Raw genomic sequence first — 72089 nt, forward strand, 5'->3', positions numbered from 1 at the left:
CGTGGCGGCCTTGTCGGCTCGCGTATATGTGTATTATGGAATGACCCTATATGTTATAATAGCCTTATCGGCTTGTATGTTTCCTTACCTGTGGATACATTTTGGAGTATAAATAGGAGATGGGTTATGTATAGTTGGCAGGGGTGTTGTGCACCACATTTATAAACAAGAGGCTACAGTACATTTAGGATGTTATTTTCTTTCTTATCATAGATCGTGCTATAGAGCTATGTTTTAGGATGATCCTTTACTAACCTACCTTCATGGTTACAGTGATGCTTCCACGGAAAGCAACCACTACCTAGAAGGGCAAGTCAGCAGCTGAGGAAACTAGTCAGACCCCGAGAGTTACCAAGGCCCGTGCCCAGTCTATGCCGAGGATTGTACTTCAGTCGGCGAGCTCAACTACGCCGCCACTCCCAGAGGAGTTTAGGGCAGCAGCAGCTGCAGATCCTGAACCTCCAGCTCCACAGCATGGGGCGAAAGACAGAGCTATGAGAGATGCAGTACAATTACTGACTGGACTGATGGAAGGACAGGCTCGGAGGCATGGCCCAGATGATGCAAATAGACAAGATAGCTTAAGGGTTCGTGACTTCCTAGCCTGCAATCCCCCAGAATTTCATGGGTCGAAATCTGCAGAGGACCCACAGGAGTTCATTCGACAAATGCAGCGTACTCTGCGAATCATTAAGGCCTCAAAGATTGAGTCAGTGGAATTAGCCTCCTATCGGCTGCGTGATGTGGCTACTAACTGGCACGAGTCTTGGGAGTTATCGAGGGGCGAGGCTGCTCCTCCAGCTGAATGGGATGAATTTACGAAAGCCCTTCTTAGCCACTTTCTGCCTCCGGAAATGAAATGAGCCAGGGTTGATAAATTTTTATAGTTAAAGCAGAACGGCAGGAGTATTCGCGACTATATCCTCGAGCTTGACTTATTGGCGAGGCACGCCCCCATAGTTATGGCAGATATGACAGACAGGGTGCATCGGTACGTCATGGGCTTGGACCTTTATTTGGTTGATAGCTGTATGGTCATGGCTTCTTAGCCAGGCATGGATATTGCCCAGGTACAGGCATACGCCCAAGGGGTAGAAGAGCGACATAGAATGCGACAGCCCGATAGAGGGTTTGATAGAAATCCGCCTAAGAGGGCTAGGTCAGTTGGTTATCTGGGGGAATTTCATAGCGGGCGGTTCCAGCAGTTTGGCAGATATCCCTCCCAGCCAGCTTGGAGTATACCTCCACAATTTCCAGGTGGAAGAGTTGAGAGCACCAGATACTCGGGTCCCGATCAAAGCTCCAGAGTTACTGGTGTGCAGGTGGACCAGAGTTCTCGATAGTCAAGACCACTAGTACCCTAGTGTCCCCGTTGTAATAGACTTCATTTTGGGGAATGTCGCTGAAGTACAGGTGCCTATTTTTGTTGTGGCCGCCAAGGCCATATTGCGAGGGAATGTCCATTTAAAATTACTCCAGGTGGTATGGCTCAGCCAACTGGGTCAGTTGCGAGTTCTTCTTCTTCTGTGGCTATGCGCCCCAATGAGGTGGGGTATGTAGATACCGGTAGGCTGTGGTAGAGGTCGTGGTGGAGCTTCTAGTTCTGGCGGCCCTTCTAACCGTATATATGCTTTGGCCAGTAGACAGGATCAGGAAGCGTTGCCAAATGTAGTCACAAGTACATTATCAATCTTCTCTCGGGACGTATATGCCTTGATGGATCCCGGTTCTACTTTATCATATATATCTCCTTTTATTGCTAATAGAATTGGAATTAAGCCTGAATTAATAGAATCATTTGAGGTGGCTACACCAGTAGGAGACTCTCTTGTGGTGAAACAAGTATATAGAAATTGCCCGGTGGATGTATACAGTCATCATACCTTGGCTGATTTGATAGAATTGGATATGGTGGAGTTTGATGTTATTATGGGTATGGACCGGTTAGCCTCGTGTCATGCCAATGTAGATTGTAGGAACAAAGTGGTTCAGTTCCAGTTCCCTGGTGAACCAATTGTTGAGTGGGCAGGAAATACAGCATCGCCGAAGGGTAAATTTATTTCATACCTTAAGGCAAGGAAATTAATTAGAAAGGGGTGTATTTATCATTTAGTCCGCGTGCATGATCTAGAAGCGAAGGTGCCAAATTTTCAGTCAGTGCCTGTGGTTAATGAATATCCAAATGTGTTCCGAGATGAACTCCCAGGTCTTCCTCCCGAACGAGAGATAGAGTTCACGGTAGATGTGCCACCAGATACTCAACCTATCTCTATTCCCCCATATAGAATGGCACCTGCGGAGTTAAAGGAGCTAAAGGATCAGCTGAAGGACTTGCTGGAAAAGGGCTTTATTAGGCCCAGCACATCCCCATGGGAAGCGCCGGTATTATTTGTTAAAAAAAAGATGGATCGCTGCGAATGTGTATTGACTATAGGCAGCTGAACAAGGTAACAATTAAGAACAGATATCCCCTCCCCAGGATTGATAATTTGTTTGACCAGTTGCAGGGTGCTAAATGCTTTTCAAAGATAGACCTGCGGTCATGCTACCATCTGATACGGGTAAGAGAAGCGGATATCCCAAAGACCACATTCAGAACTCGATACGGGCATTATGAGTTCAAAGTGATGTCTTTTGGGTTGAAAAATGCTCCAGCGGTGTTTATGGACTTAATGAACCGAGTGTTCAAACAATTTTTAGATTTGTTCGTGATCGTATTTATTGATGATATTTTGGTCTATTCACGATCAGAAAAGGAACACGCGGATCATTTAAGGGTGGTACTGGGAATACTCCAACAACAGAAATTATACGCTAAGTTTTCTAAATGTGAATTTTGGTTAACTTCAGTGGCTTTTCTGGGACATATTGTTGGGATAGAGGGTATCCGCGTAGATACGCAGAAGATCGAGGCCGTGAAGGCCTTTCCAAGACCTACAACCCCTATGGAGGTACGTAGTTTTTTGGGGTTAGCAGGATACTACCGGAGGTTCATGGAAAAGTTTGCTTCCATTTCGACTCCTTTAACAAGACTGACTCAAAAGGCGGTTGTTCCAGTGGACTGTTGCTTGCGAACGAAGCTTCCAATTATTAAAGGAGAAATTGACTACGACTCCTGTTGTAACTCTTTCAGAAGGACCAAATGTCCTTGTTATTTATTGTGATGCTTCCAGTATTGGGCTTGGATGTGTATTGATGCAGCATGGTAAAGTTATAGCTTATGCCTCTCGACAACTCAGAAAACATAAAAAGAATTACCCAACTCATGACTTGGAATTGGCAGTGGTGATTCATGCCTTGAAAATATGGAGGCACTATTTATATGGCGTACATGTTGATATCTATACAGATCATAAAAGCCTCCAGTATATTTTCAAACAGAAGGAATTGAACTTACGGCAGAGAAGGTGGTTAGAATTGCTGAAAGACTATGATGTCGACATCTTATACCACCCTGGGAAAGCGAATGTGGTAGCAGATGCGCTTAGCCATAAATCAATGGGTAGCTTGGCAGAGGTACGACCAGAATGGAAGGAAATGATCCATGAGATCTGTTGGCTTGCCAGTCTTGGAGTCCGCTTAGTGGATTCGGGTGACGATGGAGTTTCTGTTCAAGGAATTGCTAAATCCTCTATCATGGAGAAAGTAAAAAAATGTCAATACCAGGACCCTGTTCTAGCACAGTATAGAGATGAAACTCTTCAAATGGAAAAGACTCCATTTGAACTTACGGCCGGTGGGGTACTACGATATCAAGGCAGAGTCTGCGTACCGGAAGTTGCAGGATTACGGCAACAAGTACTAGGAGAGGCACATCATGCTTGTTATTCTATTCATCCAGGATCAACCAAGATGTATCATGACCTCAGATGTTTGTATTGGTGGGACGGTATGAAAAGGGATATAGCATAGTTCGTAGCCCAATGCCCAAACTGCCAACAAGTTAAAGTTAAACATCAGAAACTGGGTGGGCTACTACAGGAAATGGAGATTCCAACCTGGAAATGGGAAGCGATTAATATGGACTTCATTCTAGGTTTGCCTCGTACTCTTCGAAAGCAGGATTCTATATGGGTTATCGTGGATAGGCTGATAAAATTAGCCCACTTCCTTCCGGTCAGGACCACTTATTCAACTGAGGACTATGCGAAATTGTACATCAAGGAAATAGTATGACTTCATGAAGTTCCCACATCTATTATTTCAGATAGAGGAGCTCAGTTCACAGCCCACTTTTGGAAGTCATTTCAAGAAGGCCTAGGAACACAAGTAAGCCTTAGTATGGCATTTCATCCTTAGACTGATGGGCAGGCCGAGCATACTATTTAAACGCTAGAGGATATGTTGCGAGCCTGCATAATTGATTTCAAAGGTAGCTGGGATGATCATATACCACTTATTGAGTTTGCCTATAATAACAGCTATCACTCCAGCATCTAGATAGCGCTATATGAAGCTTTATATGGCAGAAAGTGTAAGTCACCTATCGGTTGGTTTGAGGTTGGCAAAATGCAACTAATAGGCCCAGACATGGTCCAACAAGTGGTAGAGAAAGTGAAGCTTATTCGGGAAAGATTATTAGCTGCCTAGAGTCGACAAAAATCATATGCGGATAATCGATGTCGACCTTTAGAATTTTAAGTAGGCGATTGGGTATTCTTAAAAGTATCGCCCATGAAAGGGGTAATGAGGTTCGGAAAGAAAGGGAAGCTGAGTCTGAGATACATTGGCCCTTACCTGATTCTCCGCCGAGTAGGCAAAGTGGCGTACGAGCTAAGCTTACCCACGGATCTAGAAGCCGTACATCTAGTCTTCTACGTGTCAATGCTTCGTAAGTGTGTGGGTGATCCATCCCGGGTGCATCCCGTAGACGATATCTAGGTCATAGAGGAGTTAGCCTATGAAAAGCAACCTATCGCCATCCTGGATCAGTAGATCAGAAGACTGCGGACTAAGGACGTAGCTTCTGTCAAGGTGTTATGGCGAAATAGGAATCGTGAGGAGATGACCTGGGAAGTTGAAGAGGACATGAAACATAAGTATCCATACCTGTTCCCGACATCTACAGGTAACCCCGACTCCTGAATACTTGTATGGTAAAGATATGAATAGACAAGTATGTGATATCACAAAAGAAAGGAACCTCCCTATAATCTGTATATAGTCTTAAGGGAAGTTGTAGTTAACATTCGGGGACGAATGTTTTAAAGGGGGGAAGGATGTTACACCCCACATCTTTGAATTCAGAAGGTTCCTTAAGTTACTTAGAAGCTAGTATGTGAGGTACTTAAGTTACGACCCTATTGAACAACTCTAAGAAGGGAGAATATGACACCCCATGGTAGGGAAGGTTGGAAATAGGGTCAAGAGAAGTCGGAAAGAGTTGGAGGCCAAGTAACGAGTCGTAGGACTCGACTTATCTACGTAAACTACTAAGTTAGAAGTCTTACATACGGGAGTTACTTGATTACATACCAAGCTTATGTAACAAGGGTTTCATAGGCTCTTAAAGTGAGATGAGATTATGAACGAGATTATGAGCCCACGGGGAAGAGAAAAAAAATTTGCGGGGCAGCCAATGGGAGGGTGACACGTGGCCCCACTGCCATGTGGCAGCCCCACATGGAATGCATGGATACGGTGGCCCAATAGGGGCTGGACACATGTCCCCCTTAGGGGATGACACATGTCACCCCTTGGGACCACCCATATAAGTTGATATGTATCCTAAAACTTCAGTTCATTCACAAATTTCCAGCAAGCAACGTGAAAGAAAAAAAAAGCCTAAGAGCTAAGGAGAAAATCTCGACGGCTTGGGAGAAAAAATATGTAAGTCCCATTTTTGTTCCATAAATTAATTAATTAGCGTATACTACGATGATATGGAAGTATTAGTAGTATAAAATTAGTATTTGGTGCAGCAAAAAATAGACAGCAAGCTGCCACGGAGGTTCAACGCGCTAAAACAATTTCCGAGGCGCGATTTCAGCAAGTTTTAGCCAATTTTTGAAAAGGTAAGTTCTTCCCCTCTAATTTGTTGTTTATGAGGTTAAATTAGGGTGTATTACACACCTAAGGATCTGCTGTAAGTTGGGGAAAAGGTTTGAAAATTTCGGCGTTCGAAATAATCGAAATTGGAATCGCTATAGTTAATTATAATCGAATAATGTGTTGCGCTTGTGGTGTGTGACTGCTGGTCGTGTGGTGAATTATTAGGGTACTGGAATGTGTGTTGATAAGGGAATGAGGGGCTGCTGGTTGCATCCACACGACCCTCCGCTTTGCAATTAAAGAATTCACGAAAGAAAGATTAAAAACCCTAGTTTTGGTATCGTAGTTTCAAATGAAATTTTGGAGGTTTATATGGTGTAATGTTGTCATAATATGCATATGTATGGGCTGCTGGTTGTATTGTTGATTGTCTACAGGTGCTAAGGAAATGGTTGGGAATTCGGATAGGGCACATTATAGGGAAGGTGCTGTCCAATTTTCGTTAACATCCTAGCTAGTTAAGGAACTAGTCAAGAAGGCGAGCGAGGGAATAAATGCTATGAATACTAACGAGTAGCCTAGGTTGCTGAAAAGTCCAAGGTTGTTAATACTCGCTTTACTTCCGTGTTAAATAGGTTTCGAGGACGACGCCGTAGACACGACTAAGGGAAATTCATAAGAGGTATGTAAAGCCTATTCCTTCTTTCCTTTTGGCATGTCGTAGAGGTAAGTAAGAAGTGATACGATTGCTGAATAAATTCCATTCCTAAGTGTCTCTTATTCATTTCTGGATGTTGAACTTTTATAGTAGTTGAACCACCTTCCTTGAACTTTCTATGTGCTAGGGACTTAATGAACATACGGGCTCCTAACTGTAAGACTATATGAAAACAAGTGCTCCTAAGTTCATAAATGGTTGGTATTACTTTAGTACATGTCTAGGGTTCCTGAGACCCTAACTAGTATAGCCCTTAATGGCATTTAGAGGACATTTGAAATGATTACATTACAATCCTGATTTTTAGACGATCGCTTATTTTTCTTTTACGGTCGAGTCTTCGATAATGATTTAAATTGCATACAGTTGTTCATTACTCTACTCGTGTATACGGTAACACATCTTTCATCGAGTCCCGGGCCGAGGTATGTTCTCGTGCGCAGTTTACTGCAAAACTCCCCGACTCCCTTACTAGAGGGCTGGGATACGCATGTATATATATATGATGATGATGTGTTGTAATAAGGTGGTGATGGCATTGGAACTATGACGGTCCTACAGGTATGCTTCATCGGTTCCCTGAAAGGGGCCGGTTATATTGTATAATTTCATCATGCGTGTTTATACTTCACAAGATCTAAGTACAGATTTCTTATATGTTATTCTACCCCCTGCTTCTCTGTTATTGATATGCCTCCAGTTATGCTATATTATGTTTTACATACTCAGTACATATATCGTACTGACCCCCTTCCTACGGGGGGCTGCGTTCATGCCCGTAGGTACAGGTACACAATTGGGGGATCCACCAGCATAGGAGTCCCATTCAGCAGTCCAGAAGTGCTCCATTGTTTTGGAGCCTGATTTTGGTACTAAACTTTGATGTATATATTCGGTTGGGTACGGGTACGGCGGGGCCCTGTCCTGCCTTATGTTACTATACTTCTTACTCATAGAGGTTTATGGATACGAATGTGGGTTGTGTGTATATGTGGATTGTATATGAGTTGTATATGTACGTATGTACAGCTGTACTGATATGACTTATGATTTGGGGTATTTCCCGTGTCGTGGCGGCCTTGTCGGCTCGCGTATATATGTATTATGGAACGACCCTATATGTTATAATAACCTTGTCAGCTTGTATGTTTCCTTACCTGTGGATGCATTTTGGAGTATAAATAGGAGACGGGTTATGTATAGTTGGCAAGGGTATACGTGTATGTCCAGTTTGGGCACCCATCACGGCCTATGGGGTTGGGTTGTGACAGAAGTGGTATCAGAGCGGTTCTTCCTTGGAGTGTCCACAGACTATGTCTAGTAGAGGCTTGTTTATCGGTGTGTTGTGCACCATATCTATAAACAAGAGGCTACGGGGTTGGGTCGTGACATAAATACCCACATACCTTGAATAAGAAGATCAAAAATGTCATGACCCACTTCGTAGATCGTGACTAGTGCCCGAACTGGGCACCCATACGTACCCTTAGCCCCACTTAGTATATTAGCAGAAGAAACAAATGTAGAAATCAAAAGAGGTTGCTAAGGAGCACAGAAAAGCAGATGTAGCACATGAAGGTTGTTAAGGCCATCACGGAACACAAAAGCCCAAAACATATACAGAACCCATAAATACATATCTACAGAACTCTACAGAATGATAGCATAATTATATGAAGGGATAGGACCCCATCGTACCCCTGACCAACATATACATATAGGCTACAGAAAGGTCAGTACCAAAATATGGGCTCCAGACAAAGGAGCACTATCAAATAGTAGAGTGGATGTCCTAAACAAGAGGATTGGCAACTCAAACAGCTGTACCTGTGGGCATATAATGTAGCCCCTAAGGAAAGAAGGTTAGTACGGAAAAAATATACTGAATAGGTAAAGCATGGACTGTAATAAATATAGTCATAACTAGAACAGAATGTACAAAAAATAAGTGAAATATCTAGAATATCAAAATACTTATCACAAACACAGATAATGCATGCGGAAAAAATATTTCATATCCGGCCACATTATGGGATGCGGTGAACAAAATGTGGTCGCCATCCCGTCACCAGCACCACAGTACAGCATAACTCCAGAGTAGGGAATATCTCCATAACAGATCATGTCATATCAGATGGCAATATCATATCATATCATATCATCAGACATCAACATATGTGTATATGACACAATATAACTCCACAACCCATGTACAAGGCGTACCTGCCTCCTCACGTCAAAAAAGTATGCACGATCATGTATCTCCTAGCCCGGGCTCAGTGAAGGAAGCATTGAGGCATCCACGAGTAGAGTAGTGAGAAACTAAATATAATTTAAATCATATTTAAGACTCGATGGAATGATCAAAATGAGATATCATTCAAAAATCAAGACAAGCATCATATCAAGTACCTTCTGAATGTTACTATGCATTGCATCAAAATAGAACCTATGGAAATCTAAAACATTGACCATCCAAGTGGCTCTAAGAATAGGAACTTACTTGTAGGCATAAAAAAATCATATATTTATTTGATAAAGACCATGCCAAAGAAATGAAGATAGCTTCACATTTTTTACTACTCTCCATCATATAGAAGGCTTGAGAGTCATAGCTCCATTATTATGGAAGTTCTAACATTAGGAAGTAGATAAGAGTCATAAATCATGCTCAGAGATTCCCCAAAACTTACATCATGTAATACTTATCTCAAAATATGCCAAGAGAAGGAAGGGGTAACTTTACATACCTATGCCAAAAATATGCCAAGAGAAAGAAGGTAGCTTCACATATCTCTTATGGATTACTCTTAACCAGGTTCGCCTCGTCGTCTTTTGAACCTATTTAACATGAGAGTAATACTAAGATTAATAGCCTTTCACTTTCCAATTTCCAACTCTACAACCACGTATCCATAGGAATCATTTCTTTATCCATTTCCCTTAACTAGATTATTACTAGCTCCGAAGTTACTGAAAATTGGGCAGCATCTCCCCTATAACTTCAACATCTCCGAGATTTCAACTCAAAAAAAATATCAACAACCATACCAACAGCAAAAACCAGCAGCATATTTATAAGTAAATCACTTCAACTTTACACAATACAAACTCCAAACAACTCGCTTAACTACGATACCAAAATAGAGTTTTTAATCTTTATTTCATAAAACCTTTAAAAATATGAAACGGAGGGTCGTGTGGCTGAAATCAGCAGCACCCACACCTTTTTTAAAAACCTTCCATCCCTGCACCACGCAAAAAAACCAGCTGCAACTTCATCACCACAATCAAAATACACTATCCGACTTTGATTTAACTATAACGACTTCAATTTAGTTCGTTTCTAATGTCAAGCATCCTTATGTATTTTTCCACTTCCAACCTTATTTAATAAATTTAATATACCTCCTAACATCATCATAAACTCCAATTTAAAAGGGAAAACCTTACCTTGCTCGAAACTCGCCAAACTCGCCAAAACTCGCCTCGAAAGTTCTTTTAGCGTGACTAAAACTTTGTGGCTGCTTGTTGTCCTTTTTGTACTGCCCCAAATCATAAATTTATATTAATAACACCTTATATCATCATGGTATACCCTATAAAATTAATTCACGAAATGAAATCAAAGGACTTACCCCTTTTTTCACCAGCCCGTAGCTCTCTTTTCTCTAGCTCAATATTTCTCTTCTCTTCTTTTTTTCTCTAGAAGTTTGTAGATAAGAATAACTTTTGTTGTAGATAAGAATCACTCATAAAATATATATATATAGGCTATATTAGGGGGGTGACATGTGTCAACCCCTAAGTGGTGACACATGTTAAGCCCTAAGTGATGACACTTATCAAGCCCTCATTGAGCCACCACATCCCCTCCTCCAATTCGGGGATGCCACATGGAAGGTGGGGTCCACCCCTTGCTCCAAATGCTTCCACATGGCACTTCCAGCTGCTGCCATGTGGCACTCTCTCATGCTGCTACATGTCACTCTTTTTTCCTCCTCGTGGGTTTATAATCTCATCTTACTTTACTAACTTATGTAATCCTTGCTAAGTAAGCTTGGTATGTACTCAAGTAGATTAAGTATGTAACACATCCAAAGTAATAGCTTACACAAGTAAGTCGAGTCCTACGACTTACTACTTGGCCTCCAATTCCTTCTGGATTCTTATAACCCTATCTTCAGTCTTTCTTATTATGGGGTATCACATTCTCCTTTTCTTAGAGTTATTTGATAGCGTTATAGCTTATCCACCTCACATGATAACTTCTAAGAAGCTTAAGAACCTTTCAAGGTATAAAAGTATGGGGTATAACATTCTTCCCCACTTTAGAACATTCATCCTTGAATGTTAACTCGTCTTATAGGGTTTTATGAGGATTTTTGGGAGTTATCTATAACCGTTGTCTTCCAATCCTTTTAGGAGGTTAGACTACCTTTGGATATAGGGAACAAGTACAAATATCTCTTCTCTACCTCCCTGTAACGTATCTAAAATATTATAACTGTATTGTCCTTATTGAACCCTTATTCCTTTTACCACATACTTACTCACTTGGTCCTATACGTAAGACATACATATTCATAGGTTGCATAACCCTGCTGGTAGTCTTTTCATCTCTGGATTAATTCTGCTTCATCTATCTTATTCCCATTGAAACTCGTTTGTCCCATCTTATCATACTTCTTTCTTTTCTTTTATTCACTCCTTGCTCTTCTCACTTCCAATCATAGGAGGCTTGCTGTCCCTTTTCCTTGGTTATTTATCTATCGTAGCATTATTTGCGACCAATACTATAGCCAATATCTTGTCTTTTGATCCCGCATGGTATCATTATCTTTCATAAGATCTCTTGAGTTATTCGATACCCTTCCCTGGTCGTACCCTTTTTTTAATACACACCCATCTTCTAATGTTATGTCATGCAGGGTTTTGCCAAAAACTTCTTGACACCGCCTTAAATACCATTCTGACTTCTATCCCATTATTGTTGGCTTTCAGTCCTTCTAACTTGATTTAGCACGGGATCTTCTTAAAGTTTAAACATCCATGTACGCTATATTATAGTATCCCATGGAACAACTCATCCAAGACCACACTTTACTTATCTTTATCAAAAGTTAATTAGCACTTTTAGTCGTTCTAATTTGAATTAGGCAATACTTGTATTCTGACGATAATTATCCAAGGTTCTCTTGTAGGAGTAGCTTTATCCCAACCTATATCCTTTGTTTCTTGGGATGAATGTATATTTCACCATTTATTCCTTAAGTTTACCTTTTATGACTTTTAAGGATTTCAGTATTGTCGGGTTGGACGTTGTGTGCATGCACCACCCCTTTACACCTTATACCCCTTGTCCTTACTTTGTACCCAACACTGGCTTTTAATTTTCTTAACAACATACCAAGTTCGCCTCAATCAGGGCCTTACCTTATAACCATGTAGTCGTATTGCAATTTTAAGTTCATATTATACGTTCCCTTTTCGTTCTGTATCTGCATTCATTTAATCATATCTATCTTGGGTGCTTCAGTAGATTTCTCTTATAATTTATCCCATCTATGTCTATCTTTTATTCCGCACAAGAGGGATCTTATACTACCTCTGTATTATTCGGAACACATTACTTCCACATAATCCTTTTTCTCATTTCCAAAATGTATTCTGTCCATCCATCTTTATTCATATCATACCAATCATTCCCTAACACCCATTCTATCTCGTTGCTCATCCTTCTACAGCTTGGTCTTTCATAGTTCCGTCACTTTTAGCATTCGTATCTTCGGCTACACATGTCATAACCTATTGTTACACTGTCAAATTACTTTCTTCTTGCTTACTTCTTTCAGTTACTCTTTCTTTCCTTGTACTCGCTATTATTTTCATTATCCCATAATTTTTATTCGCAACTTTCCCCACGTAACTTGATAAGTCTTTCTTATTTGTTCCCTAGCCCACTTTTCTATTTCACACTTACCCTTATATTCTTATTACACAAACCACGTTCTATCACTAGCCACTTTCTCACTAGGCTTTACTTATTTTCATAACGATCGTAGTTATATTCATATCATATCCAGTTCATATTCCACCCCATAGTATAACACTTCTTAACCTTTTTTACGATTCTTACTATGGGTTACTTACCCTTCTTAGTTAGTCTTATCCTTAATATCTCCCAAACTGTCTTATTAATACTTCAAATCTATCACATTTCTGTTTCCCTTGCACTCTTGTCATAATCATACTATTACTTCTTTTAGTAATAGTTCATCACAGTTTATTCCTATGTATCAATTCCGTTGGTGCCTTAATATATCGTTCTATCCAGAACTATCAGTCTTTTCTAAATCATCTCCCTGGGGTCACAAGTCCTTTCCAACTTAGGTTTGCCATATCAATACCAACCTCCTAGTTTCTATTGCCATCAATTCAAAAATTAACTTATTTCTTGAGGTCAACCATACTCTTGGTTTAGCCAAATCTTATCATTATTGTGGGCACGACCTTTCAAGACATACTACAGCCCTGTATCTCATTCTTTTTTTATTTTTAGGAAAATTTGGGCAGAGTTTCCTCTATATTTCTTACTATCTCAAACCTGTACGCAAAAAATATCAACAATGCCTCACAGGGCCAACATATATAAAGTTACATATATATGTATCATATCACATCTTATCGCAGCCACACAGGGCGCCCACAATCAACAATATGAAAATGGACTTACCTCATACGTCCACTAGAACTTCCCCTGTTACACTTTCCTGTCTACTCTTCCTTTCAATTTATAACTTTACATTTCAGTTCTACTTCAATACCTTACCCAACAAATATCTTTCATGCCTTTTCTTACCTACGTGCCTTGTGACTTCCAATATCGTCAGTCACTTCCTTCCGTTGCTGTCATCCTTCTGTTAACATCCAAAGTTAATATAAAGAGTTTTCCTATGACTTGGATCTATCGCACGATCTTAGATATGAAAGAAAGGTAACATCTTAAATATTAAGTAGCCTCCTATTTATAGATGTAGCGTATAACACACCGATAAACAAGACTCTACTAGACACGGTCTGTAGATACTCCAAGAAAGAACTACTCTGATATCACTTTTATCACTACCCACTTTATAGGCCGTGACTAGTGCTTGAGCTGGGAACCCATACGTACCCTTAGCCCCACTTAGCATGTTAGCAGAAGAAACAAATGTAGAAATCATAAGAGGTCGCTAAGGAGAACACGAAAGTAGATGTAGCATACGAAGGCCATTAAGGCCATCACGGAACACAAAAGCCCAAAACATATACAAAACCCTCAAATACATATCTACAAACCTCTACAGAATGATAGCATAATCATATGATGGGACAGAGCCCCGTCGTACCCCTAACCAATGTATACATATAGGATATAAAAAGGTCAGTACCAAAATAAGGGCTCCAGACAAAGGAGCACTGTCAAACAGAAGAGTGGATATCCTAATTAAGTGGATCGGCAACTCAAACGGCTGTACCTGTGGGCATGTAACACAGCCTCCGAGGAAAAGGGGTTAGTATGGAAAATGTACTGAATATGTAAAGCATGGACTATAATAAATAAAATCATAACCAGAATAGAATGTACAGAAAAAGAGCGAAATATCCAGAATGTCAAAATACTTATCATAAAAATAGATAATGCATGCGGAAAAACATATGTCATATCCGACCCCATTACAGGATACGGTGAAAAAAATGCGGTCGCCATCTCATCATCGGTGCCACAACACAGCATAACTCCAGAGTAGGAAATATCTTTGTAACAGATCATATCATATCAGATGGCTATATCATATCATATTATATCATATCATCAGACATCAACATATGTGTACATGGCACAACATAACTTCATAACCCATGTACAGGGCGTACCTGCCCCCTCACGTCGGGGCATGGCAAACAAGGTAGAAAAGTATGCATGATCATGTATCTCCTAGCCTGGGATCAATGAAGGAAGGATTGAGGCATTCACGAGTAGAGTAGTGAGAAACTAAATGAAATTTAAATCATATTTGAGACTCGATGGAATGATCAAAATGAGCTATCATTCAAAAATCAAGACAAGCGCCATATCAAGTACCTTTTGAATGTTACTATGGATTGCATCAAAATAGAACCTCTGGAAATCTAAAATATTGGCCATCTTAGTGGCTCTAAGAATAGGAACTTATTTTTAGGCATATAAAAATCATATATTTATTTCACAAAGACCATGCCAAAGAAAGGAAGATATCTTCACATGTTTTTACTACTCTCCATCATATAGAAGGCTTGAGAGCCATAGCTTCATTATTATGGAAGTTCTAACATTAGGAAGTAGATAAGAGTCATAAATCATGCTCGGAGCTTTATGGATGGGATAACTCCAAAAACTTACATCATGTAATAGTTATCTCAAAACATGCCAAAAGAAGGAAGGGATAGCTTTACATACCTATGCCAAAAATATGCCAAGACAAAGAAGGTAGCTTCACATACCTCTTATGGTTTACTCTTAACCAGGTTTGCCTCGTCGTCTTTTGAACCTATTTAACATGATAGTAATACTAAGATTAATAGCCTTTCACTTTCCAATTTCCAACTCTACAACCATGTATCCATAGGAATCATTTCCTTATCCATTTCTCTTAACTAAATTATTACTAGCTTCGAAGTTACTGAAAATTGGGCAGCATCTCCCTTATAACTTCAATATCTCCGAGATTTCAACTCAGCAAAAATATCAACAACCATACCAACAGCAAGAACCAGCATCATATTTACAAGTAAATCACTTCAACTTTACACAATACAAACTCCAAACAACTCGCTTAACTACGATACCAAAATAGAGTTTTTAATCTTTATTTCGTAAAACCTTTAAAAATATGAAACGGAGGGTCGTGTGGCTGAAACAAAAAGCACCCATACCCTTTTTAAAAAACCTTCCATCCCTGCACCACGCAAAAAAACCAGCTGCAACTTCATCACCACAATCACAATACACTACCCAACTTCGATTTAACTATAACAACTTCAATTTAGTTCGTTTCTAACGTCAAGCATCCTTATGCAATTTTCCACTTCCAACCTTATTTAATAAATGTAATATACTTCCTAACATCATCATAAACTCTAATTTAAAAGGGAAAATCTTACCTTGTCCGAAACTCACCTAATTCGCCAAAACTCGCCTTAGAAGTTCCTTTAGCGTTACTAAAACTTTGTGGCTGCTTGTTGTCCTTTTGGTGCTTCCCCAAATCATAAATTTATATTAATAACACCTTCATATCATCATGGTATACGCTAGATAATTAATTCATGGAATAAAATCATAGGACTTACCCTTTTTTTACCAACCCATGGCTCTCTCTTCTCTAGCTCAAGGTTTTTCTTTTCTTCTTTTTTTCTCTAGAAGTTTGTAGATAAGAATGAATTTGGTTGTAGATAAGAATAAATCATAATCAATACCTAAGTGGTGACACATGTCAAGTTCTAAGTGGTGACACATGTCAAGCCCATTGAGCCACCACATCCCCTCCTCCAATATGGGGATGCCACGTAGTAGGTAGGGTCCATCCCATTGCTCCAGATGCTTCCACATGGCACTTTCAGCTACTACCACATGGCACTCTCTCATGCTGCCACATGTCACTCTCTTTTCCTTTTGTGGGTTCATAATCTCGTCTTACTTTATGAACCTTTGTAATTCTTGCTACATAAGCTTGGTATGTTCTCAAGTAGCTTAAGCATGTAACACATCCAAAGTAATAGCTTACACAAGTAAGTCGAGTCCTATGACTTACTACTTGGCCTCCAATACCTTCCAGATTCTTATAACCCTATCTCCAATCTTTCTTGTTATGGAGTATCATATTCTCCTTTCCTTAGAGTTATTTAATAGCGTTATAGCTTATCCGTCTCACATGGTAACTTCTAAGAAGCTTAAGAACCTTTCAAGGTACAAAAGTATGGGGTATAACAAAAGAAACTTGAAGAATTTAGGATTTTTGGTGTAGAGCTAGAGAGAATTCCTTGAGAATCTTCATTGGAGTTTTTTAGAGGCTTTGTAGAGAGATAATTATTTGAGTAGATGATTTGTGGTAGGATGAAGAAGAATAGGGGTTTAGGTTAGTTTATAGAGTTGAATTAGGACCTAAAAATGTTAAGGTTCATTAACTAATAATTAGAAAAATATCTGAAGTGTCTCCACTTTAACACTGAATTTGGACAAATAATTTAAGCCAAGTCCACGAAGAGGACTCATTTCTTGATAGGCCAATTTTGAGCGAATGAGAATTTAGCCACATTTTAACTTGGGAGAAAAATTTACAGAATGGGGGAGACGGTTTGCGATGGAGACCGTTGCACATCCTTCTTGGAAAGCAATTTCTTAGAAAATTTATCTTCCGGGATACTTGACCGAAAAATCCACCGAGGTCATTTTTGCAATGCTTAACCTTATTATATGATGTTCTAACCTTCAAATACCAAGAATGTAACATCAATTCCGCAATGAGAACTTGTTCCCTTATAGGCTAATTTTGAGTGAGTTAGAATTTTGCCAAATGTTTTATCCGGAGGAAAATTTGTACTATGGGGGAGTAGATCCACAATGCAGACCTATTGCGCACCCCACTGGAAATGCAATTTTTGGAAAATATTATCTTTTGAGATACTTGACCTAAAATTACTTCAAGGTCATCTTTGTAACACTTAACCTTATAATATTGTATTTCAACATTCAAATACCCAGGATATTACAGAAACACTGTCGATATTTTTGAAAATTTGGAGAGTTAGACAAATTTTCACGCTTTCAATAAGTAAAGTGAAGTGAATGTTGGGTTGGTGATTTTATGAATTTCATGAATAGATATGAAGCTCAGGGTAAGCTACAAGCAACATTCAAGGACAAATGAACATTCGAGGAAAAATGATTCTAAGTGAGGGACAATGTAGCATCTTAGAATATGAATTAAGTTTATTACTTAAAGAGAGTATGTAAATCTTAATCTATAAAGAGTATAGGTGGAGTACTCGTCGTATTTTTACAATAATTGTATGATTTAAATATAGTATACATATCTTAAGGGAAATTATAACATATACATACACTCACTCACACACACTCACACACACACACACATACACACACACACACACACACACACACATATATATATATATATATAAGAAAGAAAAAAAGTAAAGTTATCATTTATTACACTAGACATTATTTGGCATGTGGGTTAGTGGAGTCACCCTTTAACTTCTATTGAATTTATAGGTGAAACATTCTATTTGGAATTTCTAAAAGCATGAAATGCCCTCTGCCTTTGCAGTTCAGCAGCTAAAATGGGGTGGTGATTTCACCTGTAAACAATAATATTACCTCACAAAAAAGAAGGAACATAGTGACCTAAATCTTAGACAAGCTTTAGTCTTCATTCAAGAATTAAGAAGATTCATCAAGAACTAAAGTTGGAATTTAGTTTCAAATAGGTAATTTCTCTAACCTCATACTTGAATATAATTATGCCTTACATATTTGGGATGTAATGTAAAGTGGAAATCACCATTTAATTAAAATTTTTGCACTAGTTTTCAAAGTGGGTTTTGTGATGAATTAGGGTTTCTTGATAAGGGAAAAAGATTAGTAGTGAGTTATTGATAAAAGTGGATTTTTTTGGTGTTTATACTTATGAGAAGGATTACAACTGAACCTTGTAAGTTAAAAAAAATAATAATGAGTTCTCTCTGAATGATTTTTTTTTAAAATGGATTAGTTTGGGTATAAGTGGAAAATATTGGAATAAATTATTGATGAACTTACGGGTTATTAATGAATATATAAATATATTATTTTATAGTTAAATGTTGGATTAATTGGTTTCAATTGAGTGATGAAAGTGACTGGTTGGATTTGTGAAGCTACAACTATGAAAGTTTGATTATTGGTGACTCGCGATACTGTCACGCCCGAGTCTACACCCTAAGTGTGGACAACACTCAGAAATCATTGCTCATTCCCAAACGAACTCTTGGCCTGGCTAACTACTCAACAAAAGACTCAACTCCATAGAAATAGTTTTATAAGGTGAGCATTTAAAATACTTTGAAACTAATACTCATGCATCTAAAAAAATCTATAAAATAGATAAAAGTTGTTAAAAAATATACTCTGAAAACTGAAATAGACTCAAATATTTTGTCTATATCTATGAAGCCTTTAATGTCTCTAGATAGGTAATGCGAAAGGACCACTTCTATCTTGAAAGACAAATAAATGAAAATAGAATAAACTAAAAGAGTTCCTCTGAATGCAACGAGGTCTCACCAAAAGTTGAAAGGAAACTGATCTTCAACGATGCACCTATTGATGGTCTCTATCACATGTATCTGTATCATAAAATAATACAGTACCGAGTGGCATCAATATATGGAATGTATAATGTAAAATGATTGAAAAGAAACATACTCAAGAATACTCAAGGAACACATACTGAAATATCTCAACTCTAAGTAAAGCATGTAAATATGAAATAAGTTGATTCTTTAAAAAACAGAAGTGCATGAATGCAAGTCATCACTCTTTGGGGAATTTTTCCTATGGTGGCTATATTATTTATGGAGTTCGTGTTAATTAGACTCTTACCCAAATTGGTGCTCAATATTACTCACAAAAATATATTATTATGATCATGAACTTAGGTGAGTGAAAATACTCAAAATATTGTTTCATTAGTCTTATTGGACTTTACTAAATTTTACTCAATGCTTCTCAACTCATTACTTTCTCCTTGAAATTAGAGTACTCTTCAAACTCCATAAATGTATTTAAACATTGCTTTTGTTTCTCAACTTAGTCTAGATTTAATTTCTCAACTCAGTTTCAAAATAAATGCATAAACTTTAACTCATTAAACTTCAAAAAGATCATGCTCAAAAAATTAATGAACGAAAGACTCCAACTCAAATGAAATATTATACTCAAAACTTCTTTCTGAATTAACATATGAAATAATTCATCCTTTAAACTCAAGACATTGCATAAAATTAAGCAATACAAATACTCACTTGGGTTAATATGAATGCATCCATGAATGACAATTCAAAACCCAAATCATGGAAATCATCAGTATAATTAATATATGAAGAACTCAATATGAGATTATACAACTAACTCAAGACTCAATTTAACAAAATTTGGATTGAAACTAAAACTCAAACTCATACCAACTAAACAAAGATGTAAGCCATGATGAAAAACTCACTCCAACATTTTGATTAGCCTTATATATTTAGAAGATTGATGATCCAAGTAAAACTAAAAGAACTTGGTTGAAACACTTGAACCCTAGCTTTTCTCCTATTCAATCCTTGCTTTCAAAATATTATAAGTGTTAATGTGAGAAAAGCATCATTGGGTACTGATAAGGGACATATTTTTCCCAAAACATTTAGGATTTTTTTTTGAAAAAGTGGGAAAAGACAATTTTCTGCCTCATTAAAAGTTACCTCGGGTCGCCTATAGATAAACCTACAGACTGTAGGAACTTCTATGAACCTTAGAATATTAGTTGTGGGAATTGGTTGTCCAAAGTAGGATCTACTGAAATGTGATATCTTGTAAGACCTCGAAAGTCGGAAAGATGGAATCGAGGAGAAATTCCTCAAAATGATGACGAGATTCAAGGCTATGAATCACTCTGCGATTCATAGAGGTTTTTATGACTCATAGAAATGAGTCATAAGGTGAGTCCTTACAATTTTTCAGGTCCAAAACTCAAGAGAGTCCTATGACTCAAAAAGATGAGTCGTCGTCCTGTTGATGAGTCGTAAGGGCGAGTCATACATAAAGTTTAGAGACCCTTAATTTATAGGTTTTCATACCCTTTAGGATGAGTCATGTTTATGAATCATAGTCCAGTTGACGAGTCATAACATGACTCATAGGAAAGAATTAGAGACCCTGAAATCAGGGTCTTCTTAGAAGCCTACATGATGACTCAAACCTACAAGTTGTAGACTTGAGAACGACTCATAGAAGCTCAGCCATAGGTCCAAATCTGAGTTTTAATGAAGGGTATTTGTGTTTTTTTCCAAAGTTTCATTCAATGAATCTAGACACTATTATGGCCAAGTTCAATCAATAAATACTCAATCCTTCAAAATTCTCTCTATTATAAGTCATTCTTCAATATTCTCATAAGGCAAGACCAAAAGAATTCTCTCAAGGTTACTCTCCAATCTGTTAGCTAGGGTTTCAAAAGCAATCAGATTCTTCTTCAGTTTTAGAGTAAATTTCACCAAGGTATGTGGGGATTGATCCATGGGTTCTTTTCACCCATGTAGTCTCAGGTTTTCTCAAAGTTTTGTTTAATTTTCAATTATATATTAATCCTTGTTTGATGAATTGCATTGGGTTGTTTCTATTTTATTTTTAAATATTATCAATAATCATAATAAGTATGTTCTTACATGAATTGCATTATTTCGGGTTTAATTATGAATGCCCATGCATTAAGCTTTTTAAATGATAATTTTTAATTTCAAAGATTAGGTTATATGAATGATGATTATGAAGTTCTATGATTCCCAAAGAAAGGATTTTATGAATGAAGTTGAGATTCATGATTTAATGATGAAAGCTATGGTGATGATCAATTATGATTTAAGAAAGTTATTATGGTGTGATAAGTAGCTACCCAAGGGAATCCTAGAAGTAACATTTAGTCCTTAACTACATTGCCTGCATCAGTTTATGATGCCAATATATCATATCTACTGTATCCACATGCCTTATGATGTTATGATGTTATCATGGAGTCTACCTTGGCAAAGTAGCATCTTCCTTCTCTATATGGGAGTTACATCAGATTTCATGTTATAGCTCTCATGGTCATATATATTATATAACGGTCCTTTTCCACACCAAGGTATATGAAAAAGTATAAGTCCTCATGATTATTATTCGATGCATGGACCACATGGTTATAATGTTTAAATATTTTTAAGTTCTTACTCATGTTTTAATATATTTGTCATGCATACCATTTTCATATTGATTTATCCTATTTTCATTGTTCATGCATACTTATAATACACTTAGTGTTTTCCATGTACTAACACATATTTTTGCCTACATTATATCATAATATAGGGTTCTATGATCACGCTCATCTTCCCTTTCATGACTAGAGCTTATTATTATTCTCATTTGTGGTGAGTCCCCATGTTTAGTCGAAGTGGCTATTTACTTTTCCTTATGTTCTTATGACTTTTCATTGTTTATATTAGGTGAGCTAGGAATTTGTCTTATGTCCCCATATAGACTAGCAGAGGCATGTTGGATGTCATAGACTCTATGTTGTCTTTTCATTTCCAATTTGAGATTTATTCTCTTTTATTCATACTATATTTGTTGAGACTTTATTAACTCATCTATGCCTTAGATTTATTGCCTATTTATCTTATGTATGCTCATGAATAATATGCTAAGAGATTTGATTGGAGTCTTTTGGGATTCTAATTGTCATATCACACATTAGGCCTGACTTGGGTTGTGACAAACTTAGCATCAGAGCACAAGGTTTAATATTTTCTAGGGAGTCTAACATGCCGCGTAAAGTAGAGTCGTATTCATAAGTGTGAAGCATGCCACATATATGAATAGGAGTCTAGGAGGCATCTTAGGAAAAATATCACTTCTTTTATGATCTTATCATGCGATAGAGCTGAACTCTAAGGTTGCTTTTTCTAACGCTTTCTCTTTACAATTTCCAAACTATGCCTCCATGAGTAATCCCCATACGAAGGAATGTTAAGGAGAAGCAACAAGCTCCAAATGACCCTTTGAATGAGCAAGTTTTTCATTCAGATTTTTGAGCCGCATTTAAAGTTCTTTCCCAAGTTGTAGTAGCTCAAGCTAATAGGGAACTCGTAGCTCCCTTGAACCTAAATATTTGTACAATAGCTAGCCAAGTTTGTGACTTTACTTGGATGAACCCTCTCAAATTCCATAACTCTAAGGTGGACGAGGATCCATAAGAATTCATTGAGTGCATTGTAAGATTTTTGGGATCATGGGTATTAGTTTGGTTGATAAGGCAGAATTAGCGACTTATTAACTTAAGGGAGTTTCTAGAGTATGGTATGGCCAATGGAAGGGTGAAAGAGGTAGAGATGATGGTCCCGTGGATTAGGAAGAATTCAAGAGTGCTTTTCTTGACGTGATTTTTCCTTTAGAGTTGAGGGAAGCCGAGGTACAAGAATTTAGCAATTTGAGAGAAAGAAATATAAGTGTGAGGGAATATGCCCTCAAGTTCACGGACTGACTGAAGTTCGAGTTTAGTACAACTATTCAATAGCATGGTGTTTACCTTGTTGATTTTATGGTTTTATGTTATTTGAGAATTGTTTGATAATATCTTGTTAGCATTCATGTGCATGACATCTAATTTTTGCATGGTTTTCTTTCTCTAATGAGAGAAAATATGGGTTTTATGTGTTTTAAATAGTTTCCCTATATTTATTACATTTTGATCTCCATGGGATCCAGATATTAGTTCTTTAACTTGAGGAACTTGTTTTTTAAAGGGAGTATGCTCTTTTTTAGAAAAATAGTGTTTTTCATGAGAAAAGGTACTATTTTACTTGATATTATGGGTCCTTGGAATATTCACAACTTGTCCTTCTTATACCCTACATATGTTGAAAAGCTTTGATGTCTCGTAGACTAAATTCCATATTTTACTATTATTGCATCTACAGTTGAGATAAGGCAGTAACTTAGATGTCCCAAGGAGTCCATGAGATGGCCAGCGAGATAATTTTGAAAATTCACACTTTATTCATGCATGGTTCACATGTGCATCACATCTTCTTGTGTGTTATGTGACCGTGGTTAATTGACTTGTATGATATGCAATCATAGTTTCCCTTCTCCCTTAGGATGTGTTTTTTACTTATGATTACCTATCAACCTTACTATTAGTATTATTGTTCTTCCTGTTATATATATATATTATATTTCTTAGCTTGGTCAGTCTATGATGCCTATTGGGTACCCCATATTTTGGTACTCATACTATACTTTTGTATCTTTTTTGGATATAACTCCTAGTATGAGCCACCCTCAATGAGTGTTGCATCTGACATGGCCATCGTAGATTTGGATCATGGAGGGCTCCTAGCATCAGGAGATTTTCCTTTTCCCTTTCTTTTGTACTTGTCTACATATTTTGTATTTTTGTTAGACAAACATTTTGTATATATAGTCCTTTTGTACCTAGATGTTATTGTACCGGTGACAATAAGTCTAGAGGTGAGTTCCTTTGTATAGTTTTATCTTTCTTGGGCCCTACTGGTAGAGTTTTTATCGTATAGCATATCTCTATTTTATGGGCCCTTTTCTATTTCTCTATTACTTTTTAACTTATTGTCTTTCGCTTGGGGTTTAGGCTTGCCCACTGGGTGGTTATAGTAGACACCATCATAACTCTATTTTTGGTCATCACAGAGTTGTATAATAGCTTTGGATTCACTGGTCTTACCGATATAGGAGCAAGAGCCTAGTAAAGTTTCGCGGATCTGTACAATGATGTTTGTATCCTAACATTGACAGGCTATAAGAAATTTATAAGAATACTTCAATTGTCTTGACCCTTATCATGCATCCTTGACTTTAGAAACTTTTGAATTTTCTTCATTCTTTTTCAGATGGCTAGGATTAGATCATCGATAGGTGGGCGAGAGTCTCCTGCATAGACAGATGTAACCCCAAATAAAGGTAGAGTGCGAGGTTGACCTAGAGGTCGAGGTAGACCATGAGCTACAATACAAGATTGAGACTACGAGCGGTCACCGGCAAAAGAGACCATGATAGTTATTGAGCATGTTCAGCTTCAAATAGATATTGTGGGGCCATCCAACCTCTAATAGGCTTTATTGCCACACTATTTCTCTAAGATACATGGGCTACGATCCTCAGATTCATGGAGATTATGTCCCAGGCTTAAACATTGCCTAATACTTCCAATAGCCATCCGATTAGATATGATTCGCAGACTTCAGCCCAAGAAAGGGGAACAAGGTATACAGGTTCCAGAGGCGCAGCCTATTACTGTGGCTCCTCACTTAGAGGTTCAGCCGATACTGACAGTTTTATTCAACCTATGGTAGTTAGGCTTGTTATGTCTTCTGAGGAGAAAAAGATGGCGGGATGGTTCATCAGGTAAGCTGTGCCCAAGTTCTCTAATGATACGAGCGAGGATACTCATGAGTTTGTAGTGAGTTGTCATGAGAGGTTGCGTAACCTCGGGTTGGTGGTGTAGCACGGGGTTCATTACACTACTTTCCAAATAGATGGACTAGTGAATTAGTGGGGGAGATCTTATCTTTAGTGTAGACTAGTCAAGTCACATCCGATTAAATGTGCTAAGTTTGTTTGAGGCTTTCTTGGAGAAATATGTGCTCATAACTTGAGGGAGAGGTTGAAAGATGAGTTTATCAGTCTGGTGCAAGGATCGATGTTAGTTTTAGAGAATGAGAAATGGTTCCATAAGGTTCATAGGCACACAACTATGGTCATGTTGGTAGAGAATGAGAAGGTGGTTGGATATAGAACATATGGTAGCATCAGGTCGTTCACTCCTCATGATAGTTAATGATGCACACAATATTGAAGGGATACATCACAAGACCCCCGTTACGGTGGTTTTAGCGAGTCCCAGTCCAATAGTAGGGTTTCTTCGAGTAGTTGGTAATGCTCAATTACACTTTTTATAATTTAAAGTATGGTGATCATTGTCAATTAAAATACCAAACTAAGAGTCGAGGTTGAATCCTACAAGGAACGATATTCAAAAAGAATTCAAGTATGAAGTACCTAAGTGCTCTAAATTGTTGTAGAGTTAAAATAAGTAAAGCATGTCATAATATAAATTCGTAAGTTTTAGTTATCAATTAGAAGAGTTTACTAGTTTATAACAGACAATATCAATAGTAACAGAGTTTAAACAATTGTAAGGGGTACTTCTAGGGTAGGTATGTAGTTAGAAATATATTACAAATAAGGGTAAATGTACTACTCAATATCGCTAATTATCAATGAATAGGCTAGGTTAACCAATAATATAAAAAATATCTTTCTATCACTAGTCATATTTTCATTCAAGCCCTCACAAACCTAAAAAATGATGCTAACACAAATTAACCCAATCTTTAGCATAGTCTCCTCTCGAGAGAGATTTACAATTCATAAGCATAGATCAATGGCTATTTGTTAAGTCATCCACCTCACATAACCTTCTAAAGCCAATATGAAGATGGAACATAGAAACAAGTTTGCAACCTTAATTCATAAATGAAAACATGGCAAATTATCAAATCCAATATCAAATTAGCAAAGTATTGAGCTAGTATAAGAACCCAAATTAAAAAAACAACAAATAAACTATAGTAGCAACCACTCCCCCTCCAATTGAAGGATAGGTTTAGCTACACATAGCAAATCTAAAAGAAATTATACTGTAGTAATTATCTCCCATTAGATTCTGCTGAATTACACTTCAATTATAAATGCCCAAAGCTAGTTTTCCCAAATTTCACCCAAAAGTAATATTCAAAACCCCAATCAGTAGGAATGTTCTATTCTCTTACTTCATAGTAGTGCAAAAGTACCAAATTCTATTATTTAAAGACTAATTATGCCTTCCCTAGAAATTGGCTGAGAAACAACTCCTGGACTACTTCGGCGACCTTGGTCATGCTCACCAAAGTGGTTGACGATTCTTCAAGGGGGAAGGATTCTTGCTCTTCAATCACCCAAAACTTCAATACTCAGGTTGGCCATTAGGAGAGCTCAATTGACCTCGCATTTCCATGTTGGCCAATCGCCATTGGATTTCTTCCTTACCTTTTTATTTCTCAAATATCTTAGACAATGCAGGACTTTTGGGAAAGCTCAGATGAGCTCGCCTTCCACTTCGGCGTATCATCATCTTCTCCTTCTATTAGCCTTTTCTTCTCTTCACTTGAGCAAGATTTTCAGTTTATATCTGTGAGCTCGATCGGACTTTCCTTCCACTTTGGCTAGTCACATTTTAGTAATTAGGTTCGCCAAAATTAGTTGACTGTTTGCTTCATCATTCAAGGCTTTAGGGTGATAAAAGGGACAACTTGGAGAGTCGCCAAGGCATCCTTTGCTAGATCCAACCTACTTTTTCCCTATTTTGAAAACTTTTTGGCTCTTCTTTTCAACATAGTACCAATTCCTTGTCTATAATCCTTTATATCTACAAATAAACATTTTAATATCAATTATGGACACAATATAGGAAAAGAGGATACTATTCCATTGGGTTTTAATCCCTAAATGAGTCAAAATTACCTACTCATCAATACCCAAACTTAAATTGTCGCTTTTTCTCAATTAAATCAAGAATTCAATCAATTCAAAAATAATGTCAACAAGCAGTGCTCCTTGAGAATCAACATGAAGTGCAAACAAGGCTTAATATAAACATGCAATAATTAATTATGCAGTCAAAGCTTCAAACGATGACTAGTCAACATTAATTAGAGTTCATGCTCACAAATGCTCGCTTTAAATGCAAATTCATGCTCAATGAACATATTTGAATGCCCTCATAAAAAGAATGATTACATGCTCTATTAAAGACAATAAAAGAATATAAATAAGGAATCAAAAAGAACTTTCACACTCTTGAAGAGAAAAACATGCATAATTTCACCCATAGGCTTGCCCGTATTTTCCAACAATACATCAATTGGCTCATGCAAGATGAAAAAGGTCTTTCAAGGATTGCAATAGGGATTGGGGCATGGGTATGATCTTTTTGGTGTAGTGACTCTACCTTCATGAAGCATGGAACAAATTCATTTCACTTCTTGGCCCCATGGAATAACCTCAAAGCATCAAACCAACCCGCTAGAGGTCAATACTTCCTACCATACAACACCTCAAATAGAACCATCTGAATGCTAGAATTATAGATTTTTATATACAAACTCTGCCAAAGCCAAGAATTAATCCCACTTACCCTCAAAATTAACAATACCACCCTGAAGTATGTCTATTAAGACTTAAAGAATCCTTTCTTACTGGTTGTCAGTCTGAGGATGAAAGATTGTACCTCTCTCAACTAGAGTACCCAACTCTCTCTAAATAGACCTCTATAAATATAAAGTGAATTGATTATGACAATGACAAATAATAGACACCGGCACACCATGGAAATGGAAAATCTCCCTAATGTAGATCTGAGCTAACCTCTCTGAATTTTAGAGAGGTTTGAACCGGCCAAAAGTGAACAAACTTCATTAATCGATATATGATGACCAAATAGAATCAAAGATCAAAAAAGTATTTGGAAATCCTACAATGAAGTCCATATCTATTTTCTCCTAGTTCCACTCTAGAATGGTAGCCACTTGCTCAAACCACCTGGCCTATGGTGCTCATACTTCACCTTCTAAAAGTTGAAGCACCAAGTCACAAATGTTGAACTATCCCTCTTCACCCACCACTAATAGTGCTTCCTCAAATTATGCTACATCTTCACCACATTGGGATAAATGGAATATCTAGAATAATAGGACTCCTCCAAAATTAACCTAATCAAATATCCAACTCTAAAAATACAAATACGGCCCTCAATCCTCAAAAAACCCTCTGGATGTAAGGACTCTCGCCTCTAAATACCCTATCTAAAATAAACCTAAACTGTAGATCATCAAACTATTGTACAAGAATCTGCTCCCTAAAAGAGGATCTAGCCTCTACACAAGAAATTACATTGCCTGGCTTAGAAATATCATGTCTGACCATCTAGATGGCTAGGGACTGAATGTCCAAAGCCATAGGTAACTTCTCTATAGGTAAGAAAGCCAAACTACCCATACTCACTACGTTCCCGCTCAAGGCATCTGCTACCACTTAGCCTATCTTGAGTGATAAAGAATCAAGATTTCATAATACGTCAGTAACTCTAACCACCTGCATTGTCTCAAATTAAGATCCCTCTTTCTGAAGATTTAGTGAGGACTAGAATGGCCAGTGAGCACCTAATTGTGTCAAAAAATCATCAACAAAAAAACTATCATTGTCAACTCCAAGTCATGGGTAGGGTAGTTCTTCTCAACCCTACTTCATCAACACACAACCTTATCCAACACCGGAAGCATCACAGTAGACCGTAAACCTATGGACCTCAATTGAAAGAGTCAGAATAGGGTCTGAATTTAATAAGGCCTTGAGCTTCAAAAATCTCGCTTCAAATTCGTCAGAACACTAGAAATAGACATTCTTCTAAGGCAATCTAGTAAAAGGTGCTGCTATTGAAGAAAATCCCTCCACAAACCATCTATAACAGCCTGCTAAATAGACGAAACTATGAACCTCAATGGGAGAAATAGTACTAGAAAAATCATGAAATTAGAGATATTTCTTTGGTCAACCATAATCTCATTCTTGGACACCACATGCCCCAAGAATGCCATAGACTTAAGCCAAAACTCACACTTGGTGAATTTGGCATACAATTGTTTATCTTGGAAGGCCAAGAGTACAACCCACAAATGTTCCTCGTGTTACTCCCTACTCTTGGAGTAGACTAGAATATTGTCGATTAGCACTATTAGAAAAGTCTAAGTAGGGCCTGAACATATGGTTCATTAGCTCCATAAATGTGGCTAGGGTATTAGTCAACCCAAAATACATGAATAAGAGCTCATAATGTCTGTACCGAGTCTTAGAGGAAATTAGAGAGATGTTTGTCACTCTAATCCTCAACTACTGGTAGATCAATCTCAAGTTTATCATAGAGAACACCGCCGAACCATGAAGCTGATTAAATAAGTCATCAATTTTCAATATAGGATACATGTTCTTGATTGTCACATTTATTTATTTTCTGTAGTCAATACACATACAAGGTACCATCCTTCTTTATCACAAATAGTACAAGAGCACCGCAAGGAGACATGCTAGGCCTAATGAAACCATAATTTAAAAGGTTTTGGAGCTACTCCTTGAGCTCCCTCAACTAGGTTTGAGCCATCCCATAGGGTGGACTATAAACTAGTTGTTTACCTTGCTCAAAATCAACATTGAAATTAATATTTCGATCAGGAGAAATACTAGGTAAATCTATATGAAACATATTAGGTTACTCTCTAACCATTGGAACTAACTAATAGAAGGAGTGTCTGCACTTGTATAACGAACATAAGCAAGATATGCTAGATACCCCTTTTCTACCAGTCGTTGCACCCATAAAAAGAGATCAAACCTCTAGTCATATAGCTAATAGGACCCTCCACATAATCAGAGGAATCCAAATAAAATCTTGAAAAAGCAATCTAAACCCTCTTGATTAGAAGATAACTAATCAAAGCCTAGAATAAAGTTAAAGTCTATTATATCCAATTTAATCAAGGGTGACCTAGTATCGTACTCCAAGATGAACAACACACTGGATTGATACACTTGTCCACTACTAAAGAGTCAATGAAGGGGGTAGATATACACATAGGCACAATCAAAGGTTCACACAACACATCCAAATACGTAACATAATAGGTAGACATATGCGTAAGTAGATCCCGAATTAAATAAAGAATTTGTAGGTTGATAAGAAACGGAGATTGTACCTGTGATAAAAGCATAAGCTAGCTATCCCTATCACCTGCTATGACTAATTATAGGACACTTCTTAGTAAAGTAGACTATCATAAAATACTCATTACACAGCCTATTAAAAGTATCCCTATAAATTGGCTAGTTGAACCTGAAGAGACACCACAGGCTAAGGACCCAAAATTTGCAACCTAAGAAATCTGAACCGGAGCCTGGATCATCTGACTACTAGAGCCCATAGAGATGCCATGATCTGTAAGATAAAATTGATTTGGGTAACCTCTGCCTCGAAACTCCTCACCATGAGAATGAGACCTACTAAAACCGCCTTGATGATGTGGCATTCTATTTTTGCCTCCATAGTCCTCACTATGGCTCCCCTCAATGGTGTGTTCATGATCAACTATTTCTAGAAAATAAACCCCAATGCCATCATCTTCTATGTAGCCATCCAATGTTTGAATAAGATCCCTCCAACAAACCTACACAATCTCTCATTCTTTGTTAGCATAAGTATAGATCCATGTCTAGCCAACTCATAGAACCGTGTCTAGTACTCAAAAACTAATACAGATCCCTAGGTCAAGTTTGTAAACTCATTTAATAAATGCTCTCTCAACAAATGAAGTACATATTTCTCAAACAAAGCCTTGGAGAGTTGAGCCCACATCATCGGAAGTGACCCGACTGGCCTGCACTAGAGATAATACCTCTACCAGTATTTCTCTAAACCATTAAATAAAGAGTAGTAGTGGCAGGCCATGCCCCTAATACATGAGCACTCAGTGCCTCGACCTAGGCTACCGTTTGAGTGTAGTCTCGCATCTGAGGGCCCACTGAAGTACTTGGAAAAGTCCCTACCTAGGATAATCCCTTTAAAAAACTAAAAATCCTCACCAAAGTTTTCATAAGAACTGGCATAGTAATGAGACATAGAGGAGGCTAGGCAGACCCCATATAATTTGGCTGATGATGAATATGCTCAAACAGAATATCAGCCTCTAGTGACAGTGCCAACTCCTGGTATAAAGTCGGTAAAGCGTAGCCCACCTTTTAGGTCAGTGTTGCTGAAGCGATCATTGTGTGGTCGTTATAGTAACATTAAAGGGTCGTTCTTAAGACCCAAATTCTTGATTTTCTCTCAAACTTTAACCCTTGTTTTCTCCTTCAATTCCTTGGCTATTTAGGCCATTCAAAAGGCTAAATTATGTATATATTCGAGAGGAACGCAATGGTGTGTTAATAAGTTGGAGTTGCAGCTTTCTTTGATCATTAATGCATGTTAGGTTTGGGTATGCTTTGGTAGGTCAATTGTGTTCCCTTGTGGAACATGAGCTAGGGGTAGTAGTTGGAGCCTATTCTTAGAGTCAGTTATATGAATTATGAAGCGGGTCCCATAAATCCTAATTTTTAACTTCAAAACTGGCTCATCTCCAAATTGGATAATTTTAGTGTCATAACGACTATATTAACATTTTGATTCTATTTTTGATAGTGAGGCGGCATTCCGAGGCCGTTTGAAAAGGAAAAACTAAGATTTTATGAGTTAGAGAATACACGATCGGCCTACGAGTAAGCTACTATGTTCCCTACATGAGAATGAGAATGTTTAGGAAATTGTACATTTAATTATATGAGTTGAAGGGGTTGGGGGTTGAGCATGCTAAATTCCTAAAATTCTTTTGGGAAATTGTTGGACTATTTAAGCACGATTCCTGCTCTTATCATTCATCCATGCCTTATGTTGTATAACTTCCATGTGCTTATATGTTTGGAAACATGTTGGGCCTTAGTCTAGGCTTAGACTAGTGATTGCCTTAGACTTGCACGATTTTGGTGGCTTTGGGCCTTAGAACTTCTCCGATGTCATTTCGAATGGTTAGCTCCCTGTATACTGATATAGAAGACTTGAGTTTGATAGTCTAAGCTTTATCTAGGCAGTAACATAGCTTGTGACCTTACCTCCATTTTACCCTATTCTGCTGTCTGTTCAGTATCGCTTAGTTCTTGATTCAGGGAGACTTTGCGACCATTGTAGTTATATATGGTTTGAGGGGGAATGATATATTGATGGCACTCGATTTGGAGGCACTCCCCATGACACTCGGTTAATTATTGAATGTAATTCGATTCGATCCCTTGGCCACGGATACCTAGTTCAAGCCTATGGTCTAACTTACTTGTGTTCAGTATCCTTAGATACATTTACCTAGTTTAAGTTCAAGGTCTAGTTTACCCGTGTTCAACCCCTTAGCTATAGTTAACCGGTGAAAGTCAGTGGTTTACCTTACTCATGTCGACTCGTTAGCTGTAGTTACCTGATTAAAGTCCATGGTGTCACAACCTAACTCCATAGGCCGTGAATGGTGCCTGAGTTTGGCACCCATACGTACCCTTAGCCATACTTAGCGTGTTAGCAGAATAAACAAAAGTAGAAATCAAAAAGGGGTCGCAAGAGAGCACATGAGAACAGATATAGCACAAGAGGGCCGTTAAGGCCTTCACGGAACACAAAGCCCAAAACATATATACATAACCCACATCACAAGTCTACAGACCTCTACAGAATGATAGCTTAATCATATGATGGTACAGGGCCCCATCGTACCCTTAACCAACATGTACAAATATACAATAGAAAAGTTGTATCAAAATAGGGCTCCGGACAAAGAAGCACTACCAACCAACAAGGTGTATGTCCTAAGCGAGCGGATCAGCCAACTGAGCATCTGTACCTGCGGGCATGTAATGCAGCCCTCAAAGAAAGGGGGTCAGTATGGATAATATACCGAGTATATAAAGCATGGACTGTAATAAGTAAAACCATTACCAGAACAGAAGGTGCAAAAATGAGCAAAATATCCAAAATATCAAAATGCCTTTCAGAACCACGGATAATGTATGCAGAAAAACATATGCCATATCCGGTCCCATTATGGGACTCAGTGAAAAAAACATGGCTGCCACCCGGTCACTGGCGCCACAGCACAGCATACATCCAGAATAGGGAATATCTCCATAATAAATCATATCATATCAGATAGACATATCATATCATATCATATCATATGTGTACAAGGCACATCATAACCCCACAAAACCCATATATAGGTCGTACCTGCCCCCTCACGTTGAGGCACGATGAACAATGCAGAGAAGTACGCATGATAACCAAACCTGACCCGGGCTCGGTGAAGGAAGCATTGAGGCATCCACGAGTGGAGTAGTAAGAAACTAAATGCACTTTAAATCATTTTTGAGACTCAATGGAGTTAACAAAATAAGCTATTATTCAAAAATCAAGACAAGAGTCGTATCAAGTACCTTTTGAATATCACTATGAGTTATATCATAATAGAACTTTTGGAATCATATACACGTATCTAGGCACAATAAAATATCCTTTGGAAAATCAAGAAGTTGGCCATCCTAGCGGCTCTACGAATAGGAACTTTCTTGGAATCATATAAAAGTCATATACTTGTTTCATAAAACCATGCCAAAAAGGAATATTAGCTTTATATACTTATGTTAAAACATGCCAAGAGAAAATAATAAGCTTTACATACTTATGCCAAAGACATGCCAAAAGAAGGAATGGTTAGCTTTACATACCTCTTACGAATTACTCCTAATACGTTCTCCTTGTTGTCTCTTGAACCTATTTAACATGAAAGTAATACTATGGTTAATGAAATTTCACTTTCCAATTCAAACTCTACACCCAAATCTCCATAGAGGTCATTTCCTTATCCACTTCCCTCAACTAGTTCATTACTATTTCCTAAGTTATCAAAAATCGGGCAGCATCTCCCCTATAACTTTAACATCCTCGAGATTTCAACTCGGCCACCATGTCAAAAACCATACCAACAACAACAACCAGCATCATATATACAAGTAAATCACTTCAACATTACTCAATACAACTCCAAACCACTAGCTCAAAACTATGATATCAAAATAGAACTTTTACGTCTTTATTACGCAAAATCTTTAACCATACCAAATGTAGGGTCATGTGTCTGCAACCTGAAGCACCCACACCTTTTTTAAAATGCTTTAAATACCTGAAACACGCAACCCAACTAGCTGCACCCGCAGAACCACAATGACAACCCACTATTTGACTTAGATTTAGCTATAACCACTTCAATTTAGTTTGTTTCTAACGTCAATCATCCTTATGCAATTTTTCCACTTCCAACATTATTTAAGACATATAATATACCTCATATAAACATCATAAACTCCAATATGATAGAGAAAACTTTACCTTACCCGAAACTCGCCAAAACTTATCGGAACTTACCTCGGAATTTCCTTTAGCGCAGCTGAAACTTCAGAGCTGTTTGTTAACACTTTGGGGCTGCTACAAACCATAAATTTACATTAATAACAACATCATACCCTTTTGGTATACCCTAGATAATTAATTCACGGAATGGAATCGGAGAACTTCCCTTTTTCTCCCCAAAACCGCAACTCTCTGTCTCTAGCTCAAGGTTTCTTTTTCTTCTTCTCTTTTCTAGAACTCTCTTGAAGAAGATGATTTATAGGATAAGGATGACAGAAATAAGTCATAAAAAATATATATAGGCCACCTTAGGGGGTGACACATGTCAACCCCTCATTGGTGACACATGTCAAGCCCTCATAGGGCAAACGCATCATCTCCTCCACTTAGGGGGTGCCACATGGCATTTGGGGCCCACCCCCTTGCTTAATCTGCTTCCACATGGAACTCTCTCATGGTATGCCATATGTCACTCTCTCATGGGCTTCCATGTGTAACTCTCTCCTTCTCTTCGTGGGTTCCTAATCTCATCTTCTTTTATGAATTTATGTAATCCTTGCTACATAAGCTTGGTATGTACTCAAGTAGCTTAAGTATGTAAGATTTCAAAGTTGGTAGCTTACATAAATAAGTCGAGTCCTATGACTCATTACTTGGCCTCCAATTCCTTCCAGATTCCTATAACTTTATTTTCAATCTTCCCTGCCATGGGGTATCACATTCTCCTTTCCTTAGAGTTGTTTGATAGTTTTATAGCCTATTCGGCTCACATGGTAATTTCTAAGAAGCATTTAAGAACTTAGGAATCTTTCAAGAAACTTAAGAAGCTTTTAGAAGCTTTAAGAAAATTTAGAAAACCTTAAGAAACTTAAGAGGCTTACGATCCTTCCATGAAACTTAAGAAACTTAAGAAGCTTAAGAAGCTTAAGAATCTTTTACAAAACTCAAAAACCTCTCAAGATACAAAAGTCTTTCAAGGTAAAAAAGTATGGGGTATAACATCCTTTCCCCCTTTAGAGCATTCTTCCTCGAATGTGAACCAAAACCTTCCTCCGGATCTTATACCGACTATATGAAGAGTTTCTCTATCCCATTGCCATAACATATACTTTCATCGAGTAATCAATATCAGAGTTCCAAAGGTTAGGATTACTTGTATACGTAGGGAATAGGTACGGATACTTGTGTTTCATTTCCTCTTTCACTTCCTAGGGGGTTACCCATCCTAGTACTACTCTCGCCCAAGTATGCTTTACTTCGGAGTTCTGATGGGATCTGGTGCGCTAGTGGTGGTATGATCGTATCCTTCCCTTAAGTTCTCCACCAATGATTCCTACACGGTCTCAGATACCGCAGCTTCTATTTATTTATTGCTGGCCTCGAGATTCATCCATCCCTTATGGGATCTCATTTGAAGTTTAAGCATTCCCATTTACATATGATAGCGTCAGTTGATTTTTTCTTACGCTTGTATTTCTATAGTCCGCTTCTCCCCCCCCCTTTTAGGGTGTACCCATGTCATCCTCTGTTTATTTTCAACTATTCATGTGTAAATGATTCTATTCAAACATATTGAACATGCTGCACCATGTCTACACCCTCTGTTAGATCATCTATACTTTAGGTTGCCCCTATAAGAAACCCTAGTACAACCATGAGGTGCTTAGAATTCTCGATAAATAGAACAGAATCTAGTCCTAGTACTGGTAATCGAGTCATATCATTAATGTAGTAGTTTAGCCGAAGCCACATTTCATTCATCCCAATCAGTACATTCCTAGTGCTTTTAATTGTGTCTGATTCTCCATTCGGGGGACTTATACTCTGATGACACGTGTTTCACATTTTGTTATCACCTCTTTTTTTTCAAAAGGATACCACTTGTTCCTTTAATAATTTCACAATGCCTCAGTTGTTTTACAAATTTCCATTCCCTATCCTCGAGGGATCCCACTATTTCCAAAGTGGAGGTACATATACACAATACCCCTTTCTGCTTCATGAGCTTTCATCCTTATCATGTACCCGATGCTAACTCCTAATCTTATTCACAATCACATTCTCTAGTTACTTCTTTACTAGGCTTTACGTACTTCTATGATGATCCTCATTATATTCATGTTATATTCTGCTCATGGTCAATCCCAAAGGGTAATATTTCTTAACTTTCATTCACGATCCTTACTCTGGCTAATTATAGTTGGTGGAGCAAGCGTACTTAACCCCTTATCCTTCCTCGTCATTCTCACCCTTAATACATTGCAGTCTGTCTTAAGACATTCATATCCATCACCATTCTTCTCACTATATCAGTATTCACCTTCTACTTGCCACACATATCGTAATTAACTTATTTCCCAAAGTCATTTGTACTCCTAATTTAGTCGAATCTTAACGTTATCATGGATACGATCTCTCAAGATATATTATAATATTATATCTCATTCTCTTTCTATTTCAAAAAAACATTGGCAGAGTTTCCTCTATATTCCTTACTATCCCAAATCTGTACTCAGAAAATACCAACAATGCCTCATAGGGCCAATACATATATATTCATCTCACAGCCTCACAAGGTGCCCAATATAAACAATAGTATAAAATGAAGGACTTACCTCGCATGTCCAACTAGAACTGCACCCGTTACACTTTTCTGTCTACTTTTCCTTTCACTTTTCAACCTTACATGTCAATCGTATGTCCACACCTATTAAACCCCACACTTTTAAACTCGGAATGTCTCATAAGATCCTTGGACATTATCATGTGGGCCGTATACGCTACGACACTATCAAATGACTCCAAGGAGGGGAGGATGTGATACCCCATAGTAGAGAAGGTTGGAGATAAAGTCATAAGAATCCGGAATGAATTGGAGGCCAAGTAATGAGTCGTAGGACTCAATTTACCTACATAAGCTACTAACTTGGAAGTCTTATATACTTAAGCTATTGGAGTACGTACCAAGCTTGCGTAGCATGGATTACATAGGCTCTTAAAATAAGATGAGATTATGAACCCACGAGGGAGAAGAAAAAAGTGACACGTGGTAGCCAATGGAGGTGTGCCACGTTGTACCTCAAGCAAGCAGGTGACCCACCTACTTGGGGTTAAGTAGGTGACCCACCTGCTTGGGGGAGGTGGGCCCCACTGCCATGTGGCAGCCCCTAATTGGTTACATAGATATGGTGGCCCAATTACTACTGGACACATGTCACCCTAGGGGGATGACACATGTCACCCCTCATATCCACCCTATATATATGTGTATTTTGACTAAGTATCTCATTCTTAGCCAACAATTCAGCCAAGAACAAGAAAAGAAAAATGTAGAGAGGAAGAGAAAGAAAGCAGCCATGGTTTCTACAAAATTAATGTAAGTTCTTCACTTTTCTTCCGTAAATTAATTATCTACGATGTTCCTTAAGTACGTGGAGGTGTATATATGTATTTTACGATGTCTAAGTAATTAATCTTCATCTTGGAACTTGAGAGGAAGTTGAAAGAACAAAGAAGGAAAACGTTAAAAACTAGTTAACAAACCCGTTTTTGGAGGGGACAGTTGTTAGTAATATTGGTATAACTTCTTGTGTATAGCTTAGTTTCAGGTAATTCAATATGTTTTGGAAAGGTATTGTATAGGTTTATAACTTTCATTTATACTTTCAAATCCAGTTTTGCTTTTTGCTTCTCAAAAAAGGATGATAAAGTGTAGAGGAGGTACTACCCAGATTTTGGTTTTAGAAATCTTACACGGATTGCTATTGGTGTTTTAGCCATATCATTTTGTAACAAATTGATGTAGGGGTGATTCTAAATTGTATGCGACCCTAAGACACATTTCTATAACTTTCATAAAGGACGTAAATCCTGTTTCCCTCCATTACCCCTTTGAAATAAAGCGATAAGGTAAAACAGTAAGCTGTCCAGAATTCACATTTTGATAGTTTTGAGTGAGTTGTTGCTACAGGGGTTTAATGTATTGTTGCGGGCCCTAAATGAATTCTAAAAGGGATGTGGATGCTGCTGGTTGCAGCCATACGACCCCTCATTGCGTATAATGAAAGGCATTACAAAATAAAGGCTAGACGCCCTATTGTGATATCGTATTTTTGAATAAGTCGTTTGGAGTTTATGTTGTATATTGTTGGTGTGGATTACTTAAACATATGCTGCGGGTTGTTGTTGTTGGTTGGTTGTAGGTCTTAGGGACTTAATTGGAAATTTGGATAGGGCACATTATAGGGGCCCAATTTTCATTAACGCCTTAACAAACTAAAGAACTAATCGAGGAAACGACTAAGGAAATAGATTCCATTAATACTAAGGTGTAACCTAAGATGATGGAAAGCTAAGAGTAGTTGATATTCGTATTAATTTCATATTGAATAGGTTCAGAGGACGACGAGATGAGTAGGATAAGAGTAACTCCCAAGAGGTATGTGAAGCTTCTCTTGGTATGTTTTTTGTATAGGTATGTAAAGTCTATCTTTTCTCTTTTGGCATGTCTTAGATGTAAGCAGGATGTGATATGAGCTTTGGGGGTAATTCCATTCCCAGGTTCTGAATATGACTTCAGGATCCTCACTCACCTTTGAACGATTAAACTTTAAAGTAGTAAGCTGCTATCAAAGTCTTCTATATGACTGTATAACAATTGATTCGACTAAGCTCTTTTTTGTAAAAAAAGAAAGGCTCTGAGATAACCAATGCTCGGACTGCTATAAGATATTTCACATTGGTATATGTCCAAGATTTCCAAAAACTCCTTTTTACATAGTCCTTAGTGACAGTTAGAGAGTATACGTCAGATACCTTCTGCCCTGATCCCCAGGTGATGGTTCACTTGATGACTTCATTGAGTCTCAGATAATAATTTAAACTATATTTTGTTTCTCACTACTCTACTCGTGTATACTGTAACACGTTTTTCACCAAGTCTTGAGCCGGGTCCGTTATCGTGCACAACTCACTGCATTGTCCACCAAGCCCTTCACTAGAGAGTCGGGTACGTATATATATATATGTGATAATGATGTGTTGTAATAAGGTGACAATGGCGCGGGTCCTGATATTGATACTACAGATATGATTCACCGGATCCCTGAAAGGGCCGGCTATATTGTATAATTTGAGCATGCATGCTTTTATGACTCACAGAGTACAGGTATAAGTTTCCAATTTTGATAGTTTATCCCTTATTTCTCTACTTCAGATATGCTTCCAATTGTATTATGTTATGTTTTACATACTCAATATATATGTCGTACTGACCCCCTTTCTTTGAGGGGTTGCGTTTCATGCCCGCAGGTACAGGTACAGGTTTTGGGAGTTCGTCAGCTTAGGATTCCGCTTAGCTCAACTGGAAGAGGCTCCATTATATCGAAGCCTAGTTTTGGCACTAGCCACTAATGTATATCATCGTTTTATTTATTCAGGGGTATGGCGGGGGCTCTGTCCCACTATATATTATTATTATTATTTTTAGAGGTCTGCAGACATGTATATGTGGGTTGTGTATGTCAGTTTGATTCAGCTAGGTCTACCTGATATATGATAAACGTGTTTATGTTATGGCAGCCTTGTCGGCTTGCGTGCCCTATTATATTGTGAAACAAACGAAAAAGGCTACAGATTTATGAAAATGTTATCGCCCAGTGGGGCTTTATTGCATGATATTATCTTATTTACGATTCAATGTGACCACAACTAATAGATATGTGTACGGGGGGTCCAGGTCGGACCCCAGTCGTGGCCTATGGGATTGGGTCGTGACAGAAGTGGTATCAGAGCAGTTCATCCTTGGAGTGTCTGCAGACCGTGTCTAGTAGAGTCTTGATTATTGATGTGTTGCGTGCCACATCTATAAACAGGAAGCTACAGGGCATTTAGGATGTTTCCTTTCCTTCACATCTAAGATCATGCTTTAGATCCGAGTCATAGGAAAAAATTTTATACTAACCTTGGATCTTAACAAAAGGACGACATCAACCGAAGGAAGTAATTGACGATATGGAAAGTTACGAAGCATGCAGGTAAGTAAAGTAAAGCCACGGAAGATATCCGTTTGGTAAGGTATTGAACTAATATTGAAATGTAAAGTTGAAACCTGAAGAGAAGGCAAATAGGAAATGTCACAGATGCAGTTTCAAGTTGGACATACGAGGTAAGTCCAGTATTTTTATATTATTGTTAATATTGAAAGCCCCGTGTGGCTGCGATATGAGATGACATTGAAAGCCCTATGCGGCAGTGATATGATATGTATATATATCTATTGGCCCTGTGAGGTATTGTTGGTATTTTCTGCGTGCAGGTTATGGGATAGTAAGAACTGTAGAGGAAACTCTGCCGAAATTTTCCTAGAACGGGGAAAAGGAAATAAAACATAGATTTTTGAGATGTCTGAGAAGTTGATACCAAGTAACCCTACTGTGTTCAACTAAAGCTGTAAGAGGTATCCTTCAGGTTGCCGATAAGGGGCACCCTTTTCACTTAAAGAATTTTATTTCGGAGGAACAAAAGCTTATTTAAGTAAAAAGTTCGGACTACGGTATCTTCAGCCGTATTTGTATTGTAGGAATATAAACAGAGGGCTCAGGATGAAGGATAAGATATCCCGCGAATGAGTTTCACTCTTTTTGACAAAAATACCAAGCCCTCATCTCCTAATTGTAAATTAGATGAGTTGTTCATAGCTCGAGGATAAACTCAGAAGGAGACCAGGTAGGTCAAGTACTAAAAGAAGCACTGTGATATTTAAGAGGTTTTGATTTCTTCCAACAATGGTTGGAAAATGATTTATGATAACAATTTATAGTTCTCCACCGACTAATTGGGGAAAGAACTTCTAATAGAAGTACTCAAAGAGATGTCAGGAATTGAATACGAACTAAAAGAGGGATATCGATATATAAGTATGAATTGAACAGTGTGATACAATTATAGAGGGATAAAGTAGGACCACTAGTAAGGCGCACCTGGTATACGTTGATTAAGTTAAAAGCCTGTGTTGAGCACGCAGTAAGAGTATGGAGCTTAAGATATAAAGAAATGACGCCTGTACACAATGTTGCCCCAAAAATAGTGGAACCCTTATGGGATGAGGACGACAAACTTAAGGAATAAATGGCACAACTTCCATTCATCCCAAGAAACAAAGGATACAGGTTGGGACAAAGACACTACTTCAAGAAAACCTAGAATAGTTATCGTCAGAATACTAGTACTGCCTAATTGAAATTGGAACGACTACAAGTACAAACAGAGGAAAGTACGAGTACCCTCTAAAGGGGGGAAGTTAATGAGAAAATGGCAAAAGTAAGGTGAAGGAAATCAATATGGGAATATATTTGAGATGGGCATCTAAACTTCAATAAGATATCTTGCCGAACCAAGTTACAAAGGTCCGGAAGCTACCAATAATTGGATGGAAGCCAGAATGCTACATAAGGCAGCCATAAGAAGTTGTGACGAGACCCTGAACAACATAACACTAGAAGGCGGCTGCGTATAAAAACAAAAAAGTGTAACCATGAAAGGATATCAACCAACTTAAGAGACATTACGAAGGATAATGACACCATGCTAGACCAAAAGCCAAAATGTTGGTTATAGAGTTAGTCGCAAATGATGTTGCGATAGATAAATCACCAAAGAAAAAGGAATAGAAAGCCTCCTGTGGTAGAAAATGAGGACACAAAGTGAATAGAGGATAGTGGAGCTAAAGGTCTACACTGATACTGGATGCAAGATAACAGACGAAAGGATAGGGCAAATCATAAAGACTCGCGAGACAACGCTGAAGTAAATCTGGAGCTAAGTCGAGTGCCCGACACATTATGGTAAGGATTACAATGAAATGTGACACGAAGACTTCCTAGGGAGGTCACCCATCCCAATATTACTGTTGCCCCAGCACACTTAGCTTCAAAATTCTGATGGATCTTAATGCGTTAGTGCTGGTATGATCGCGTGAGATGGAAGAATCTGAACTAGCAGCGAAGAAACGACACAAGATTATGTTTCTGGAGTACTATACATTACGTGGGGGGTATTGTAAAAAGGATTTAAGCAAGACAAGAAGAATTAACTAACTGCTAACTGACGACGCACTCAAATGCCACAACTCTTCAATATAGAACCAGTTATTGAGAGGAAAACCATAGAATGACTATATGGGCCAGTGGGCGAGGGAATTTCAACCATTTGGCAGCCACTCTGAGGGCAAAAAAACAAAACCCAAAAGGTAAGGGTACCAACTGATGTAATTTACGAATGACAGGAAGCAATACCCAAGGTCGAAATGACCAGGACTACAAGACTCACTTCACACTCCAGTGCCAGATGAATCTGGAGGAAATGTTACTTGTGGATTAACGATATTAGTCCCTTCTCCTTCTATTAAAGGTTACCTACTCCGCCGAGAAAGTATAAAATTGTAGAGTAAAAGAGTGGTAGGACCTTATGGAGTCCCCATAGCTATTATTCCAGGCAAAGAAGCCCAGGTAATAATTAACTACCAAGAGATGCAAAGATAGGTTAAGCCAAACTATCGAGATGGAATTGGTACTATGGGTGACATAATACATGGCCACGATTGGGCCAAAGATCTCCCCCAACATCGAATGTAGGATAAGGGAGAAAAAGGCGAGGTAAAACATGAGGACTAGCGAGATAATACTAGGATACTTCTTGTACCCTCTCGTCATTTTGTAAGGGAGAAAATGACACAGGGTAATGTGTCTAGAGGGTTACAAGTAGGGGTAAGGAAAGTGGTGAAAAAGTTTAAATGAAACTGGCAGCACTAGCTAGTTACTACAGGATGATGAGCTTATATGCCTAAATTCCTTTGGAATTACACCAGATCATGTTAGACAAAGCACAGAACGACTACGAGAGCCATTATATGAGGGGATTGCAAAATTATTTGGTAGCCAACCCTAAGGATTGGAAAAAATGAGGGGAAGAAGGACCCAAAAGATAGAATGCCAATTACAGTTCTGAAAAGAGTCGAGAAGGACTATACGAGGCTAATGAATCAGCTCATTTGCTTTCAAAAAACCCACCTATGCAGCTGGAACTAGCTGAAGTTATAGGACAAGAAGGTAATAAGGTTCCGTGAGGCTTCCCCAGCTAATATCTCAGATAGAGGGACTTCAATTATGATTAACATATAGAGATCAGTCCAAGAAGAGGTCGGGAGCATCGACAGGCCTTCGTACCGTATTTTCTGTAGGCTGCTGAATAGGCTGAGCATACTATCAACTGCTAGAAAATATATTGCAAGCTTATGAGGATGGCTTTAAGTGTAGCTAGGGCTACCGTCCACCACTTATTGAGTTTACCTACGAGAAGGGCTACCGTTCCGGTATTCAGATGACCCCCGTATAAGATGTTGTAAGGCAGAGTATATGAGTCCCCCTGTTGGGGAAAAAACTAAGCCGGTAGGCCGAACAGGATTAAGTAAACTATTGACTAACAACCCAGAGTCGGCAAAAATGATATACATATAATCGACATCGATATACAGAGTGCAAATTAATGATTGGATGTTCATAACGGAGTCACCTAAAAAAGGGAACTTAACCCAAAATATATTAGACTGTATCAAGTTACTCATCAGATGGGCAACGTGGCGGGTAAGTTGAGCTTACCACCTCACTTGGAAACTATACGCCCAGTCCATCAGATAAGAATGCTTCGCAAAGGTACTAATGAGCCACCCAGGGTATATTCCATAGATAAGGTCCAGGAGATGGAATCCTGTGAGGCAAAACCTATCGCCCTCTTAGATCGCCAAACTAGAAGATTGTAGACTAAAGACGTGCCTTCCAGCAAGATACGATAGAAAAACCAAAACTAGAAAGAGAATGACCGGGGAAACTGAAGAGAACATGAAACACAAGTATTCACACCTATTCCCGACATCAGTAGGTAACCCCAACTCTTGAAATTCATATATTAAGTACTTGGATAGAAGTAAGTGTTATGGAAACAATAAAAAAATCTCCCTACGATTTGTATAAGGTGCTAAGGAAAGTTTTGTTTAACATTCGGGGATGAATGTTCTAAAGGGGGGAAGGATGTTACACCCCAAACTTTTAAACTCAGAATGTCTCATAAGTTCCTTGGGCATTATCATGTGATCCGGATACGCTACGACACTATCAAATGACTCCAAGGAGGGGAGGATGTGATACCCCATAGTAGAGAAGGTTAGAGATGAAGTCATAAAAATCCAAAAAGAATTGGAGGCCAAGTAATGAGTCGTAGGACTCGAGTTACCTACGTAAGCTACTAACTTGGAAGTCTTATATACTTAAGCTATTGGAGTACGTACCAAGCTTTTGTAGCATGGATTACATAGGCTCTTAAAATAAGACAAGATTACGAACCCACGAGGGAGAAGAAAAAAGTGACACGTGGAAGCCAATGGAGGAGTGCCACGTGGAAGCACCTCAAGCAAGCAGGTGACCCACCTGCTTGGGGTCAAGTAGGTGACCCACCAGCTTGGGGTCAAGTAGGTGACCCACCTGCTTGGGGGAGGTTGGCCCCACTGCCACGTGGCAGCCCCTAATTGGTTGCATAGATATGGTGGCCCAATCACGACTGGACACATGTCACCCTAGGGGGATGACACGTGTCACCCCCATAGCCACCCTATATATATGTGTATTGTGACTAAGTATCTCATTCTTACAATAAAGGTTAAATGTTTTAAGAAAAATAAAATGTGATACATTAATCCTTAGATTTTGTGGTGTCAAAATCTCAATTAATAAAGGTATTCCACCAACTAAACAGCTAAAATGAATGTACACAAAAATACCATCTATACAAACGTATTATGTGAGATACGTTGAATCACATGTTTGTAAGTCATAACATAAAAAAATAAAGTAAAAAAGAATATGTACCTAACTAAAATTTTATTATTCTTTCATATATTATTTAAATAATTTTAGTAATATTAATATTATTTTATATAAACATGTGCTATATGACTTAGAGCACATCTGGATTGGCTTAAAAAAGTGACTATGATGCAAAAGCTAATTTTTATGTCAAAAAGTAGGGGAAATTAATTTTTGACTTTTGACTTATTTTTATAAATTTTAACTTATTATAAGAAAATTTTAATTAGTCAAACTTCAGAAAATTTAAAAAAATTGATCAACTTTTAAATCAATCCAAATGGGCTGTTAGTATATATGCGCAAAGGATATCCCAAGAGACTAGTCTGAAAAAAATTGAAAATGGACAAGAGGGCATACTATAAAATATTATTTACCACCAATATTATTGCCCACATGACTGCTACGACCAAGGAAGATCCTATGGTAGGAAAGGTATCAACATGCTGCTCCTCTCTTTCCTCTTCATCTTCCACATTTATGGAAAAAAAATCACCTGTCTATTTCTAAAACGCCAGAAAGGAGAAACCTTTTTTGCAAGCTTCATCTTTCTTGCAAAACGTCCTCTATCTTATGTGTGAAAAACATTTTTCATTTTATCTCTTGCTTTATGTCAAGATTGATTTGTATCAACAATCATAAGATTTGTGGCATACCCCTTGAGAACATTATGTCCAAATTTGGAGAAGAAAGATGGGTTGGAGACAGTGTTAGAGGTCCTAATACCAGAGGAGATGTTTGACAAACCGTGTAGCAATGGCAATGCTACTTTACAATGGAAGAATATGTGTAATCTTATGAGGGCTCAAATTTCAGATAAATATTCTTCTCAACATATCGCTCTTGATCAATTCATGTTTTTGTTTAAAATCATTGGATCTGCTCTCGTCCCTTTTCAGGTTTAATTGGACCGTACTCTTAAATTTTCTCTTTTGGTAATGACCACTCTATTCTTTATTTCTCTTTTTTGTTGTATTTACATAAATTGAGTCTTTCTACATAACATCTCTTATTTTTTCTTAACCATTTTGCCAATTATCGTCTTTAAATCTGATTTTCTTCTTATGCCCTTGTGAAAACTTATTTTCTATTGGTTGATCATCTTTGTCAACTCCTTATATATGTGTAGGTCTCATTTATCTCAAGAAAATATAGATCATCAACACAAATGTGATTATGTTGCTTAGATTACAATTTGAAAAAAATATGTTAAATTCTAATTTGTTATGATGATCAGGAGGATTCTACTTCAAAATACATAGTACAACAATATGTGGCAGCATGTGGAGGGAAAGCCATATTAAATTCATTAAATAGTATGTGTACAGTAGGGCAAGTGACAACGTCTACATCTGACTTTCATCAAAGTGGTAGCAATGCCATCTCAAAATGTCACTGTGAGGTTGGAGCTTTTGTGTTATGAAAAAAAAACCTGACCAGTGGGTTTTTGAGTTGGATGTTTCAGGATGCAAGGTAAGTGGAGGAACTAATGGTAAAGTTGCTTGGAGTCAGTCTTCCTCTAGTTCTAGTGCTTCAAAAGGTCCTTCAAGACCCCTTAGAAGGTTTTTCCAAGTACCATTTTTCATCAATACCATTGATGCTATGAGTATTATATAATTTAACTATAACATATTTTTATTCCTTACATAGACCTTTTTTTGTGATGTACATGAACGTAATTATTTGAGTAATTTATGTATGTTGATGAACAGGGCTTGGACCCAAATCAACATCCATTTATTCTTGAATGCTATTTGTTTTGGAGAGAACACTATTGACGATGAAGAATGGTTTATTCTAAAACTAGAATCAAGCATAGGCATTCTTAAGGCACAAAGTACCACTAATATTGAAGTTGTCCATCACACAATATGGGGCTACTTCAGCCAAAGAACAAGTCTTCTAATTCACTTTGAGGATACAAAATTAGTAAGATTAAAGTCACCAAAGGGGGATAGCAACGTCTTCTACAAGACAAGCATGGATTCTATTCTTGAAGATTATAGGTATATTGAAGGTATCAATGTTGCACATAGTGGGAAGACAACAGCTATAATTTATAGATATGAAAAGAACGTAGATTATAGAGCAAAAATTGAGGAGACTAAGTTAATTGAAAAGATAGATTTCAATATATTTGGTTTATCAATATGGTGCTTTTTGCCTCTTGCTGATGTCAACAGGGAAATAAAATTTGAAGAGCAAGGGATGGCTTACTAGTTGATGTCAAGTTTATTGCTTGTAGTACACCTAGGTAGGATCTTAAGTTGACTTTTTTTTAATTTGTGGTCAAGAAAATTCCAGGCGTATACTTTATCAGTTCTTGGTTTTGGTTTTCCCTCTCAAAACTTTAAAAAATTTCACTTCTTCAACATGTAGTAAAATCTTATATCTTAGATATATATATATATATATATATATATATATATATATATATATATATATATATATATATATATATATACGTTATGACCCAATTTTGTCAGGTCATGATGGTGCCTATTATAACCCACTAGTAGGCAAGCTGACCTATATCAAAACTACGAGTAATGAGATGTCAGGGTAGAAGACCAACAATTCAATCTAAAACAGTAATGAAGTATAAGGAACATACATGAATGAGGGAAGCAAAGCTAAATATATATATATATATATATATACAAATAAAAGATCCTTCCCAGAACTTAAAAGTCACATGTACAGATCTATTACAAAAAGAGTACAACTCCCAAAAGTTGACCATCGAAACAAGGCTATCTCAAAAAGCAAAAGATAATCAAAATATATGTATAGAGGGAGATGGGTAAATTCAGAATGCTATGTGCTCACCCTCGCCTCCAATCAAGACAGCTACTAGCTCGAGTCAACGTCAATAGCTAGTACTTGAACCTGCATCACGAAAATAGATGCAAATTGTTGTATGAGTTCCAAAACAAAAGGTACCCAGTAGGCATCATAGGTCGACTAAGCAAAATAAGAAAAAGTAAACTGAAATGCGAGAAGGTAACCACAATCATAGACAAGGAAAGAAGTAAATGTAAGTATATACACGAGCACACAAAATAAACAAAGAGAAAGAATCTAGATCTGTTGGGCTTCCTTAAACCTAACGGGAACGCTCGTGCACAAGTCTAAGTTAAAAACCTAATGGACTCCCATAAGACCGACATGAGTAAGGATAACTGAAGTAAAAATAAAGGAGACAAAGGCCTTGAACCAACTCATCACAAAGGCCTAAAGTTTAACCCAAAAATAAGAGTAGACAATGATTTGAACCAAAGATATATTCGTGAATTGGGAATTGAACCACGTGTAAGCTAGAGCTTGGACTTGAACTGATTAACTATATCTAAGGGATCCAACACAAGTAAGCTGGACCAAGGAGTTTAATTGGGTAACTGTAGCTAAGGAGTCAAACACGATTTGAGCTAGACCATGGATTTTAATCCGGTAACTGTAGATAAAAAGTTGAACATGAGTAAGCTGGATGACGGATTTCAACCGGGTAAATGTAGCTAAGTAGTCAAACAAAATTAGGATCAACGGCAAATCAAGCATCAGGGGGTGTATGCCCAAACCGAGTACCATCAATATATCACTCCTACTCGAATCACATCTAACCAGAGCCATCAAAAAGTCTCCCAAAACCAAGAACCAAGCGATATTAGACCAATAGAAGAATAGGGAATTATAGAAGTAAGGTTCCCAAAGCTCTGTTATTGCCTAGCTAAAGCTCAAACTATCAGACTCAAGTCTGATATATCAGTCTACAAGGATCTAACTGTCCAAAATAGTGCCAAAATAGTGCAAGTCTAAGCTTAGACTAAGGCCAAACATGTTTTCAAATATATAACCAAAGGCATAGCATACACCATACGGTAGGAATAACCAACAATAATAGGAGTCATGCTTAAATTGTCTAACAATTTTCTCACATAATGCGTAAGACATGGATTCTACTTATTAAGCATGCTCGACACCCAAACCCTTCCAAACTCATATGATTCAATATATGAATGCCTAAACATGCTCAGTCTATACAGGGGTAAACTGTAAGGTACCTATATTCCGACCACGCACGCTCTAACTCACGAAACTAGAGATTTTCCCTTTTGAATGTCCTCCAAACATTGCCATGCTATCAATAATAGAATCATAATGTTAATACGTTCATTATGACAGTAAAATTATCGAATTCGGAGATGGGCGAATTTTAGAGTCAAAAATTAGGAATTGTGAGACAAGCTCCGTAACTCATGAAATTCACTTAGAGTATAGGCTCCAAATACTAACGCTAGGTCATGTTCCAAAAAAGGACACAATTCACACACCAAAATAGACCCAACCCAAACATGCATTCAACATTGACATTGAGTTTCAACACTAGGATCGCAGGAGAAAAGGGGTAAATTACCTCAAGAGAAGCTTCAAACCCTAATTCTGATCATTCTACTAGAATTCCCTCAAAAAATCAAGCATAATAGCCTTTTGAATAGTATAAATTGCTTAAGAATTGATGGAGAATTCATGTATTAACATTAGAACTTCAACTGGAATTCGAACAAGGAAATAGCCTCAGTTGTCGCAAAAGTTAACACCCACTAGTCTCTTAAGCGACCAACTCAAAAAGGTGGGAATCGCTTTAGAGAAACCTAGGGGCTTGAGAAATAAGGCTATCGCTTAAGAGACACCCGCCTAAGAGGGCTAGTCGCTTTAGCTGCTGCCACTTTACTGGTTGTCGCTTTAGCGATGGCACCAGACTCAAGTGGTGAAAAAAGGACTTTGGCATGTCCAATCCTCTAATGGGGTGCTCGAGATTTATTTGAAACCCCGTGCGTGTAAACAAGATATGCTACCCCCACCAAATTTGACATTTAGGATTCAATGGCACATTCAAAATTCCCATATGAGATCAATTTAACAAAAAGTAGGTCCCACACCCAAGTGCCATTTTGAGCCTATTACCACAATGGGCTTTGGGATTTGATCGAAAGCCTCATGAAGTGAACGAAGGGTCATTCTAGAATCAACTCAATATTCCAAAACTAATTGCACTGTAAGATCTTTCATTTAAGCGCATTTTCCATGAATATTGAGCAAAGTCTACTAGAGGCCAAATTTCGAAGGCAAAAGTGTCAAATGGCCCCAAACTCAGACCGATTTCCTTGGTACTCATGCCAACCATGCTACTAGCCTAAGTTGGCCATTTCAGAGTTGATGGATTCGTCAAATTTCTGTTCTTAGGTCATTTTTCTAAAGTTATGACTGAAGTCAACTTTTCTAGTTATAAAAGCTCAAAGATAGGGAAATGTGCCTAAAACCCAAACGAACGACCAGGCGACCAAATAGTAAGGGCCAGCATGATGGAAACGGTGGAATGATTGCTTTAACTCAAAAATAATCTGGAGGGTCATTACAGCATCCACTACTAAAAGAACTTTTTGTCTATGAAAGTAAGAGTTAAGAAGTACCTCAAGGCTCAAATAAGTCGGGGAACTATGACTGTATCTCATTCTCAGTCTTTTAAGTAGCCTCCTCAATGGGACAATGCCTCTAATAGACCTTAACTACAAAAATGGCTCTAGATCACAACCGCTTGACATCCCTAGACAAAATAGCAATTGGCTCCTCAATATACCTCAAATGATCATCCAAGTCAATCGCATCATACTAAAGTACATGGGACTCATCTAGAACATATTGGCGCATCATTGAAATATGAAATACTGGATGAATAGCTGAAAATGCCAAAGACAAAGCTAACTCATATACAACTTCGCCAAATATCCTCAATATCTCAAAAAGGCCAAGATACCTAGGGCTAAGCTGTACCTGCCTCCCAAATCTCATCATGCCCTTCATGGGAGATACACGGAGGAATACTCTATCACTAATGAAAAATCTCAATGGTTGATGCCTATGATCCGCATAACTCTGGTGTCTACTCTGAGCTGTCCTGAGCCTATCGTGAGTTACCCTCACATGGTCTAAGGCCTCCTACATTATGTCTGTACCGTGTGGCCTAGGCTCTGTAGACTCAAACCAACCAACTGAAGAGCGCCAACGCATACTATATATCACCTCAAAAGGGTCCACCTAAATACTGGAGTGGTAGGTGTTGTTATATGCAAACTCCGTCAAAGGAAAAAATTGATCCCATTGAACCCTAAAATCTATAACACAAGCCTGAAACATATCCTCTAAAACTTGAATGGTGAGCTCCAACTGGCCATCAGTGTGTCGGTAGAAAGTTGTGCTAAGGTCGACATAAGTACATCATGAAATTCGGAATAGTCCTCCAAAGATACATATGAACTATTAGCCCCGTGGTCCTGAAAAGTCCTCTAAAGGCTAGATATGAACTGTGAGCCACGGTCTGAAATGATAGAAACTAGTACACCATGAAGGAGAACCACCTCCTGAATGTAGATACGGGCCAACATCTCTGCACTATAGGGAGTATTAATGGGAAGGAAGTATGCTGATTTGGTCAATCGATCCATGATGAACCAAATACTATCAAGCCCATGGGAAGTGAGAGGCAACCCCACAATAAAGACCATGGTGATTGGCTCCCAGTCCCGCTTGGGAATTGGTAATCTCTGAAGCTTACCACCAGGCCTCAAATGCTCAGCCTTAACCTGCTGACATCACAAGCAACATGACACATAATCTGTAATATCTCTCTTCATGTCGCTCCACTAGTAAGGCTTCCTCAAGTTATGATATATCTTAGCTGTGCCCAGATGGATAGAATATCTAGAATCATGGGCCTCGCTAAGGATCAACTAAATAAAACCCCCAAATATCATAACATAAAGATGGCCACCAAACCTCATAACGCCATCAAAATCTAGCCTAGCCAAACCAGTATTACCTCCCAAAACCCAATCTCATAGTGCAACTCAATCCTCATCCTAAAATTAACAGTTGTTAATCCAGTCAAATAGAGATGAATGAGCTCCCACATAATCTATCACATACTGGGTTTCAGAGATATCAAGTCGAATCATCCGGTTAGCTAAGGACTAGATATCCAAAGCTAATGGTTTCTCCACAGTTAAAAGAAAGGCTAGACTACCCATACTCATCGCTTTCTGACTCAACGTATCTGGTCCTATATTCCCCTTGCTCGGATAATAGAGAATCTCAAGGTCATAGTACTTCAAGAGATCAATCCAGCACCGCTGCCTCAAATTAAGATTCCCCTGGCTCATAATATATGAAGGCTTCTTTGATCGGTGTAAATATCGCATCGAACTCAATACAAGTAGTGCCTCTAAATCTTAAGCACAAATACTACTGCCGCTAACTAGAATTCATAATTGGGGTAGTTGCGCTTATGCAGTTTATGCTACCTCGACCCATAAGTAATAACCCAACTCTGCTGCATCAGCACACAACACAAACCAATACCAAATGTGTCACAATAGATGGTGAATTCCTTGCCCTCAACTGGAAGAGTCAATATATGACTGGTGGTAAGCAACTCCTTGAGCCTTAGAAAGTTCTTCTCACATTTCTTCAATCCACAAATAGAACATCCTATGAGTTAATCGATTCAGAGGTGCCGCTATACTAGAGAACCCCTCAAGAAAGCACTTGTAGTACCCTGCCAATCTGATAAAGCTATGAATCTCAGTCATAGAGGTGGGTCTAGCCCCTTCACAGATAGTCTCAATCTTTGCTAGATCTAACATAATTCTATCCTTATACACTACGTGCCCAAGAATGCTACGGACTCCAGCCAAAACTCACACTTTGAGAACTTGGCATATAATCACTGATGTCTCAAAGTCTGGAGCACTATTCTCAAATGCTGATCATGCTTATCTAAACTCTGCAAGTACACTAGAATGTCATCGTAAAGACTATGGCAGTTCAGTCCAAGTATGTCCTAAACACCTGAGTCATCAATTCCATAAATGTGGTAGGGGCGTTAGTCAACCAAAAAGATATCACTAGGAACTCATAGAGGATGTAACGAGTCCTAAATTTGGTCTTAGGTACATCTGCTGCCATAATCCTCATCTGGTGGTAGAAGGATTTCAAATCAATCTTAGAAAATACCATGGCACCCTGAAGTGGGTTGAATAAGTCATCAATCCTAGGCATTGGGTAATGGTTCTTCACAGTCACCTTTTTCAGTTACTTGTAATTAATACACTTCCGCATAGTACCATCCTTCTTCTTAATGAATAGGATTTGGCCACCCCAAGGAGTTACACTAGGCCAAATGAATCCCTTATCAAAGAGATCCTAAAGCTAAACATTGAGATCCTTAAGCTCTGTGGGGGCCATATGTTATGGTGGGATAGAAATAGGACAAGTAACCGACTCTACAGTATTGGTAAAGTCAATATCACGATCAGGAGGAAGGCTAGGTAGGTCGGCAGGAAACACATTTATAAACTCTTGGACTATAGGTACCGAGTCAACTATAGGGACCTCCCTACTCATATCTCTAACACAAGCCAAGTATTCCAAACACTCGCTAGGTGACTAGCTTCTGAGCTGCTAGCGTGCTATAACTAGAGCACTGCCACACCACCGGCGGAATACCATTCATGGCTAAGGTATTGGTCTTGGCATAGCAATCCAAGACTGCATGGTGAGGATATAACCAGTCCATGGCCAGAATCAAACCAAAATCCACCATAACAAGAAAAATGAGATCAACCCTAGTGTCTTGCCCCTGAATAGTCACCATGCAGGATCTAAAGACCTGATCTACTACTAAAGAATCACCTACCAGGGTCAAAACACGCAACGGTGAAACTAAGGGCTCCGAACTCATACTCAGTTAGAGGGTACAATATATAGATATATAAGAATATGTGGAGCCTGATCAAATAAAGAGGATGTGGGTTGATGACATAATAAAATTATACCGGTGATCACATCGTCCAAGTCCTTGGGCTCTCCTCTAGCTGGAGCAGTATAAAAGTGGGCCTTGGCTCCCCTACCATGAATGCCGAATTTGCCTCCTAACTTGCCTCCTTGAGGACCTCCCCATGCAATTTGATGACCACCCCTATGGTCCTGGCCCTGGCCCTCACCTCCAACTATAGCTGTTTATGTTGGTTCAGGTTTAGCTTTCTGTGGAGCTTGTAAGGCTAGCCTACGGTGAGGGCACACGTGGGGCCAATGATCTAGCTCCCCGCACTCATAGCACCCTTGTGACTTTCGGCCCAAATCTGGAGGTTGACCACTTCGGCTAGAAGAACCCATCTATGAGCCACCTCGGCCCTGACTCGGACTAGCACCAGAGCCACCCTGATGATGTTGGTCACTCGTTGAAGTCTGAAAAGAGGCCTGGAAGGGGCAGCTAGACTGACGACTGAAATCCCTGGTGAGATCTATTGTAGGACTCCCTAGGTCTGAAGAGGCACCCATCATTATTATCCTCCAGCCTAACTATCTTGTCGCTTTCCACTTGGGCCTCGTGATGGAGCTTCTCGAGCGTGCGGGCATGATCCACCTTATCTAGATATGAGCGGTCCACTGAGAATAAATACTAAGTCTCAGTCTGCAACCAGAGTATCAATCCCCTGATAAAGCACCGAACTCTCTCCTCCTTAGTAGGTATTATCATGGCGGCATACCTTAAGAGCTTACTGAATCGGGCCTCATACTCTGATACTGTCATGGAACTTTACTCCAATTGTGAAAACTAATCTTGGAGCTACGGAGTTGATATTTGATTCTCCTTGGAATAAATTAGGCCAAAAAGTCATCTAAAAACTTAGGCCATATCACCGATAGAGACCAAGCTGGCCTAGTGTCCAAATATGATCGCCACCACTATCAGGCGGGATCGCCTAGCTGATCAGCAGCGAAGTCGGCTCCTTTCGACTCTGCTAGACTCAAGGTATGAAGCTTCTCTCAACAAGTGAGTAGAAACTCATAGGCATCCTCACCCACAACTCTAGTAAACCTAGTCGGTGATAGTCTAACGAAACACCCCAACTATCTTCTAGTCCCGAAGCAACATGATGCCCTCCAAATCATCTGGCTGAGTGGCAGGTGTCAGTGGCTGCTAAACAACTAGTGCATCTGCCGTAGGCTGGTCTTGAAAAACTACAGCAGCTGGAGCTGGGGCCTGCTGCATGCCCCCAAAAGTAGCTAAAATCTGGGATGGTCCCGGGCCTACCAGTAGCTGATGTGCTGGAGCTACTGGTAGCTCCACCTCTAGCTCTGGAGTCTGCTCTCTGCCCCAGGTTAGTGTTGCAGCCCTAGCACAATCCTGAGGCCGGCTTTTACCTTTTTCGCATATGCGATCTATCCTATAAAAGAGTGAAACAAGTGAGATTTCTAGAAACCAATAAGACATACCCTATGCGACAGTGATAAAAAAAGACACATTTCTAAAGACATCTTGTTTCCTCTAGAAGATAAGTCACAGATGTTTTTGCGCCGATCAATAGGACTCTACTAGATGTTAGCTTTGTACAAGTGAGACTGATGAATCTGGGACTTTGATACCAACTTTCCACGACCCAATTTCTCATGTAATAATAGCACCTACCATAACCCACCAAAAGGCAAGACGACCATATCCCAGAATTATGAGTAATAGGATGTTAGGGTAGAAATCCAACAATTCAATCTAAAACAGTAATGAAGTAACAGGAACATATATGAACGGCGAAAGCAAAGCTAAATATATACAAATAATAGATCCCTCCCAGAACTTGGAAGTCACATACATATATAGAGCTACTACAAAAAGAGTACAAATCCCAAAAGTGGACCACCAAAAAATGGTTGTCTCAAAAAGCAAAAGACAGGCACAATATATGTACAGAGGGAGACAAGTAAATATACAACTCTATTTGCTCACCCTTGCCTCCGATCAAGATAGTTGCTTGCTCGAATCAACGCAGATATCTAGTACTTGGACCTGCATTACGAAAATAGATTTAGATATTAGTATGAGTACCAAAACAACAGATAACTAGTAGGCATCATAGGTCAACTGAGAAAGATAAGAAAATATAAACTAAAATGCAAGAAGATAACGACAATCATAGACAAGGCAAGCTGTAAATGTAAGTATGTACACCAGCCTACTCAACAAACAAAGAGAAAGAATCTAGCTAAATCCGCAGGGCTCCAATAAACCCGACGGGTATGCTCGTGAACAAGTCTAAGGTAACAATCCGAGACTCCCACAAGCTCGATAGGAGCAAGGATAGTTGAAGTAAAATGAACGGAGCCAAAAGAGTTCCAATAATATCACAAATTTTCTGAGACTTGAACCGAATCATCCCAAAGGCTTGAATCTTAACCCAAAACCTACTAATAGACATTGATTTGAACAAAAGATTTATCTATGAATCAGAAATTGAACCATGTGTAATCTAGACCTCGGACTTGAATTGGGTAACTGTAGCTATGGGATTGAACACAACTAAGCTCGACCACATACTTCAACCAGGTAATTGTAGTTAAGGAGTCGAACATAAGTAAGCTGGAACACGGACTTCAATAGGGTAATTGTGTCTATGGAGTCGAACATGAGTCAAGTTGGACTGCAAACTTCAACCAGGTAATTGTAGCTAAGGATTCGAACACGAATAAAGTTGGACCACGGGCTTCAACCGGGTAACTGTAGCTAAGGAGTAAAACACAAGTAAGCTGGACCATGGACTACAATCGGGTAAATGTAGCAAAAGAGTCAAACAAAATTAGGATCAATGGCTAACTGAGTGTCACGGGGAGTACCTTCAAATAGAGCACCATCAATATATCACTCCCACCAAACCACATCTAACCAGAGTCGTCGAAAAGACTTCCAGAACCAAGAACCAAGCGATACCAGACCAATAGAAGAATAGGGCATTATAGAAGTAAAGTTACAATCGGGTAAATGTAGCAAAGGAGTCAAACAAAATTAGGATCAATGGCTAACTGAGTGTCACGGGGAGTACCTTCAAATAGAGCACCATTAATATATCACTCCCACTAAACCACATCTAACCAGAGTCGTCAAAAAGACTTCCAGAACCAAGAACCAAGCGATACCAGACCGATAGAAGAATAGGGCATTATAGAAGTAAAGTTCACAAAGCTATGTTACTACCTAGCTAAATCTCAGACTATCAGACTTAAGTCTGCTATATAAATCTACAGGGACCGAACTATTTGAAATGACGTCAGAGAAGTTCTAAGGCCCAATGGCACAAAAATCATGCAAGTTTAAGGCAACACTAGTCTAAGCCTAGACTAAGGCCAAGGAAACACTAGTCTAAGACTAGACTAAGGCCAAACATGCTTCCAAATATATAACCAAAGGCACAGCACATACCACAGGGTAGGGATAATAAACAACAATAGGAGTTGTGCTTAAATAGTCAACCAATTTCCCTATATAATGCCTAGGACATGGATTCTAGGAGTTTAGCATTGTAGACACCCAAACCCCTCCAAACTCATACAATTTAATATATAAAAGCCTAAACATGCTCAGTTTAAAGAGCAAAAATCATAGCCTACTTGTAGGCCGACTGACCACGCTCCAACTTATGGAACTAGAGCTTTTCCCTTCAAAATGGCCTCTGAACATTGCCACTCTATCAATAATAGAATCACAACGTAAATATAATTGCTATGACACTAAAATTATCGAATTCAAATATGGGCCAATTTTAGACTCAAAAATTTAGAATTATGGGACCCACCCCATAACTCACAGAATTGACTTCTAGATTAGGCACGAACTACTTACCCTAGCTTATGTTTAAAAAAAGGGACATAATTCACACACCAAAACAGATCTAACGCAAACATTCATTCAACATTGACATTTAGCTTCAAGAAGACTAGACTAGTAAGAAGAAAGGGGGAATGAACCTCAAGGGAAGCCTCAAACCTTAATTCTAATCATCCCACTAGAATCCCTTCAAAAAATCACATAGAATAGCCTTCTGAATCATCCAAATATCTCAAGAATTGAAAGAAAATTTAAGAACTTCAACTGAAATTCGGACAAGGAATAGTGTTAGGTGTCGCAAAAGCGAACACCCGCTAGTCGCTTAAGCGACCACTTCAAAGAGGCCGGCATCGCTTTAGCGACATTTGGTCGCTTTAGGGACAGGGCTATCGCTTAAGCGACACCCACCCAAAAGGGATGGTAGCTTTAGCGACCTCCTGGCTACCTTAGTGGCAATCGCTTTAGCGACCAGGAGTCAATTTAGAGATGGGACCAGATTCAACTGGTGCAAAATGGACTTTAGCATATCTAATTCTCCGACAGGGTGATTGGGATTCGTTCAGAATCCTATGCGCGTATATAAGATATGCTATCCCACTAAATTCTATGTTCTGAACTTAATGATGCATTCAAAATTCCTATAGAAGGTCATTTTAACGAAAAGTGGGTCTTATACCCAAGTGCCATTTTAAGCCTATTTCCACAACAGTCCTCGGGATTAGACCAGAAGCCTCAGGAAGGAAATGAAGGGTCGTTCTAGACCAAACTCGACAATCTAAAACTAACCGCGCTGTTAGAATTTTTATTCGAGAGTATTTTCCAAGAATGTTGATCAAAGTTAATCATAGGCAAAATTTCGAAGGCAAAAGCTTCAAATGGCCCCAAACTCGTATTAATTGCCTTAGTACTCATGCCAACCAGCTACTAGCCTAATTTTGTCATTGCGGAGCTGATAGATTTGTCAGAATTTTGTTCTGATCTTGTTTTCTTGAATTTATGACCAAAGTCAACTTTTCAAGTTATAAAAGCTTCAAGACAAGGAAACGAGCCTAAAATGCAAAAGAACGACTAGGCAACCGAATAGTCATTGCTACCAAGTCAAAAATGACTTAGGGTCGCTATAGAAATGCTCTAAATGATGGAATGAATGCTTTTTTAAAAAAATGACCTGGAGGATCATTACAATATAAAAGAGAATCATAAGTCCAGTGACATGGCACCACCACTAGCCATGATTTTTTAATTTTTTTTTGGCATTTTAAAATTTCTAAAATTCCTATTTAATTTTTAAAAGTAAAAAAATTCTTTTACTCAAAAGGCACACCCTTTGAAAAACTAACTGAATATTTATATTATACTACGACGACATTTTCTCATTGTTAAAGTACCACCAATATTCCTAATTATATGAGGATTAATATCCTCATATAATTTTTATCTTTTTTTCAATCATTATAAATCTACATCTTCTTTGATTGTTGAACTACACATTATTGTATGAAGGTTATGAATCAAGGAATTACACAGACTATGACTATAGTCACAAACTGAGATGGATAAACACATATTTATTTAACACTAGCATTCTGTCAATCAATTTCACATTTATGGTAGAAACATTAATCAATATTTTTCTTCGTCCATAAATATGTATAGTTAAATTTTACTTGCTAATCAATCTTTCACTCTTCTTGTCGGATTTGAACCTTCAATTTGCTCACTTTGTTAATCCAAAGGAAAGAACTTATCTCTAAAAATATCATGCACTCTAAAGAAATTAATTATACTACCCCAAAGAATCCTAGCACAGAACCTTAGAAGAACCCAAAGAAAAAAAATCAAATTTATATCAGATGACCTTTATGGGTGACACATATGGCTCGTACAAGCTTCTACGGCTCGTAGAAGCTTCTACAGAACGTAGAACGGGTTCGCGGGAGTAGCACTGACGCCCAGTTCACAATCCTGTTCCACGAGCCCACTCTACGATCTTTCAAAGGGTCTACGACCCATAGAAGGAACTCGTAGACTCAATGTCACATTCAAGTAGCTACTAGATTGTGCACAAAGTTCCATGACCAGTTCCTACGATCTATTTAAGAGTCTAAAACTCATAAAAGAGTCTATCTATAAAATGCTCAAGGAGACTCTGTACTCTATCATGAGCCATGTTTACGACCCGTGATTGGATATATGATCCATATACCTAATATAATATCCCAAAAGTTGGAAAGTCAGAAAATGGTGTATTAAGGAAAATTTCTCAAAGTTATAGCTTTTGGGTTTTCACAGGTAGGGTTGATGAGTCGTGAAGCTCACCACGGGCTGTGGAATGCATCGTGGATATGAGCAGAGAAAAAGGGAAATAGGGGGAAAGCTTCACCAGAGGGCTTACAGCCTATGGTGAGCACCATAGACCGTAAACTTGCTCGAGAACATGACCCCTCACAACCCCGAATTTGTTAAGTTCCATGAAGACCTTTGATGGGCCGTGAAGGGTTGCACGGACTATAGTAAGGTCCATGTCAAAGGAGTGGTTAGAATCAAAGGAAAAGGTCCCTTTACGATAGGGTCTATGACTCGTAGAGGTTTGCACTGCCATAGAGACACCCATAGAAGTCGTCTTTCAATCGTCAGGTTTCACGATCCCCTTCATAGATTGTGAAGGGATACACCATCCGTAAAGACCATTCATGCAAGGGTCCCAACTGGTGAGTTTTAGGGGTGTTTTGGTCCATTCTCTATTAGTTCATTAATGATTTTTAGGTACAAATCCTATTTTATTATCTACCGCAAACCCTTCTAAACCCCTCACTCACCCCCATTATGTTACGATCTAATTTCTCAAGTTATGATAGCTCCTACTATGACCCACCGTAGGCAAGCTGGCCCATATCTCAAAACTGTGAGTAATGCGATATCAGGGTTGAAGATCAACAGTTCATTCTAAAATAATGAAGAAATAATAGAAGCCTACATGAACGGGTGGAAGCAACTAAATATATACAAACCAAAAAGATTCGAACCTGAAAGACACATGTACAAAGCTACTAGTAAAAGAGTACAAGTCCCAAAAATGGACCACGAAAACAAAGTTGTCTCAAAAAGCAAAAGATAGGCAAAATGTATATATAGAGAGAGTTGGGTAAATCCAAGATGCAATATGCTCACCATCACCTCCGATCACGATGGCAGTTGGCTGGAATCAACACCGGTAGCTAGTACTCGGACCTGCATTAAGAAAAATAAATTTAAAGTACAGTATGAGTACCAAAATAACAGGTACCCAGTAGGAATCATAGGCTGACTGAGCAACATAAGTAAAACTAAATTGAAGTGTGAATAAATGACCACAACTAAAGACAGGGCTAAAAGTAAATGTAGGTATGTACATATTTGCACTTAACAAGAAAAAGGAATAAATCTAACTAAATCCTCTCAGCTCTAATAAATCCAACGACTACGCTCGTGCATAAGTATAAGATAACCAGCTGTACAGAATCCCATAAACCCAATAGATACAAGAATAATTGAAGGAAAATAAACGAAACCAAAAGGATCTCAATAATATCACCATTTGCTCGACTTGAACTAAACCATTCCCAAACTCTAATACCTTAACCCGAAGCTGAGAGTAGATAAAGACATTGAACTAAAGATTTATTAGGGAATTAGGAATTGAACCACATATGAGTTGGACCACGGACTTCAATTGGGTAACTATAGCTAATGAGTTGACATGAGTAAGTTAGACCATGGAATTTAACCTAGTAATAGTAGTAAGGGTCAGACACGGGTAAACTAGACCACAGACTTCAACCGGATAACTGTAGCAAAGGAGTCGAACATAAGTAAGCTTGACCACAAACTTTAATTAGGTAACTATAACTAATGGATTGAACCAAATTAGAATCAGTGACCAATCGTGTGTCACGAGGAGTACCCCCTAACTAAGTGTCATCAAAACACCACTCTAACCCGATCCATAAGAACTTAGAGTCGTCGAGAAGATTCTCAAAAATCAAGATTCAGGCGATACATGACCGATAGAAGAATAGGGCACTATAGAGGTAAGGTCACAAGCTATGTTGGTAGCCTAGCTAAGGCTCAGACTATCAGACCTAAGTGTCACGACCCAACCCCGTGGGCCGCAATTGGGGTCCGACCTGGATCCCCGTGTACCTATCTGTCGACTATAGTCAAATTAGACTATGTATAATGTGATACTGCTCATAAAAACCTCAATGGGTTAAAACTTTTTCATGCTCACATAGCCTCCTGGATATAGGAACCAAACATATGAACCCAGTGGGTGATAAAATATTCATACATGTGTAGCCTCTTTCATTTGCATCATGTCATGAAAGGGAAAGCCAGCCGACAAAGCTGCCACCATATAATAGCTTTTACAACATATCGCATAGGCATAAATGAAATAAACTCCTAAATAACCTACACACATATGTCTACAGACCTCTAAGAATAGAAACGACAATATATAGCGGGATAGGGGCCCCACCGTACCCCTGCATAAACAAATATAAATATCACAGGACCAGTACCCAAAAGCCAGGCTCCAAAATAGTGGAGCACTTCCAACTTAGCTGAGCGGAAATCCTAAGCTGGTGAATCTCCAAAATGAACATCTGTACCTGCGGGCATGAAATGCAGCCCCCAAAGAAAGCGGGGTCAGTACGATACATGTACTGAGTATATAAGCATACATAACTGAGATAATAACAGAAACAAGGATGCAATAAACCAAGTATAGCATTTAATAGGGTACTGTACCTACATCTCATAAAATAAAGTCATGTATACCATTATCACGTACCGTATCCGTCCCGCTCGGGGACTCGGTGTTACAAACATATCATCTATCATGATAGGTATATATATGCTATTAACGCTGTGGAATGTACAGCCTAATCCCTATATATAGAAAGTATATGCCAAGGAACAACGGCCCAATCCATGTATCATATAATAAGACCAAAGAACGACGGCCCGATCCATATATCGTATAATAATGCCGAGGAACGACGGCCTGATCCGTATATCATATAATAATGTCGGGGTATGATGGATCGATCCATAAATAACATAACATGCCATGGAACATACAGTCCAATCCTTATATAGCAAAATATGCCGAGGTACGTTCGGCCCGATCCATATATATTATAATGCATATACGTGTACGTAAAACTCTGTAAAATATCAAACATCCCACATATATCATCATAAAGCATGTTTAAGAGCCCCTAGGTATAGGAGCTTACACATTCCAACACAATTCAACCTATAGGAGGCTTAAGGGTCGTAGTTCAACTACTTCAAGGTCCTTATCATTCAGAAGTGGGTACAAGTTATGAGTTCCGTCCAGAATCTATAAATGGAGCTATCTCCAAATCCATGTTCTATAGTACCTATCGTCCAGTCTTTTTAAAAGTAGGAAAACACAAGCTTTACATGTACCATTTCCTATCACATGGAAGACTTTGAAAAGTAATGACTCAACTAGTTACAGGAGTTCTAATCAGTAGGAAGTGAACAAGAGCCTTAACTCACACTCCGAGTTTTAAGAGTGGAATAAATTAAAACTTCATATACATAATACTTACATCTAAGTCATGCCAAAAGAGAGGAAGAATAACTCTACATACACTACTTTTCAGCATATAGAAGACTTGAGGAATGGAAGCTTAACTACTTTAAGAGTCTTAACATTCAATAGTGAACACGAATTATGAATCATGAATCATGTTTAGAGCTCATGAATAGATAGGCTTAAATCTAACACATGCCCAAAAGAAAGAAAAGATAGGCTTTACATACTTATTCCAACAACACGCCAAAAGAAAGCTTCACATACTTATACCAAAACATGCCAAAAGAAGGAATAGCTTTACATATCTTTTATGGATTAATATTTATCTGCGGAGGGTTTCCGTATCCGTCTCCGCGGAGATCTCCAGATCGCATTCGCCTCGTCTTCCTCTAAACCTATTTAACACGAAAGCAATATGAATGTCAACAACCCTAGACTTTTCAGCGTCTTAAGTTATACATGAGTATTCATAGAACTCCTTTCCTCACTCGCTTCCTCGACTAGTTCCTTAGTTAGCTAGAAAGTTAACGGAAATCGGGCAGCACCTCCCCTATAACATGCCCTATCCGAATTTCCAATTACATCCCTAAGCAATAAATCCAACCAACAACAACAACCTGCAGCATATATATAAGAAATTCTCTTCAACATTATATAATACAAACTCCAAGCGATTCGCTCAAAGCTACGATGTCAAAATAGGGTTTTTAGTTTCTAGTTCATAAAACCTTTAATCATACGAAGTGGAGGGTCGTGTGGCTTCAACCAGAAGCTTACCCACCTATTTTAGAACACTTTTCAGAACTTAAACACATCACCACGCACCTGCATCCACACACCACAAGAACAACACCTTGCTTCGACTACAATTTAACTATAGCAACTCCAATTTGGTTGGTTTCGAACATCAAGCATATTTATGGAATCTACCTATTTCCAGCCATTTACATAATGTATAATATACTTCATAACCACACCATAAACTCCAAATTGAAAGGAAAACCCTTACCTGAGCCTAAACTCGTCAAACTCGCCAAAATTATCAAAACGTGAATTCTGGACAGCCTACTGTCTTGTATTGTCGCTTAGTTTCGAAGGGTTAATTGAGGGAACCAGGATTTGTGTCCTCAATGAAAGTTATAGACTTATTTCTTATGGTCGCATATAATTTCGAATCACCCTTACATCAATTTCTTACAAAATGATATGCCCAAAGTACCAATAGCAGTCCTTGTAGAATTTCTAAACCGAAATCTGGGCAGCAGCTCTCCCATGCTTCACCACCCTTTTTCGAGCAGAGAAAGGCAAAACTGGGTTTTAGAGTCTACATAAAAGTTATAGCCCTATTAAATATATTTACAAAACATCTTGACATAAGAAGTTATACTAATATTACTAACAATAGTCTCATTCAAAAACGGGTTTGTTAACTAGTTTTTAACATTTTCTCTCTTTGTTCTTTCAACTTTATCTCAAGTTCCAAGCTAAAGAATTAATTTCGTAGACATCATAAGACACATATATACATCTCCATGTGGTTGAGGAACACCGTAGATAATTAATTCACGGAGAAAAATTGAAGAACTTACCTTTAATTTCTCAAAATTGTGGTTGCCTTGTTCTTTGTGTTCTTCATGTTTTTTCTCTTTATTTTGGCTGGATATTTTGATGAAAAATGTGACTAAGAGTCACTTAACACACATATATACCCCTCTTTAGAAGGTGCCATATGGAAGCCCTCTAGGGTGACACGTGGCAGCCTCCTAGGGTGCCACCTCAACCCTTGTGGCCAATCACATGCTGCCATGTGGCAGTGGGGATCCACCCCAAGCTGCTGAATCACCTACTTAAGCCTAAGTAGGTGCATCACCTACTTCTCCAAGTATGTGCATCACCTACTTTCTTTGAGTAGGCGCATCGTTTCCTTATTTCCCTTTCGTAGGTTTATAATCTCGTCTTACTTCAATATCCTATGCATTCCTTGCTACTTAAGCTCGACGTATACTCAAGTATCTTAATTACATAGGACATCCAAGTTGATAGATTACGCAAGTAGATCGAGTCCTACGACTCATTACTTGGCCTCCAACTCCTTCTGAATTCTTATAACCCTATTTCCAATCTCCCCTATTATGGGGTATCTCATTCTCCTTCCCTTAGAGTTATTTGATAGCGTGGTAGACAATATAAGTCATGTGGCAACTTTTAAGAAGCTTAAGAAAGCATTCCGAAGTACCAAAGTACGGGGCATAACATCCTTCCCCCCTTTAGAACATTCATCCTCGAATGTTAACTAAGCTCATTAGGTTGTATGAGGACTTTAGGAATTCTCCATAATGGTTGTCATCCGTAGACCCTTTTATTCATCGATTCAACCAACCCAGGAGTTTAGACTTCCTATAGACGTAGGGAGCACGTACGGATATTTCTTTTCCATCTCTTCTTCGGCTTTCTAGGTCAACTCTTCTTTATTATTATTTTGTCAAAAGACTTTGATGGAAGCCACGTCCCTAGTTCGCAATGCATTAGTTGTTCTTCAAATCCACATTCCCTTATCCTTAAAGGATCTCACTATTCTCCCTGGTGGAGTCACGTATACACAATACTTCTTTATGCCCCATAAGCTTTCACCCTTGTCGTGTATCTGATGCTAACTTCTAATCTTATTTAAAACCATATCAACTTCATTCTAGTAGTAGTCTTATCTTATCACCTTTTCATCGCACTATATCTTTAGTTCGTAATTGTCTATTTCCCTTTTTGTTCGATACTCATACTTAATTAATTACGTCCATCTTAGTGCTTCCTTTAGTAGTCCTTTCATTTCTCATTTTCAAAACATCTTATGTTTACCTCTATTTGTTCTTAGTATACCAGTCATTTCTGGCATTCATCTTGTCTTGTTGCTCACCTTTACTTTCGTTACCATTTGACCTTTTATTCTGAACCTTCCCTATAAATCTGTGAAAGCCTTCTTATTCATTCTTTGTTTGCTTTTCTATTTTTCCACAAACCATATCATATCCTTTAGTTATTTCCTTACTAGGCTTTACTTATTCTCATAACGATCTTCATTACATTCACCTGATATCCTGTTCACATTCAATCTCATAGTATGACACTTCTTAACCTCGTTAAAGATTCTTACTGTGGGTTACTTACCCTTCTTAGTTAATATCATCCTTAATGTCTCACAAGCTGTCTTATTAATACTTCACATCGGTCACAATTCTTTTTTCCTTATACTCCTATCTTAATCACACTGTTACTTCCTTTAACTCTAACTCGTCATAGTTTACTCCTGTGTATCAATTCAGTCGGCGCCTTAGTATATCGTTCTATCCAGATTTATCAATCTTCTCTAAATTATCTTCTTTGGATCATAAGTCTTTTCCAACTGCGTTTTACCACACCAGTATCAACCTCCTAGTTTCTATTGCTATCGATTCAGCAATTAACTCATTTCTCGAGGTCTGCCATACTCATAGTTTATTCATATCTCATTCTTATTATGAATAAGGCATATTACAACCCTGTATCTCATTTTTCTTTTATTTCTAGGGAGGTTTGGACAGAGTTTCCTCTGTATTTCTTACTATCTCAACACTTACATGCAGAAAATGCCAATAATGTCTCACAGGGCCAACATATATATTCATATCGCAGCCACACAGGGCGCTCAATATCAATAGTACGAAAATGGACTTACCTCGTATGTCCATTTTAACTGCACCTGTTGCACTTTTCTATTTACTTTTCCTTTCACTTTTCAACCTTATATGTCAATCGTACTTCAACAACTTATCTGACATATGTCTTTCGTGCCTTTGCTTACCTGCGTGCTTTATGACTTCTAATATCGTCAGTCACTTTCTACTTTTGATGTTGTCCTTCTACAGAAGTCAAAGGTTAGTATAAGGAATTTCAATCCCTATAACTCGGATCTATCGCATGATCTTAGATATGAAAGAAAGGTAACATCCTAAATGTCCTGTAGCCTCTTATTTATAGATGTGGTGCACAACACACCGATAAACAAGACTCTACTAGACATGGTCTGTAGACACTCCTAGGACGAACTGCTCTGATACCACTTCTGTCACGACCCAACCCCGTGGGCCACAACAGGGGTCCAACCTGGACCCCCGTGTACCTATTTGTCTACTATAGTCAAATTGGACTATGTATAATAAGATACTGCTCACAAAAACCTCAATGGGTTAAAACTTTTTCATGTTCACATAGCCTCCTAGATATAGGAACCAAACACATGAACCCAGTGGGTGATAAAATATTCATACACGTATAGCCTCTTTCATTTGCATCATGTCATGAAAGGGAAAGCCAGCCGACAAGATTGCCACCACATAATAGCTTTTACAACATATCGCATAGGCATAACCGAAATAAACTCCTAAATAAACCACACACGTATGTCTACATACCTCTAAGAATAGGAATGACAACATATGGTGGGACAGGGCCCCCGTCGTACCTCTGCATAAACAAATATATACATCGCAGGACTAGTAACCAAAAGCCAGGCTCCAAAATAGTGGAGCACTTCCAACCTAGCTGAGCAGAAATCCTAAGCTGGCAGATCTCCAAAATGAACATCTGTACCTGCGGATATGAAATGCAGCCCCCCAAAGAAAGGGGGGTAAGTACGATACATGTACTGAGTATATAAACATACATAACTGAGATAACAACTAAAACAGAGATGCAGGAAACCAAGTATAGCATTTAATAGGGTACTATACCTACATCTCATAAAATGAAGTCATGTATACCATTATCACGTACCGTATCCGGCCCGCTAGGGGACTCGGTGTTACAAACACATCATCTATCATGATAGGTATATATATGCCATTAACGCTGTGGGACGTACAGCCCGATCCCTATATATAGAAAGTATATGCCGAGGAACGATGGCCCGATCCATGTATTATATAATAATGTCGAGGAACGATGGCCTGATCCATATATTGTATAATAATATCGAGGAACGATGGCCCGATCTGTATATCATATAAGTATGCCGAGGTACGATGGCTCGATCCGTAAATAACATAACTTGTCGTGGAACGTACGGTCTGATCCTTACATAGCAAAATATGCCGAGGTACATTCGGCCCGATCCATATATATGATAATGTATATACGTGTACGTAAAACTCTATAAATATCAAACATACCACATATATCATCATAAAGCATGTTTAAGAGCCCCTAGGTATAGGAGCTTACACATCCCAACACTATTCAACCTATAGGAGGCTTAAGGGTCGTAGTTCAACTACTTCAAGGTCCTTATCATTCGGAAGTGGGTACAAGTTATGAGTTACATCCAGAATCTATAAATGGAGATATCTCCAAATCCATGTTCTATAGTACCTATCATCCAGTCTATTTAGAAGTAGGAAAAGACAAGATTTATATGTACCATTTCCTATCACATGGAAGACTTTGAAAAGTAATGACTCAACTTGTTACAGGAGTTCTAATCAGTAGGAAGTGAACAAAGAGTCTTAACTCACACTCAGAGTTTTAAGAGTGGAATAAATTCAAACTTCATATACATAATACTTACATCTAAGTCATGCCAAAAGAGAGGAGGAGTAACTTTACATACACTACTTTTCAGCATATAGAAGACTTGAGGAATGGAAGCTTAACTACTTTAAGAGTCTTAACATTCAACAGTGAACACGAATTATGAATCATGAATCATGTTCAGAGCTCATGAATAGAGTTACCCCAAGCTTCATACACATATTATTTGTCACTTAAATCTAAGACATGCCCAAAAGAAAGAAAAGATAGGCTTTACATACTTATTCCAACAACACGCAACAAGAAAGCTTCACATACTTATACCAAAACATGCCAAAAGAAGGAATAGCTTTACATACCTTTTACGGATTAATGTTTACCGCGTTCGCCTCGTCTTCCTCTAAACCTATTTAACACGAAAGCAATATGAATGTCAACAACCCTAGACTTTTCAGCGTCTTAAGTTATACATGAGTATTCATAGAACTCCTTTCCTCACTCGCTTCCTCGACTAGTTCCTTAGTTAGCTAGAAAGTTAACGGAAATCGGGCAGCACCTCCCCTATAACATGCCCTATCCGAATTTCCAATTACATCCCTAAGCAATAAATCCAACCAACAACAACAACCTGCAGCATATATATAAGAAATTCTCTTCAACATTATATAATACAAACTCCAAGCGATTCGCTCAAAGCTACGATGTCAAAATAGGGTTTTTAGTTTCTAGTTCATAAAACCTTTAATCATACGAAGTGGAGGGTCGTGTGGCTTCAACCAGAAGCTTACCCACCTATTTTAGAACACTTTTCAGAACTTAAACACATCACCACGCACCTGCATCCACACACCACAAGAACAACACCTTGCTTCGACTACAATTTAACTATAGCAACTCCAATTTGGTTGGTTTCGAACATCAAGCATATTTATGGAATCTACCTATTTCCAGCCATTTACATAATGTATAATATACTTCATAACCACACCATAAACTCCAAATTGAAAGGAAAACCCTTACCTGAGCCTAAACTCGTCAAACTCGCCAAAAATATCAAAATGTGAATTCTGGACAGCCTACTGTCTTGTATTGTCGCTTAGTTTCGAAGGGTTAATTGAGGGAACCAGGATTTATGTCCTCAATGAAAGTTATAGACCTATGTCTTACGGTCGCGTATAATATCGAATAACCCCTACAGAAATTTTGTACAAAATGATATGCCTAAAATACCAACAGCAGTCCTTGTAGAATTTCTAAACCGAAATCTTGGTAGCAGCTCCCCCATGCTTCATCACCCTTTTTCGAGCAGAGAAAAGCAAAACTGGGTTTTATAGGATGAATAAAAGTTATATCCCTATTAAATAGCTTTCTAAAATATCTTGAATCACTCGAAACGAATCTGTACACAAGAAGTTATACTAATATTACTAACAACAGTCCCATTCAAAAATGGGTTTGTTAACTAGTTTTTAACATTTTCTCTCTTTGTTCTTTCAACTTTATCTCAAGGTGCCACGTGGCAGCCCCCTAGGGTGACACGTGGCAGCCTCCTAGGGTGCCACTTCAACCCTTGTGGCCAATCACATGCTGCCATGTGGCAGTGGGGATCCACCCCAAGCTGCTGCATCACCTACTTAAGTCTAAGTAGGTGCATCACCTACTTGCTTCGAGTAGGCGCGTCGTTTCCTTATTTCCCTTCCGTAGGTTCATAATCTCGTCTTACTTCAATAGCCTATGCATTCCTTGCTACTTAAGCTTGATGTATACTCAAGTAGCTTAATTACGTAGGACATCCAAGTTGGTAGATTACGCAAGTAGATCCAGTCCTACGACTCATTACTTGGCCTCCAACTCCTTCTGAATTCTTATAACCCTATTTCCAATCTTCCCTATTATGGGGTATCTCATTTTCCTTTCCTTAGAGTTATTTGATAGCGTGGTAGACAATATAAGTCATGTGACAACTTTTAAGAAGCTTAAGAAAGCGTTCTGAAGTACCAAAGTATGGGGTATAACACTAAGTCTGCTATATAAGTCTACAGGGAGCTAACCATCCTAACGAAATTGGAGAAATTCTAAGGCCCAACGATACCGAACTAGCGCAAGTCTAAGTCAATCACTAGACTAAGCCTAGACTAAGGCCCAATATGCTTCCAAACATATAACAATAGGCAAATCATACCACCCAAGACGGGGTTAAATGATAACAGCAGGAATCATGCTTACACAGTCTAAAAATATCCCTAAATAGAGCCGAGGATAGGAATTCTAGAAATTTAGCATGCTCAACACCCCAACCCCTCCAATTCATACAATTCAAGATATAATTGTCTAAACATGCTTACTTTCACGAGGGGGAACTGTAGCCTATCTGTAAGATGACCGTGCGCACTCCCACTCACGAAATTAGAGCCTTTCCCTTCTGAGTAGCCTCTGAATGTTGCCACGCTATCAATGATAGAATCACAGTGTTAATATGGTCATTATGACATGAAAATTATCAAACTCGATGATAGGCCAATTTTGGGGTTCAAAATGGAAAATGTGGGACTAGCATCCAAAATTCTGGAATTGACCCTAAATTAATCTA

At 38.4% G+C, this 72089-nt stretch overlaps 1 pseudogene; it reads left to right on the top strand.

Moving 5' to 3' along the window:
* The first annotated feature begins 1929 nt into the window (after nt 1-1929).
* Nucleotides 1930-47834, top strand: LOC129892850 (uncharacterized; annotated as a pseudogene).
* The last annotated feature ends 24255 nt before the right edge of the window (nt 47835-72089 follow it).

The sequence above is a fragment of the Solanum dulcamara genome, chromosome 6 (genome assembly GCF_947179165.1).
Source record: "Solanum dulcamara chromosome 6, daSolDulc1.2, whole genome shotgun sequence".
Taxonomy (NCBI): domain Eukaryota; kingdom Viridiplantae; phylum Streptophyta; class Magnoliopsida; order Solanales; family Solanaceae; genus Solanum; species Solanum dulcamara.